The sequence below is a fragment of the Phaseolus vulgaris genome, chromosome 2, assembly GCF_051622355.1.
Source record: "Phaseolus vulgaris cultivar YP4 chromosome 2, ASM5162235v1, whole genome shotgun sequence".
NCBI lineage: Eukaryota > Viridiplantae > Streptophyta > Magnoliopsida > Fabales > Fabaceae > Phaseolus > Phaseolus vulgaris.
In genome coordinates this window covers 21,276,903-21,348,991 of record NC_143499.1, presented here as the reverse complement: position 1 = coordinate 21,348,991, position 72,089 = coordinate 21,276,903, and the positions used below count along the sequence as shown (strand labels likewise).

Below are 72,089 nucleotides of genomic sequence, written 5' to 3'. Positions count from 1 at the left end.
TGCTTTTAGATTTGCATGAAGAATTCAACAGGAGAATTTTTCTTCTCTTTCTTTTACCATCATGAAATAAAATGCTCATACCAACAAATAAACCTTTCTCTTCTTATTCTTCTTTTATCTTCTTTCTTTCGTTCAACATGAAATCTTCCAGTAATGAAACACAATCTTTCATGGATTAATCTTTAAATCCTTCTAGCCCTTATTAATTTCATCCTGAAGAGACCCAAGAATGGTTATTGTTTCTCCTTAAATGAATGAGACCAATTATCATTCTTGGAGAAAGGGCATGAAACACGCTCTTCTATAAGTTAAAATTCATTTATGGAAGCATCAGAACAATACAACACAGTGACCCACTCTTTGAGCCGTGAGAGAGATGCAATGTCATGGTTCTTTCTTGGATCACTTGTATTCTATCTACTTAAATTTCTCAAAGCACCATCTACATCGACATTGCCAAGAAACTTTGGGAATATCTGAGAGAGAGGTTCTCCAAAGGTGACCACTTCATAATCTCTCATATACTCCAAGAAATCCTTTGGTCTGTATGAAGATGATGTTTTGATGTCTTATTTGGGTATAAGAGTGAGGGTTGTAGGCGGTTCTTTTCGGTTTTATTTAAGTTCTTAGGAGTTGGCGGGGTGTGTGTTGTGAACAAGGTTAAAGGTCGTGTGTTTTGTATAAGGGTTGAGTCACCCCTAAAGTGACTCACATTTATTCATTGTTTATTGCTGATAAAAAAAAATACTCCAAGAAATCCACTCCATTAAACAAAAAGAAAGGAGTGTAATAGAGTTTTATACTGACCTTAAAATCTTAAGGGAGGAACTTGAATCTGTAATATCTAATTGTATATGTAATGTAACGTGTAGGTGCGTCTTATCTAAAATTTCTACTAAATACAAAGATTTAGAACACATGATATGTTTCTTAATGGTCTTTGTGAGGTTTAGAATACTATCAAGACAAATTCTCCTTATGGAACTGCTACCCAACATCAATCGGGTTTTTTCCTTGGTCGTCCAAAAAAGAAAGACAACTTACATGTAATGTTCTAGTTGAGGTTAAAATGTTGGTAAATACTATCAAAAAACACTCAACCGAAATAGATCATTTAGCGACTGACTTTAGTGACCAAAATATGTTGGTCAGAAATTGTGACTGAAATGGTCACTAAATGACAATCATCGCAAATCAGTAATCAAAACAACAACAAAATAAATTTATAGTGACATTAATTTACATAGTGATGGAAATCGCGACCGATAGCTAAGATTAGGTCACTGAATTGGTGGCTATATAAATTAAGAAAAAAGTATTGTTTATGGTGACTAAGTTGGAAACCAGAAAAATGTTATCTTAGCAATTGATTAGGTTTTGGTTGCAAAATGAAAGTGTTGATTTTTACAATTGAATTGGTGAACGAATTAATTATCATTTAAGCAACAAAATATGCATCGACAACTTAAAAATGTTTCAATTTTTTCCAAATTAAAACTTGTTTACCTTTGCCTAGTAAGGAAGTTTTTCATTTCTGATATAGAATTTGAAACTTATATATTATAGATTAATTATTTTTAAATTATTTTTTTGATAGAGGGCCTACATCTTGCAAATTTTGAAGCTCTAATATTTTTATGCTTGTTATTTATGAGATGTGCATGAAAAATATGTAATCAGAGTAGAGTGCAAATTACATAATAATGCAATAATAGTACTAACTACTGTGTCAATACTACTACACTCTCTATAGTGTTTCTCTAATGTTGTGCATTTCCTCTACTAGTGCAGTGACAATATTGTTAATATTGCATTTGAAACTTTTTAATATGTGATGTTCATGTATTGGTACTAAATATATGATACTTTTTTGTAGGTTTTGAAACAATAAAGCAATAGTGTTTAGTGGAGAAACAATTTATCCTTTTTCGCGCATCAAAGGTTTAGATTTTAATTCAGAATCTAACTTAACAACATTAATTTTTGCAATTATGTGTTACTTTACTCTGTTTATACCTTGCATGTAAGCGATTATGGAAGATAAACTTTAATTATGTTATTCTTCTTAAACTAAGGCTCTATTTGGTTTACTTTTTCATTTTTAGCTTCATGTTTTCATTAACAATTATAAAATGGGTTGCTCTGTTTTTAAAGTTCATTTTGTTTCACCATTTCCTCTTTGAAAATAGGAAATAAAGTGAAAAATTAGTAATGAAGACTATTTTTTTTATTTAACCATGCTTAAATTTGGGTGTTCATTTAACATGGTACAAAGTGGGAGGGACATGAGGTTGACTAGGTTATTTTGAGATGAGATGATAAATTTTGACATGAGGTTGACCTTCAAGATGGATGGAGATAAAAATTAAACAAGGAAACTACATGTTATGTTACCCATTTAGAATGTTTTTGTATGGTCCAGAACTATTAATTGGATTAAATTAATTAAAAGGGTTATCTTGTTGTAATAAGAAAATTGGTCCTATCCTTTATGTGTGTGGCTTGACTTTGATTGTTTCTCTTTTTCGGTCTTTGTTTGTTTCTTTGTCTTTTTGCCTCTTACATAATGAAAACAATTGGAGGATTCAAGGAAGAGAAAGAGGTTGTAATCCTAATTATGGTAAACAATGAGTCTATTTTCACAAAATGAATCACACCATAGATAAATGTTATTCTAAATATGGATATTCACCATGGTACAACGTAATTACATACGGATTCATATAATTTTTGTATAGTTTTAATAAGTTTTTTAGGCTTTTCCAACAAAACTTACAAACTTATGCATGCATTAAAAGCTATGAATAAACTTTAAAGATGGACATTTATGATATCATTGAAGTGTCATTAAAACTAATAATTCGTGAATAATAAAAGTTCAAAAAAGTATTATCTAAGTTTAACAATGTAAATTACAAAAATGTGAACATAATATAATCCAACCATAATAAATAACATCATAACACAAATCCTATCTCAATAGTGCCTAAATTTTTTTTCCAACACCCCAATAATCACTATAACCAACAAACGAATTTTGTCGGTGACGAAATAGATATAGACAATTCAATGGCTATTTAGTGACAAAATAAAAATCATTCGATAAATGTTTTGTGACTAGGCTTGTTGTTACCATATAATTTCTATCACCAGTTCTATCACAAGTATATTAGTGACCGATTTAGTTGTATAGTGACCAATAAGTGTGGTCACTAAAATGCATTTTTTTGTTTTGAGTTTTTAAAACATAATTCAATTATCTCTTACTTGTATTTTGCATGTTTTTCACAAAAGGAAAAGACTACTATAAGACTATGGAAGAAGTTTGAAAGCTTGTAATTTACAAAGGATATGGTGAACTCTTTATATTTAAACCAAATGTTATACTCATATAAAATAAGTAGTGAAAAGACAATTAGTGAGCAACTAGATGAGTAAAAAGAACTAATTATCTATTAATGTGCAAATTGAAGATGAGGATCAAGTGTTGTTATTATTGTGTTTATTGCTTAAGATGCTTGATCAATTCAAGGAAACTATGAAAGAGTGACTCTCTCTTGTGAAGAAGTTCATATTTCTCTTAATTTGAAAGAACTTAAGAAGAAGTTTGAGAAATCTTATATAAATGGAGATTGATTGATAACAAGGTAAAGAATGTCCAAGAATGAGAATAAGAACAAAAGAAGGTCTAAGTTTAGACAAATTATAATGGAGGTAATGTTTGAAATATTAGGTGTTACCGTTTTAAAAAGAAAGGTCAGAAAATAAGTTTAAGTCTTGATAGGAAAAAGATAGTTAACAAGCTTGATAGACCGTCTGGTTTTGGTGGTACAATTCTAGTAGAAGATAATTATGAATCATCGAAAGTTCTAATAATGTCTAATAGTACTAATGATGTTGAATGGGTAATGGACTTAGGGTTTTCATTTCACACTACCCTTAATCGTTTATGGTTTTAGAGGTTTACAAAACTTGAATGAGGGTTTATTCTTCTTAAAGATAACAAGTCATGTAAGATGACTAGTATTGGAACTTTAAAGTTCAAGTTGCATGATGGAACTGGGAAGTTGTTAGATGAGTTTAGGTATGTATCTAACTTGAAAAGAAATTTGATATCCCTTGATAAGATAGAGGAGAAGGAGTATGTATGCAAATGTGAGAAAAAGGTAATGGAAATGATTAGGGGATCCATGGTCATGATAAAGGGCACAAGGAAGAATTACCTACATGCGTTAAAAGCTACTATAGTATTTGGCCCAACACCTACTACTAAGCAAATCGCCTTGTTCAAGACAAATTAATAAGGTTCAATTTAGTGATTTAGTGGTTAAGATCTATCAAACATGAATAAGATCAAAGGAACTCATATTGTTCTTATTTTGGTTCAAATTCTATTTATTCTAAACAAGATTAGTGGATGTTAAAATGGAGTTGAACTGAAAAAAGTGTTGTTTCCATAAAGATTATTCATTAGGAATCAAGATTAAAGCAAACCAATGAAATGAGAGAGAATGATCACGACAATTTCTTCATTAAGAGTAAGTTACAAATGGAATGAATGACACATACTTATATAGGATATCTTAAGAAAAGATGAGGTTTATTACTTGTTTGGTTGGTTATTTTAACTTTCCAAACAAGACTCTTACACGGAATATGAAGATATTATGATTTGATTGGTTCCTAGACTTAATTTGCCAACCAAGATCCTTGTTTTTTTAAAGTTAACCTTATGTTCTATATTTCTATTTTAAAGAAAGAAAACATTTTTTTTTCAAAAAATTACAAAAAAATATTAAAAAAGTGTTTCTCATATCTTCTTATAATTATAATTTCTTGTGTATTTGTAAATTTTCCTTCATAATCTCTTAAATTATTTTGTAAACTCCTTCTCTTTATCTATTCTCTTATGATGTAACTTCATCTTTTTTGTGACAGATATAAAGTAGGATGAGATCACAAACTTAAGATAGAAAAGGTAATTTAAATCCAAAATACTTGATTTGATAAAAAATCATATAAATATTTTTAATTTTAAAATTTGAATATTAAAATGGATTTAATTAATAAAACAATAAAATGATAATTACATAAATAGTTTTAATATTGTTTACTCTATCATTTCAATTCTGTAATATAAAAAAAAATCATATAAATATTTATAATTTATAAATTTCAATCATCAAAATGGATTCTCAATAATAAAAGAAAATAAAAAAAAATTACATAAATATTTGTAATTTAAATAACTATCTCATTTCAATAGTTCAATATTAAAATAAATTATATAAATATTTAAAATTGCAAATTTTTCCAATATTAAAATGAATTCTCATTAATAAAACAAAAAAAAAGAATAATTAAACAATATTTTTTAATTATTTTTTAATCTATGACTTAGTTCCAATTAAAAAAAATTATATAAATATTTTTAATTTTAAAATTTGAATATTAAAATGGATTTTAATTAATAAAAGAATAAAATAATAATTAAATAAATAGTTTTAATACTGTTTACTCTATCATTTCAATTCTGTAATATAAAAAAATCATATAAATATTTATAATTTATAAATTTCAGTGGTTAAAGTGGATTCTCATTAATAAAAGAAAAGAAAAAATAATTACATAAATATTTTTAATTTAAATGACAATCTCATTTCAATGGTGTAATATAAAAATAAATTATATAAATATTTTAAATTTTAAATATTCAATATTAAAAGGGATTCTCATTAATAAAAAAATAATTACATTAATAAATAATTATATTATCATTTTTAATTTTAGAATTCAAATATTCAAATGGATTATGGATTCTCATTATTAAAACAAAACCGAGATAACTATATTTATATTTTTAATTTCAAATAATGTATGAAATTAATTTCAAATAAGAACTTAAAAAAATATTTATTAAAATTTACTAGTAGAAAGGTTCTTGTACTTGTGTATTTGTATTTTTTATTTTTATTATTTATATATAATTATATTTAATATTAAAAATTAATAAGTATAAAATTTATAATTCATTTCATTTAAAAAATATAATTGAAAATTTAACTTCAATAAACTCACTTTTATCTTTATACATAAATCACTTTAAGATCTCATTATCAATTAGACACATACGAATAATAAACAATTTAATTAAAAATTAAGAGAGAATTAGTTTAATTAATAACATATTATTTTATTGATTTTCAAAAAAATATCATAAATTGATTATATATATTCTCAAAAATGAGGAAAAAAAATTATTTAAACACGTAATAAATTTTCAATTTTCAGATAATAAAGGAAGAATTAGAGTTTTTTTATGAAATAATAAAATTATTTCAATTTACATATAATTATTTTTCTATTTTATTTTTAATTATATTTTAAAATAAAATACGTTGTATTATAATAAATATATATTATTATAGAGAATTATATATTTTATTTTTCTATTTTAATTTTCTTAAATTTTAAAATATAAGACATTATATTATAAATAAAAATGTAAAATATGGACATAGCACACGTGTGTGTTTGTTTGTGCTAGTGTTTATAAGATAAAAATAACAATAAAGTATGTAAAAAAATATAATTACAAAATGCAATCTAATTTTCATAGACTATGTTATTAATTATTATAAATCACATTACAAAAGAATATTACTTTTTTTTCCATTTTTTAAATTTTTTCTCTTTTATCTTTGTGATTATATCTATCATATAAAAACAAATGTATACACCTATTTTATGTTAATATAAATAATAACTACTTGAAAATTTCAAGTATACTATAAATTGAATCGGGTAAAAGTTATCAAGATATGAGATTAGTAAAAGTTAGCCATGTTTAATTTATTGTTTAAGTTAATAACATGATTGACTTTAAAACAAAATCATATAAGTAGAACAACCAATAAGTAGATATTAGGTAACAAATCCAATATTTTTTTTATCATTGCTTTTTAGAGAACCATCAAATGATAAAAAAGGAAATCACATCAACTTTATCAAATACCAAAGATATTTATGATAAAATAATCAACAATCATAGAATACATATCATAAACAATTAAGAAAATCACTATTGACCGAAAGACATGATCCCATATGCTATCAACAATATCCTAGTCAGCTACAATGTCATCTTTAAATGGAGAGCACACCTGCCAACACAAAAATATAAAATAACTACAATTATCCATTATTCAAAATAAATTATTAATCCTAATCAAATCAAGAAAGCCGTTACAAAAGGGTTACTTCCATATGGTCTATACAGTATCCCTAAGGACTGTGATCCTACAAACAATTTCCTCTTTCCCTTAACCTTGTTCAAATCAACATTTCTAAGATTATTATTTGATTCTCCAATTGTGGCAGACTTTTCTTTGCATGTTTTATATGAACATTTGGAAGGTTGTTGCATTGGCTAAGAAGAATAAGAGCACACTGAATAAGAATTATTAGTGTGGTCAAATATCCAACTTTCAAGTTCTATTACCCTTTACAATCTTCATGTCAGGTTTTGTGTTTCCCTTAGCAACAATACTTACATCACTAAAACCATGTCCCACAAACCACATCTTGAAGGAAACACTTTTCACCTAGAAACTCTCTAATGTCATCATTTTGGATGCCTTGGAAAAATTGAAATAGTAATTGAAACAAAACAATTATATTCAAATTATATTTTAATATATTAAGCAAACAAAAATAAGATATAAAGCACAACAAATTCATTTTATATCTATAAACATACGGTGCTTGGTAAAGACCATCAAATGTTGGTCATATATAAATCCTTCAGTATGTATGTAGGGCTAACCGTGCTCTACATGTCCATTCAAGACAATAACACATTTGTTTTCAGTTCGGCAATATATAATTCAATTTTTCTTTTTATATTCCTATTTAATTTCCATTTCACTTTTACTTTCAAAATTATGTTTATGTTCTAGTAATTAAAATAGTTTGGTTAGGTAGTTTACTTTCTATTTTCTATTTTTTTTTTTCAATTTCAGCTTTTAATTATTACTTTTGTTTATATTTTTTTATTTCTGCAATTAATACAAGTTTTTGTAGTCTAATTCATTTCAAGTTCTAGTTTACTTTATTTTCAATTTCTATTTTCTTAATTCTTGCTATTTGAATTAATTTATCCATGCTTGTTATTCTATTTTTAATACATTCTTGTCATTCTAGAAATATGTTCTTTAGCATTGCATTTCCTTTCACAGTTTCTAACTACTTCATTTCTTATATAGTTAGATGTTTGCACATTTATATTATTTTATAATTTTATTTTTAGTTAAGCTCATAAAATCATTTACTAAAGAATTAAGAATAAAATAATAACCTATCAATTAATTACTTTCTGTTAAGAACCTCAACGACTGAAAAAGGATTCTATCTCTTATCTCATATTAAAAAAAGTTTAGGCCTGCAATGTAATACATCTAGGTTAAAAAAAAATAAGAAAATTACATTATATATGGAATCTTTCGTATATAGTTTGTTTTACCACACAGTTATATACATATTTTTCAGTAGGTAATAAATAATAATTACATGGATATTTTCGTTTGTCTGGTAAAATTATATACAAAAATATCTGTATGTAAATCGAAAAGTTATATATACGGATTTGAAATTCACGTGTAACATTTATCTACAAAAGTTTAAGTATGGAAACACGGAAACATTTTGTATGTAATTTGTATGTAATTTTGTTTTATATATGAATTTGATCTCTTATATATGTATTAGTGTTGTATGTAATTTCAAATTTTTTTGTAGTGTGTGCTCCCCTTCCATCTTCAACTGCATCTTAGTTAAGTAATTTGTGTTCACTTCTAATATGAGTTGGATTGACTCTAAACAAGATACACAACATTTAAGAAGGCTTAAAGTCATCTCAATGGAGGATAATGTCATACAAAAGAGAAGCCAAACTCATTGAACAATGAGTGTCATGTCCTTATCACAAACACTTGGCGGAATTGAAAGGAAAACAAGAACAAATCAAGAACACAAATAGAAACACAATTGAAATATGTAATTAACTAAAACTGGACAAAATTGAAAGAGGAAACATATCTACCGATTAAAATCATCCAAAGAACACAATGAACCAATTAGAAACTCAAGAACAACACAAGAACCAAACTAAACGGTACAAATTGAAGAACAAGACTTAAAAGTTGAAACCACCGAATGAAAACAACAAAGGAGATGAAAAGGATTGTGACTTAGATGGTTGAAGACCGGCTGGAATGAAATTGGAGAATGATCACGCCACTTGGTGATGGAGTTCCAAGATGAGTGAAGGAAGCCGCCACTTGTAGCTCTCCAATTGTACCCAAGATGAGACTATGGTAAGGAGATCAAAATCTCACAAAATGCTATCTCAAAATGAGTAGAGTTTCTCTATATCAATTATCCAAATCTGCATTTACAAGAGCCCAACCTCTCTATTTATAATAGAAGAGGGCTGAAATGAAACAAAAATGAAACTCAAAGTTCCCTCCAAATTCAAATGCAAATTGGCGCCACCTAGTCATGAAGTAAGTGTGATCCACTTCCTATTTTCAGCACCTCCTAAAATGCGTCTACACCCCCCCGAACTATTAACACTTTTTATTTAATATTCACACCACCTACAACTATACAAGAGTAATAAGAAGTGTCATTATTTGATGCTCTTTTCCCAATGCTCTAGCCATGCTCCTAGTGATTCTTTTCCCAATCTGAAGTTAATCTTATGTAAAGAAAAGACTTCTGAATTATGTAATCTGAAAGCTAATTATAGGCTTCTGGATTAATCCAGAAGCTAATTCTGAATGTAGAAAAAAACTTTCGGATTATGTATTTCGGAATATTAAAGAAGAGTATTTTTGGAATACAAAAACTTATGGGAGTGGCACAAGAAGGTATGGAGGTGCAGGAAGAAGCATCCCACAAGGAATAAAGTGGGTATACAGGGCTTCTTCTTCCTGCACCCCCACAATTTTAAATATTCCAACATTAACCTTGACCTATAATTTCAAAAGGGACTACCGGATATCGGGATCCGGTAATATATTCCGGATTCATGAATCCGGAATTGATTAAATTGTATTTTCCAGATGAGGGGGTGTTCTGGAAGGTAAAAGGTCATAAATTGTTGTTTTCCGAAGTGCTGAATCCAGAAGCCTAAATTGCATTACAGATTGGTGGATCCGGAATTGTTTTTTTGTGTTATGGATTCCTGAATCTGGAATGGTCTTTTTGAATTATGGATTGTTGGATCCAGAATAATGTTTTTGACTTATGGATTCATGGTTCCGAAATGCAATGATTTTGTTTCATTTTTTATTTTATTTGTAGAAGCATGGACAATAATGATGAATTTGAAGAAGAATTATATGATGGGGTTTATCTGTGGGATGATGATGATATTGAGAAGTCATTATTCACGTTCTTCATGTTTTTCATCTTCATTAACATGTCTTCTTCTAATAGAGGCTGTGGGACGTAGACGATCACCTTGTGAACCTCCTCCCCTAGTCTTAATCATTATTGTTCAATTACACCATTCAAGTTAAACCAAATTACAAACTAATGAATAAGATGTTGAACCAATACAAACAAAAAACTGCAAATATAAAATTCTATTGAAACTAAAAGAGAGAGAAAAAAAGCATTGTATCATTTCTACTAAACAAATATAAATAAACTATAGACCAAAAAAAATATTAAAAGAAGAAAAAAAGAAGGTCATTGCAAATCATATTTGAAGATAGAAAAAATCTTTTGATGAAGTTTTATATGTTGAAGAAAGGATGACCATAAAAACACAAATCCGGATCCACAAATTCAAGATTTTACCGGAAGCAAAAATTCGAGATTTTACCGTATTTTGTGATCTGAAATTGTATCGGATTCTATAATCTAGAATGGAAAAAAACACTTACAGAAACAAAAATCCATAAACAAAACGGATGTGCAGATCTGAAAACAAAGAAATTTATTTATCTTTGTCAAGAGCACTACAAAAAAATGTGAGATTGAAGGAGAAGGATTTGGAGGTGTCGCACTGCTGCTAGAACATGAAAACGTGTTGCTGCTGGAACATGAAAGACACGGCTGTTCAAGAGAGCATCCTTGCCTGCACCTTTTTAAGGTTTTTTTAGGTTAAGAATATTTTTGGAATTTTAAAAACTAATAAGGGCGATTTAGTCTTTTAATAAGAGTGTGGGGGTGCAGGAAGAAAAATGTGGGATACAGGAAGAAACTGCCGGTATACAGGCTGACTTGGCCCATTTAAGGCTTATCCATGAAGCTTGTTTAAGGCTTTTGCTTACTGCAATAAATTTCAATATGCATCTTATTACTAATGTAAAATCACTAAAATGCTCTCTTTAATTTTAAATAGAGGTGGAGTTACATGTCAAAATATATTCCAGAGTTAGTATTTCAAAATACATTTCTGAATTTAGATTTTTAGAATATATTCTCATATTAAACTTTTCGGAACTTTAGGGCAGTCTTTGTCGAATATGTTTTCGGATTTGTTTTCTAAAATTCTTTTATAGAATATGTTTTTAGATTTTATTTTTCTAAATCTTTATTAGAAATGTATTATTTGTATTTTAATTTTTTCTTTTTAAGATGAGATTTTGGTTTTTCCATTTTATTTTTAAATTTCATTTCCAAAATGTAAAAAATTTGTTATGGATTTCCTTTTCCAAAATGTATTTTTCAATTCCAAAATGAAAGACAATTCTAGAATTTTAAAAATTGATTATGCAGGAAGCAATTGCCGTATTTTAAATGAACATCTAATCAAAATAAACGAACTATTTTTTATCTTTTTCTTCCTACACCTCCATTTTTATTAACTGCACCCCATATTAACAGGAAAATTAAATAAAAATACCCTTGCTAACTGCACCATGTTACCATGTTGTCGCCTGTATATTCCAAGAAGTTTGTTCCAAAAGATTGTGAGCAAATTCTTCTTGCATACCAATTTGAATCTGCACTCTATCACCTTTTTAATTTTTCAAAATTATCTTTTATTTTGAATTTAAAAATCTGAAAATCAAAATCTTATTTAAAAAATTAAATTCGAAATAAAAAAAATGCATTTCAGTAAAGAAGAACCAGAACACAGAATCTGAAAATTCTGAAAAAGGATTTCCAAAATTTATAAATCCAAATCCAGAAATGTATTCTAAACAAAATTGTAGAAATATTTTTTATCCACATCCCTTTTCATTTAAGGTCATTTTCATCATTTTGTAAAAACATTTTAATTATTTAATTTGCAAATCAAAGTTTAAATTGATATGGCGCTGAGAACATTTACCAAAAATTGTGTTCCTCAAAACTCGTTCCAGAATATATTTCATGCATTTCAAAAAATGTGTTCTAAAAATTCTATTCCAAAATTCTTATTGTGAAAATTCTGTTATAAAAATTATATTCCAAAAATAATATTATGAAAGGTCTGAAAAACTTATTCAAGGATATTTCTCGAACAGATAATCCAAAACCTTTTTTTCTAATTCCATATTTGGTTCCCGAAGTTAATAGATAAATCTATTAGTTTGCAATCTCGTCAAACTTTATTAAAAAAACATTTTTTTTGCAAAATTATATAATTTCTTTCTTTTATATTGTTAAACTAAAAATAAGACAAAAACATTATTATTGTTTTGAAAACCAAAAAAAAAATCCCAATATTTAAATTGTTTGACTCAATAATTAATACTGACATTAACATAATATTCACAACTTCTTAATTTTCCAGCATATGATCCAACACAAGTTTCTCTAAAATTCTATCATGTGACTTTTTCTCACATCTATGAGTGATAAAATAAAGTTGAGGTTTCATTTTCACTCCTACCACTCACAAGGTATTTCTTACAATATTTACAGTTATCCCTTAATTTCCCATCAAGATGTTGCATAGGTTTTTCAAGATATAAAAATTTCACATAGTAGAAAATGATTCCTAACCCTTTTATTTGATATTTGAGACTCAGTTAGGTTTATCTACATTAATCTCATTGGATGAAATATTTTTATCTATATCCGCATCAATAATTTTTAAACATATGAAGTCAACAAAACCTCAAAAAAGTTCACAGTTCATCAATTAAAACTAAAATAATTAAACCAGTACTAAATATTAGACATTTTCATTTGGAAAATAATGAATGTTGTATGTGTTTTTATTTTATTGCATATCCCGTACTATACTGTTAAATACATAAATAGGAGATTAACATGTTAAAAATTCAAAATGAGATATTATCGTGTTGTTAACACCTCAATAATCATAAGGTCAAATTTACATCAAACAGTTTTAAAATCTTTAAAATTCACAAATGGATGAGACTCAAAATTCTTGTATATTTATATTAATATTTTAAAAAAATCTAATTCGCATGTCCTTGTTGAGCCAAAGAGATATCCACCCCTAAATAGGATTAAGTAAAAGAAAAGAGTAGATGTTTGGGTTATTAGATGATAGAAAAAGAAGAGAAAAGCAGGTTTTCTTCCTTTTGCAGTTGGGTAAAAAAATGAAGAACATAAACTGATATATATTAATGAAAAGTATTACGTAATTTGTTTTATTGTTAAAATATTACACTCCATCAAACATACTGTGAGCTTGAAATCAAAACAAGAAATGCCCCTGGACATGGGTCAGTATTATACGTAAAGATATCTACTTAACAAGAGAATTTATTGAGCAAAACCTGGTGATGGGTGTGCATCAAGAGAAGGTCTCTACAACTTGTTCATTAATTCATTCATACAGGAACCCCTAACTCGTTGATCTTCACAATCCGTTTGTTCAGCGCAGATCTCTGATCCTTCAAATTTGAAACCATAGAAGCAACCTGTCACGTTTTTTGAGGCAGAGAGAAATCAATAAGAAATGAACATTACTGAAATTTGGGGAAACACACAGATATAGTTTGCTTGCCTCAGCTCGAAGTGCCAGAGCTTCACGATTTGGTATATACCGCAGCTTGTCTAGCAAATCTAAATCATGATAAATGAAGGTAAATCCCAAGGCCACAATATATATAACACAATCGCCAAAGCAAATATAAGGCATGATGGAGCTCCGGATTTTCTTCTTTTCAAACAAAAGAGTGGAAAAAATGGGATAAAAAATTGTTAATTTTGTGTATAAAAGAATTTATAGACTGTTGAAGTAATTATTACAAAGAGTCAATAATTTTAATTACAGTGATTCATGATTGGATGACATCACTACAAAAGAAACTTCTACATTATCACTATATTCTAATTAAATTCAACATTTTATCTCAAGTTACTTAAAAGAAAGAAGAGAGAAAGATAGCATACCAATAGCGCGGTTTTCAACCTTGTATGCTGATTTTGCCAGCTGTTGAAATTGGCTTCCAGCGCTCCTATATACGTTTATTTAAATTAATAAACTTCAGGCATACTTTAGCAGTAATAAAAAGGAACGTCCTTTCTTTAACTAATAATAATACATACAGTAGTTCGGAATGCCCGTATTTCATTTCCTTCTCAGCAAGAGCTGTCCTTTGAAGCAGTTTTCCACTCTCCTTCTTCAGTAAATCCACTGAAAGGTTGAAGTCCTTTACACTCTTCTCAGTTCTAGCATACCGTGCCTACGTGAAAAGGTGAAAGAATATCAGAATATGCACTGGAGAAATATTACAATTTTTAATGCAGAACTGGTAGGAAGTAAAGATACAAATAAGGAAAGTGCACGTGATGCATCAGAATTGGAAAGGAGCAGTACGTAAGAACATAGGTAAGGGAAGCATCTTGATTGTTCAACCGAGTAATACCTCCTCACTCTGGAATCGACCTAATGTTTGACGAAACAGAAACCTTCTTGGAGCTGCAAAACCAAAAAACAATTCAATTTGATTGAAACAAATACAAACATCGAGACTTGGGATACAGTACAGTAGAGTCATAATGATCGCATTTTCCACAAAGAGATGCAACAAAAGCACATACATTTATACCACACTATATCGGTCAGCTACACAAATCAATAAATGGCACTGGGGTATATCAAAAAACAATTCAAGCAAAGCTATTTTTAAATGGTTTTTTCTATAGTTTTCTCAGGTCTAATACTAAACCCTTAGTGTGTCTTACATCAGTTCCCCTTAAACTTGAATTTTTAGCACATTCTTGAAATCTTCCACTCAGTATTCAAAGATATTTTGAATATTTTAATATTTGAAAACATTGAAATTATTGCGTCTTGACCTCCAAAACTGAGCAATTAAGATCCCTACCACGAGCATCATTAAGAGATTGATATCTGAGTCAATCAATCAATATTTTTAGGCTAAATTGCTCTCGCAAATCTCTGGACTATTTACTAAATTTTAATTAGGCTAAACTCGTTTTTCAATTGGATTCTTAAACTTCATTTATTTTTTTAATTGAACCACTTCATCTCCCCGCAATTATGAAAAATATATAACAAGGACCTATTTAGGTTCTGAATCCAATATCACCACATATGGAGATTTGCACCGAGTATTAACCTCTTCAGGTTTTGAATCCAGTATTTTCAACCAAATATTCACACCTCTGCAAGTCCACTCAACCCAGATATTTTTTCACAAATTTCTCTATGACTTCACCAGATAACTTTATTGCAAACTCACATCTGACTTGAACAATTAATTTTTTGTAACAGCAGTTAGTCGGAAGGACCCAATTAAAAAAAGAGTGTCAGGGTCTTAATTGAAAATTGTAAAATAGTTCAAGAACCTACATATATCAATTAAATCTATTTTTTAATACTGAAAATTCCAAAAGCTGGTGTCTAAAATGTCATTATACTGTTGAAATTTTTCAATAGGATAGCTTACTGGAATATATTTTGATTTTTTTATCCTTGATTTGGCATATCATCTTCCATATATATTGTGATTTCTTGATTGTATAAACTAAAAGCAAGTTATTCATTGAAGTCTTCATGTGGTAAATCAGGTGCCTTTTGAGGATCTATGATTCATCAAGATATTATAGTTTGGTGGAGAAGCCCTTCTACAATGATCTTCTACTCTAGACTACCATCCCGCCTACAAGAGCAAGTTTGCCTTCTTTATTTTAGTGAAGGCTCGAACATTATGTATGTCTCTGTGATGCGTGTTACACATAACAAATCTTCAGCTCATGCCAATTACATTTCTACTCTAAGCCTCACCATGTCTTCAATACCACTAGACGCAAGGAAAATAGAAAATAGCAGCTTCGTAGCAGAATTACAGCCAAAGTTGGGAAAAATATATCAAGGACTAATTCAAATTAATTGTATATTACCAAGTCTAAGCCAGATTATACAAGTCCTATCTAAACCCAACTTTTCAGTCATTAAAAGTTCAAATCTCATGTGACTACAATCGAAACTACATTAAAGACAAAACCAAAAGCAAAACAAGAAAATAATCTGAATACATAAAGAAAAAGCAGTGTTCCTGCATTATTTTCCCAAGTTTTGCTACAATATGGTAATTTGTATCAAGATGCATAAATATTGAATTAAACCTAAGAAAAATCGAAATGCCAAAGTAAAATATATGTGAAAATGATAGGAAAAATGTTACCTCGCATAACCAAAAGAGCAGCAGAAATAGCTACTCCTGCACCTAAAGCTGGATTCTCCTTTACAATCATCAATCCATCTGCAAACGTAAGACATAAGAAGATACACCAATGCTATGTAAAAGATCACCACAGAACAGAAACATTCAGTTGTTTTATGGCCACCAACTTATTCAAAGATTAATAACATTCAGTGTGTTAGCTCATCTATGAAAAATAAATTTAAAATAAGATTGATGACATTTACTCCTCCTGTAAAATATAAAATTCAAAAGATATCCGCATTCCTCTTACTGCTAGACAAAAGACTCAAGAATCCTTTACTACCAGGGTAAGAAAAAATTAAATACAATAAAAGCAAGGAAAGGCTCAAGTATAGAAAGGGTGCATGATCTTTCTGCAAAAAATAAACCTTGAAGAAACAATTGTTAATTGAATATCAAATAGAAGCCATAAACATAAGCTTTGACATAACAAGTATAGGTACCAAAGAAATGCAAGCATATCCAATAATTTTTTTAAACAATCGCATATTTTACACACTGCCATAAAACTTTAACCTTACTTTTGCCAAAACCTTGATTAAACCAACAAAAAAGATCATAAAAGTTGAAAGACACAACCAACACTATATCAATAGTATCAATTTTTAATCACCTTTAACTTTATTGAAGAAAGCATCTTCATATGTCCTATACTGTGATGCTGCTTCTGGTAAAGAATTCTGCAAAAGAATCATGCATAATCAGATGAGTTTTGGAGCCATTCATATTTTACCAAGGGATAAAAAAAATAAAGCTTCATTACTTAGACAGCAGGTTAAATCATATGATAACATGTCATTAGAGTTCCAAATTAGTTCAGAGCTTCAATTTCCCATATGACTATAAAAAGAATCAGGAAATTAAATTATAAGTTTAATTTTAATGCTTGAGTGAATAATAAAAAAAACAAAGTATAATATAGCTGCTATAATTTTAAAATTAAATAGATATAAATAACAGACTTAATACATTATTACAAAGACAGAGATAAGGTGGCATAGTGTTTCACTCAATGAAAATCAGGATAGCAAAAATAATAGTGATGGTTACGGCAACGTGAGAAACAGAGTTAATGGTGACAGTGGCAAAGGTCACTTGCCTGCTGATGAAGATAAATTAGGATTAGCAGTAGCCGCAATAATGATAGAGTGGTTATGTTGACATTTGCACTAGTAGAAGGGCAAAATGTATCAACAGCAGTGATATGTCATGTATGTTATACGGAACCTGTATATAGCACTACATTATCTTGAATACCACAGCATTCCCATCCTCTAAATTCGCACTAAATTATTCTTTTGTATCTTCTTCTAAATCCCCCCTCTAAATTCAACTGCTCCACTGCTATGGCCAGGGAATCTTGGTTGCTGCCCAATGGTATCTATCTTCTACACTAGTAGAGAAAGAAATAGAGCACGTGCTTTCCAACAACACTTTCTTAAAGGGTCATATTTGAGCTTTCCGAAAAACCCTGTTGTAAAATACTAGGAATTATGTTTAGTTCAGTCTGACAAACTTTTAAGTTTTATAAGTGGTTGACATATTAATTCAAGATTAAAATAATTTAAATAAAGTGAAATAAAAACAAATAAAAGTTGAAGATATGCACAGTTTTACATTATTATTTAATTATTTTATAAATCATTATTAAAATGAGAGAGTCTCTATAAGTACTTTATCAATAATTTATGAAAGAGTGAATTCTAATGCATCACGATTTTCTTTGTTTGTTGTTTCCATAGAATTCCTTCCTACAAGCGATATTTCTCCACTCATTGATCACAAAGGAGTCTAGAGAATGTTGTTGAAAAAATGATCATGACAATAACTCAAACAAATAGAAAAACACAAATACTTATAGGTAAAAAAAACATTTGAAATTGGAACAGAGAACTCTCCTGCTATCACAGTTAAGATTGAGAATAGTATGAATGAGAGAGTTGAAAAGTCTCGCATATTTGGGTGAGATTGTTTATTGGGAATGACCTTTGTACCTAAAAATAAAAATAAAAACTCACAAAATCCATACAGATTCAATCAACAAATGAGGTGATTATTTTTTTTTTGTCTTTTAAGATCTCAATTGAATATTAAGTATCATGTAATGGAGTAGTGGCCACAGATAATTCAACCCTATAGTGTAAAATTGTGCCATAACCTAGTCTCTCCGTGAATAAAACTGAAGGCAATCCTTTTGTTACTCTCATCTCTTTTCTTTCTGTTTGATTCCAGTAAATAAAGAAGAGAGGAATGTAAACCCTCACTGAATTCGGCATCCACCTCCTAACCAACTACCAAAGAAATTCAGCAAACAGGGAATATTATCCCTCCACATTGCGTATAACGCAAATAACATAGAAGATTCCTATGAGATGAAAAGAGGAAGGGGAAACCTGAAAGGCATGGAACTGTGTTGAAGAGCTATGTTGCACAGTCCGAGCAGATTGAATGGCAGAACGCTGAAGATTCTCCGCAATGGTGGCCAGCGATGGAGCGGCGTCCAGGGACGCATCTCCGTCTGAAGAGGTCGACGAATCTGCCTTTGCCATTGTCCGATAGTGCGTAGGGTGTAGGTTGCGCTGCACTGTATACAAACTATGCCTAGTTAACAAGCACACATTATTTAATTAATTGCATTTTAGCGTGTATTAAAACAATAAGTATTTTTTTAGTTGAAATTATATCAAAATAACTATTTTTAAATATAAAATAAATAAATATTTTTAATAAATAAATTGTATAATTTATTATAAATAATCTAATGTGAAATATAAAGACCAATGGTTTGGTTTGAATGATATTGAACTCAAACCTTTTATCCAAGGATTAGGATTTGACCAGGGTGATTCTCTTGTACTATATTCTACCCAACACATTAACATAAAATGTCAATTTTATTTTTAATGAATTAAAAAATTTGTCTTTGGGATATTCATATTCGTAAGTCAAATCACAAAGTTTTGGATTTATAAATCCAGAACTAATATGTTATTTTCGGATTTTACCATCCAAAAGTTTGGACAACATAAATGACATTCTGGATATCAAGATGTGTAAGCAAACATAAATGAGTTATGAATCTCAATCCTCAATATCGTTTACAGCATACCATTCTGGATATGAAAATCCAGAACTCATAACTCACTTCTGGATATGATCATCCAAAAGCTTAAATAAAATACGAAAATGACCTTCCGAATTTTGAAATCCGGAATGTATAAAAATCACTTTCGAATTTGTACATCCGTACGCAAAAATGAAATCAAGGACAATGTTGGATTTTAAATTTTGTGTTGAGTGCATGTCATGAATGATATGGTGCAGGAAGAAATTGCCTTTGACTAGTCAATAGATGTTTGTAGAACTAACATGGTTGTCTAAAAGATCTCTTGACATAGAGTATTTTTATTTATTTGTAATTATATTAAAATTTAATAGCCTATATAACTTTGAGTATATTTTAAAAGTTAACAAAGAAAATAAATAAATTTATATATATATAGTTATGATTTATCTAATTTTTTTATAGGTATTTTGATTACAAGTTTAAAAGTTAACAAAGAAAATAAATAAATTTATATATATATATATATATAGTTATGATTTATCTATTTTTTTCTATAGGTATTTTGATTAAAAGTTGTTAAGACATGAGTGAAGTTTAAAATAACATGCAAGTTTTAACTTATATATATGTTCAATATATTTATTTAGATGATAAGGAATACTAACATGTTTTGGTATATTTAATAACTTACTAATACTAACTTATGATGTATTATTATAAAATTAAAATAAAACTTTGAAGATTGAAAATGTACAAGATGTATATTATTTTCAGACAAAATCTCTAAACAAGTGCTACAAAGGCTTAAACGTAAACTATAAATCTAAGACTTGTCATACTCAAAATGTTATATGCACATATGCACGAGATAACAACTTATGAGACGCAAAATAAAGAAAATTACAATATGTAGTCTAGTTGAAGAACTACAAGATGCTAATGCAGTTATCCTTATACTCATTTGTACACAAGTTTAACATAAGACACATTGTAAAATGTATAAAAAATTTATCAAGAACATATCCTAAAGATGATTCTTGCACAATACAAATATCATCTAAGTTTGTATGCTCAAAATGATATTGTCACAATAAGAGAGGAGTAACAAAAAAAATATTGTCTTTTCTACAACACTTTGAGTGTTATTGTGAAATGTATCAATCAAAAGTCAAGCATATTCAACAATTTGATTTAGGACGTCTATAGAAGAAAACTTTTAACCTTAAACTCTAAATGCTACTAATGAAATTAAGTGAAAACCATATGTCTTACATGATTTCTGCATGTAAAGGTGAGCCTTAAAGCTTCTAAGTGCTAAGCAATTTTTATGTGTCTAATAGACCACTTAAAGTGAGTTCATTTTGTAAATTTTTCTCAATAAGTGAAGTTAAAACTTAGAAGCAATGATTTTTTATTTGTAATATCTTCTTTGTGAAAGTTCCCTCGTAAACACCTAACAATTTGTTATTATAGCATAAAGAGACTCTGTGGATTTAGTCTAAAGAGGTATTGTATACTCAATGTTCAATCTTAGACGAAGATTAGTTGATCATCATGAGTGATTTTATGTACTTGTTGCAAGTTATAAGTGGTAGTGATACTTGCAATCATTTTTTTATTAGTGAAATCCTTTTTAATTTGTAAAGGAAAATTGAACTTAACTGAGGTTTATATAACTAATAAAAAGTTGTTCAATATTAAGAAGGGGTGAATTGGTGTTTTCTATTATATTTTTCCATTTAACAAATTTTGAAAAATGTTTCTTAAAGCACTTGATTAAGGAGTTAAGATTCTTGCAAGGTAATGAAAATAGGGGTGGTGATACGGGCTGACCCGCCCCATGCTAGGAGTGCAGACTCATTTCACTGGTCCGCGCCGCATAAGAAGTAAGTGTGGGCCTGCAGGCCAGCTCGCATAAGAATCTTTTTTGAAAAATTAAAATTTCGTTAATTATAAAAAAAACTTATTCCTGCTATTGACAAATAAATTTTTTATCTGTGTTTCAATTCATTTAATTAAGATAAAAATATAAATTCAAGTATGAGTGTTGTTAGAAGGCTTGATTAAAAATAATTAAAGTTTTACTTTGCATCTATTTTTTCCTATATATGTGTGTAAATGTATAAGAGTATCTTATCAAAGTTTTGCTACAAAATATTTTAATGAAGATGACTAATTTTTTAACTATCCTATTGAAATCTCTTCTTTATACTATTTTTTATTAAAAAAATTTAAATATAACACTTTACTTAAAACTAAATTCACTATCATTCTTAATATTAAATCCTTTAGATGATTAAAATAAAACATTCATTTTTTTAGTACATTAAATTCAATTTTTTAAAATAAAATAAATCAAAATAAAGGTCACACTGGAATAATGGATGAATGGGGTATGATTTTTTTTACAAAAAAAATAATTATTTTTTTATTTATGCGGACCAACTCGCCCCGCTGTTGGCCCGCGGGCTGCAGGTTATGCGGGGTGGGCCAAAGCGAGTCAGGGGGCTAGATTAGTGAGTCCGTCCCGCACTTTTTGGTAATGGGCCGCAGGACGGCCCGCATAGTCCGTTGGACGGCCCGCATAGTCCGTTGGACGGCCCGCATGGCTTGCCCTGTATTGTCACCCCTAAATGAAAAAGGTACAAAATAGATAAAGAAAGAAATATTGCTCAATAAATTTTAGACTAGTTTGAACCAATCGATTCTATATCTAGTATCAACCAACTTAACATTAGAACGATTGTATTTACTATCTTCAAATGTTTAGACTACAACGACACTACACATGTGAAACATGCAATCACACTTCAAGACAATGCACCTACAATTCCCTTGAACAACCTTCAAAATAAAAATACCAAGTAATGCAAATACACACTATAACAAATACACCAACCAAATGTATAACAAAAGTTTATAAGAATTCATAAGATATTACGACTAATGGATCGCAAAAATGTATAACAATGAGTAATCAAGTAAGAAGATCACCACACAACCATCAAATTGCTCTTACAACAAAAGAGTGTTTTTCACCAAGTTTAAAGCTTATTGAAGATATTATTGAATGTTTAATAGATTTTTTAATGTAATTTGTATATTTCAAGAAATATTATAAAACATTAATCGATTATTTTATTCTTTGTTATTTCTGAAAGCAAACCTACAATAATATAAGCGATTAGGTTTTCACCTAATCAATTATTTGTGCAAGCAAAGTTTTTACATTTGAGAATGATAATTTATTATTCTAAGTGATAATAAATTATTCTAAGTGATAATCAATTATTAGTATAAGCAATGTAAGTGATAATAAATTATTCTAAGTGATAATCAATTATTAGTATAAGCAATGTAAGAAACTTTTTATACAATTGAAAACTTAATTGATTATTAATAAAGATAATTAGTTATCAATGAAAATGATGGCTTTGAAAAAATAACAACACATAATCGATTAAACAAAAGGATAATTGATTATTAGTGAAAGGGATGTTTTTAAATAATTTGTGTTGATCAAACCATAATCAATTATTAATAATGACAATCAATTATATAACTTATGATAATAGATTATTGCATGTAATAATTGATTAATTTGTTCATGAAACCTTTTCATAAACAATTTTCGAAAATCATAAAAAACTTTGTAAGTTATGGTGACTTATGCTTGTTAGCTATGTGAATGATTTACACACATTCAATCATGAAAGCTTGTAACATACAACACAATGGGTCAATCTGTTGAACCAAGTGGTGTTCAAGCTTTGAAGAATCCAAATCCTTTGAAGGATGTTGAAGCCTCTGCTGTGCTTGATGTTGCTGTGCTGGTTTAGCTTAGTTCTGGGGTAGTTTGGATGTTGTAATCCACCCTTTGATTAAATCTAAAGCATAGGCATTCTAAATTTTTGTGAAAGTAAAATGTTTTCAAACTAAGTTAAAACAACTGATTATTTTGTCGAAACAACATATACTTAGGTGTTTTGAGAAAAAGATTGAAAATTGTTTTTAAAATGGTTGAACTGTTAAGAACCAAAACAACCGATTGATTCGAGGAAACAACCGATTGTTTGTTTTGGGACCATAACAGAAAAACTGTTTTATCTTTGACTGAACTTTAAATGATTTAACTGCTTACGCTCCAGTCATTAAATGCTTTGACCAATCTTTAAATGCAATTTAAGAGTTTGTTAAGATTTGATAACAAACTACATCTTTGAATATATTCAGAAAAATAGTTTTTGACAATTAATCTTTGACAAGTTTTTGCTAAGAGTTTTTGAGTTTTTCAAAGAGCTGAGATTGCTAAGAGTTTGTGATTGATCAAAGTGTATGGAATAGGATTCTACTTGTATTGATTTCAGATTATCTTCTGTAACAAGTGTAATCCTTGTACTCTGTTAAACAAGTTTTGTTTCTGTGTTTGCTGAGATTGGCTATGTGTTCTTGAGGGGATCAAGATCAACAATCTTAGTGTTGGTGTGTTGGCCAAGGAGAGTGTGTTTCTTGAGGTGTTCAAGGTCATTCTCTTGGTTGATGTGTAAGTGATCAAGGTGTGATTGCTTAGTGGATTTCCTCAGGGTTTCTGAGAAGACTGGATGTAGCTCTGGGTTTGGAGTGAACCAGTATAAACAACTGTGTACAATCTCTCTATCCCTATCTCTTAAAATTCAGTTTTGTTATTTGATAACTGGTATAAACAACCGATTGTTTCGATAAAACAACTGATTGTTTTTCCAGTATTGTGCTTTTGCTTTATGTTTTGGAAAAACTGATTTCTTAATCAAGGTTTTCTTGAAGTATTTTCATTCTAAGCTTAAAAGTTTCTAAAAATCTTTCTTAAACAATTCACCCTCCCTCTCGTTTAAGGCCATATATTCTAACACAATCTTCATCATCAAAATCTTTAAACACCTTCATGTAAGAACTTGATCAACCGTTTGAGGTGAACTAGTACAAATCAATATTTTCACTATTAATGTCTATTACATGAGTTTTTTAACTTTTGGTCATTGTATTAATGTCTATTACATGATTTTTTTTAACTCTTGGTCATTGTCTAAATGTTTGTAAAAATTGTTGTGAACCTATTTCTTAAACTATCATACGACCCCTATTAGTGTTTTACATGCCTTATTGCAAAAAAACGTTTTAATGATACATATATGAGTGAGTAATTAAATTAATGTGTGATCTAACATTAACATTCTCACATGTGTTTTGACTAAGAAAGTTATAGTCATCAAAATCTTCTAATGTTATCCTTATATATGCTTGAAAATTCATCTATTATATTTACTATAAATAAGCATGTGATTAAAGCCAAATCACAATTTAGTATTCCATTTAAAGAATAAGGTAAATCTTTAAAGGTGGATATTTTTTCTAATCAAATTAATTTTATCCAACAACATTCAAAACACTATATTTTCTTATTAAAGAAAGAAAAGAGTCCAACAACATGCAAAAAAAAAAAGTCTTTTTAGGAATTAATTGATATCAAAAGAAATTGAGAAACGCAAAAGCATATCTAAAAGTAATCATAATATATTTTATCATATATTATTGCATGTTGTAAGGAGTGAGAGAGAGAAAGATTTACACAGCCAATTTTATACTAGTTCACTCAACCTTGAGCTACATCCAGTTCCCAGAACAACCACTGGGTTTCACTAGTAATCACTTACAAATTACAACAACACAACCACAAAGAGGTGACCTTGAAAACCACAAGACCCACTCACCCTGTTTGCAACCACACACCTCAAGTCAGAACACCCTTTGACTTTGCAGAATTTCACACACACACACTTACAAGTTTATGAAAGTACAATTACAAGAATCATGAAAGGAATAGAAAACACCTGAGATTACTGAAACCAGGAAGTCTTATGATCAAATCTTGTACCAATGCAAAGCTAAACAACAATCTTGCAAACTTTGAAAAAATTCTTTCAAAAATAATCTCAATCTCACTTTGATTTCAAACTGTGTAAAAACTTGTGTTTTTGTTTTGAAAGCAAAGCTATATTTATAACACTAAAAACTAGCCGTTCTAGGCAACATTTATGAGCCAAAGCAGTTTTGATCACACCCAAAATAAATTAATAGGTTTTCAAAAAACGGTTAGGAAATGTCACAATCAACCAGTTGAAAATTCGTTTTAACCGGTTGAATTGGTTAGACAGTTACATAACCAAGTCAAAAACAGTTTTAAAACCTTTAAACAAGCGAAGTGACAAACAACTGATTATTTCGATAATTCAACCGATTGTTTTTCTCTTTGCTTAGAAAAACACTTTGCTTTTTAAAATAGATTGGGCAAGCTTTGTGCAAGGGTCAAGAATTGATCTTTACATAGATTCTAAACACTCTAATCTAAACTCAAACCAAAAGCAGCACAACTTCAAGCTTTATCATGGATTTGAAACATCAAAGCTCTCATGCTCTACACATGTTTCTTTATATATTACTTTAAAGTTCAAATAAAGAAGTGCAATCTTCTATACATGGACATTGATCCACTAACAATGCGACATCACTCTTATATATGCAAAGAATCAATTAGTCATGTTATTAAGCATAAAAATATCTTATTTCAAAATATTATGCAAGCAATGATCATATTCCTAAAGACCTATATAAATACAAGGAAATTAGTAGATCAAACATGTGACTGCAATATTCTTTCTATTGATTTTGTTCTGAGTTTCTTTTTTGTATTTTTTTCTTTAGTGGGAGAGTGTTAAACCTTTGTATTCTTTATTTCTTAAATTTACTCACTTGTGAGGATGTCCTTATTTTGTATTCTTTTTGTGAGAGTTAACCTTCCTTTAATTTATCTTATTAGTTATAGCCAAAATTAACAATTAAGAATACTAGAGTTCTCAATCTCAAGTGGAGATTGAGAAGGGATAACCAAGAGCGATAGTGTATTCAATTTTAATCAAAGTTTTATTAATGAAACCATTTAAGAATTTCTTAAAGTATACTTCAGAGTTATAGGTGAACTAGTATAAGTTGTGTTGTTTTGTGAAAGTTTTTTTTATCTGTTTGATTATCTAACTGTTTTGTGAGAAAAGTCTTGTGGTTTGTATTCAACTCCACTTCTAGAGTCTTTTTTCTACTTAAACAAATATGCATTAAACATATACTACAAATGATGGAATCTAAGGACCCCATGATAGAGTTTGGTTGGTACATCATCTACCATCTAGTGATGAACACTTTGTTCAACCTTTTACACCTCCTCTACATCAATTTTTCCATTACTGTAAAAGGATACCTCTAATGTCTCCTACTCGACTTGTTGACTAGAATTTTACATATATACAAGATTTTCTATAAGTTATTCCATCATTTGAACCTCAAGTACACCAAAAAATCGTCAACAAGGGAGATTTCATGGTGAAACAACCATTATTTAGTGTCAAACATATGCACCTCAAGTTTGACTTTAGACTATTGAAGAAGGCTCCGGTTTGTGACATCAACGGGTTAGCGACTACTTGACTCAAGCTTCATTCATATGGATGATTAGTTCAACGAGACATTTTAAATCTTAAGATTATTTAGGAAGCTCATCAAGCTCACTCCTAAAGAAAATGGAAAAACACGTAAGAGGAGGAAGGACAATCTTACCCATCGATCTTGGTGATGGGTTGGACAAAAAACACAAAATTTTGAGGACTTAATGATGTGTGACAATAACTCGGATGTTGCATCACTTAATAGTCAAGCACATGTTGATCTTTGACCTCAACTCAAGTGTCCAAGAATATAATGTGCACCAAAACAACAATATTTTGCACAAGAACCATAATAATAATAATAACAACATCCACGACAATAACTCCAACAAAGTTTGAAAAGGTTAGGGTTTTCCTACAAGTTTCCTTCCACCACAACCAAAAGAGGGTGAGGGATTTTGAAGATAATCAACCTCTCATTAGGAAAAAAATTAGTGTCTCAACATTGTAATCTTACTAAATGAGTCACTAAAGTTGTTCCTTTAGTAGGCTTCAAGCTTTTATTGCATGAACATCTTCATACAAATCACCCAATACCACCACTAAACAAATTAATGATGTTGAGGATGAAGCCATTCAACAACTCTATTGCCTTACACCCTTTATAGACACACCTTTTACCATCCTTTACCACCACCTCAAACAAACACTTACATAAACTACAACAGACGAACCCCTCACCATCAACTACCTTAAAATTTCTATCTTCACCCTAATCTTCTACTTAAGCCTCACATCTACCATCTCCGCGAGCCTATAAAAAGCTCTCAATGTACCATCAAGGTGAACCTCCACTCGTGCTACAACACTCTTCCAACCTTCTCTCCATCCCTATGTTTGTAAGCTCATCCATGGGCTTGAGCCTTGGAAAAAAAGTAGTAGATTATACTCGCACATTGTTTACAAAAGAAGAAAATGAATCAAAAGTCTCTTAATTTATCATTCAAGCCCTCATAAAAAACCATGAGACTATTTATCCTCCTTCCTAAAAAATAATCCCAAACATAACCTTCTGGTGGTATCCAGATCGAATTGTACCGCATCTACCATCATTTTGACCTTTGTCCTCTTAAAACTACCTCCAATGAACCCTTTAATAAAGTCATGTTAGCCCCTTCAAAATCATCCATTAACAACTTATCATATGATTAACATCATGCCTTTGAGGGAACCTTTCATGGGGACACTAATAAATGTTAAATCACGAATCTAGTGGCATTGGTCCATGTATTGCCACTAATTTAAATAGTTAAAATCTAATGGAGTGAGACCTTCTAACTTCAATGAAATGGCCAACACTTTTACTATCACTAAGGATATGTGTTAGAATTAGAGGCCTTAAAACAAGAGGGGGTGAATTGTTTTTGAAAGATTTTTCGCAAATATTGAAGGTAGAGTGAAAAACTATGAAGAATTAATCAATTAATTTTTTTTCCAGCCAAATAGAAAATTGTTTTAAGTTTGATTCCAGAAAATCAACCAGTTGTTTTCACGAAACAATCGACTATTTATACTAGCAGATTTGAAAAAAAAAAGATAAAACAGTTTAATGAGTGTAGGGATAGAGAGATTCACACAAGATGTTTATACTAATTCACTCTTACCAAGAGCTTCATCCAGACCTCAGCAAACCACTGAGAATTCACAAAGTAATCAAACCTAGATTACAAAACACACACCAAATGATGGATTTGTGCCCTCCTCTTTTCGGTTTTGAAGGTGATTTGCGGAAGCTTCATGAATTGGAGATGGAACAAGGTCCTCCTAGGAGTGGTGGTGACCTTGAAGGTGCATGATAGGTAGGATTTGAGAGTGGTGAGGCCAACTCTACTTGGAAGGTGACGGTTTAGGAAGATCAATAGCCTAACCTAGGAGGTTTTGGGCAAAGAGTGATATTGGCACAATTTTGGCAACAATTCACTCATGTATTAATCTTTTTTTACATGACCTAAGCTCCTATATATATAGCAAGAGTGGGCTGAATATGAAAAGAGAATTGGAGGGTAATTCAAATGTTGGCACATGGGAAGGTGACTCCTAAATTCAGCACATGTGAGGTAGGTTCTAGAATTCTTCCATGTGCTATGAGTTCTAGAACCTTACACTCCACTTAGGCTAAATGTGGGTTGGACCTAAGTTTAATTAGGAGTAGAAAACTCTAATTAAACTTAGGTTAGCATTTTAGGTACCACTTTGCATGTTTCAACAAAAATACAAAAGAATTAAACTATGCTACTTTTGACAAAAATGTAAAAACTATTCTACACTAGAGTTTATGACATGTAGAATGCGTCCTCTTGGCCCATCTTTGACCATAACTCTAGTGGTTGCCTCAATTTCACATTTTGGTGGCCTTTCAATGGATTGGTGTTGGGGCCTCTTCCATCACCAAAAGTCATGATCTTGAACCCCTCAAGAACACACACCACTTTTGGCAAACCATAAAGTTTCCAGAAACACCTTCTGAAACTACACCACACACAGAAATACAATGTTCAAGGAAGAATGGAATAGAATACACCTGGGTAAATCAAAGATTAAAGTTCAGAATTACAAGACTCAATCCTATTCCACACTTGAGATAATCCAAAAGCTCTTTGAAATCTTGAAAATTGTTTTTGATTAATCTCTCTTTCTTAGTTAATGCATAGGAGTGTAAAACAACCTTTTTATACTTCAATCAAATGGTCAAAGCAGTTAAATTAAAAACCAAAAGTTGTTGGAATAATTTAAAACAGATTGGAACCACTTAACAAAATTTTGTTAAGATTTTCAGAAAAAACAACCAGTTGAATTCTCAAAACAACCGGTTGAATCAGTTTGACAACAAATTCAAAACAAAGTCAAGCTTTTCAAACTCATTTTAAAAGCCACTAAGTGTTAAACATTTGGTTGAATCGACATTTCAACAGGTTGAAATTTCACACTCTTTAGAAAACTCATCTTTTCAAAATGATTAAGATTCAATTAACCTTGGATCATCTTAAAGAGTGAATTAACAATTCAAAGACTACTAAACACACACACACACACACAACTAGCAACAAGGTTTTCAAGCATTCCTCTTGGATTTGGAGACATCAAAATACCTTGTTCAATAATCTCCCCCTATTTGATAAAGATAAATCTTTGGTTTGCTTGTGTTGTAGTATTTGAATTTGATAGATCCTGCAAAACAGAATTTGTGCATATATAAGGCATACATAACAACATGATAAACCAGACTTAATAGAACACACAGATTTACACATATATAGGCAGAAAACCAGAAAAATAGAGAAAACCAGTGTGTGTGACAACGTGTTAGCAAAATCATAGTGTGAATCAGAGTTATGGCAACAACAGTTCAGAGCTATTGCAGTTGCAGCTCAAAGTAGATTTAGACACACCATAAAGTAGAAGAATTACAACACATAAACCTCCAATTCTCCATGTATTTGTCTTTACAAATAGAATCATGTATTTGTCTTTACAAATAGAATAAGAGAATGGATAAAAACAAAATTAAGAAAGATTTTGATAATAAAGAAGATTATGCCAAGATATGAGCCTTAAACCAAGAAGGTGACAAGTGTCACTTGTGTTTTTTTTGTCCAGCTTGCACCCTACAAAATCAAAATCAGATTAACCAACCAAATGTATAGGAGAGTGAGAGGGATACCATAAACCAACACTGGTTATGCCCTTAAGATATTTTAGAATTCGTTTGCCAACCTTGAAGTGAGATTCTTTTGGATTTGATTGAAATCTAGCACATAGGAAACTGCAAACATGATGTCGGGCCTGCTAGTAGTGAGATAAAATAAAGAACCAATTAATCCTCTAAATTTGGTTTGATCCACTACTGTTCTAGCCAAATCAACATCCATATAGCATCTTGTTGACATTGGTGTGGATGCCTCTTTGCAGTTTTCCATCTCAAACTTCTTGAGAATCTCCTTGCAGTACTTAGTTTGGCTTAGGAAGATGTCATCCTTTAATCGCTTGACTTGTAACCCTAAAAAGAAGGATAACTCTCCCATCATAGACATTTCAAACACCCCCTGCATAACTGTCACAAATTTCTCACACAGGCAATCATTAGTAGTACCAAATATGATATCATCAACATAAATTTGAACCAAAATGATGGGAGATTTTGACCTTTTAATAAAAAGAGTCTTATTAATTTTGTCTCTCATAGCCATTATACAAGAGAAAATTTTGTCTCTCATAATCACCATGATTTCTGGGACTATTATTATAAACCCCCCATAATTATGTTAGCGAAATAATATTAATTTAGATAAATATATTATGGGAATCAATCTTATGAATGCACTATTAACGTGATTTTAACGCACAATATCCCGACTTCTTTGAATGCTTTGATTTACCTACACAATGTCCTTGATTATATTGCATAAGTGTTCCAATTATATATTACAGAATACTCCGATTTATATACATGATATGATATATATGATATTCATATTTTATGAAAAGATACTATTATATGACACATTATAACCTGGAAAAACCAGTGTCAAAGATCCAAAGTCATGAAGGCTTATAAATAGATGACTACTCATAGGGAGTATCTCAACTCGAATTGTAGCACTATATTTACTATATAACAGAATTTTATATTCTTACTAACTTGAACATCGAAATATTTTTTATTGGTGGAACCTCCCTCATTCCTTGGAAACTAAATCACTAGAGCTTGAAGGGAGATAACTCAAAACCCACCCGAACTCCAACCGACCTCATCCCAACGGAAACACACACACACACATATATATATATATATATATATATATATATATATATATATATATATATATATATATATAATTTACACGCTAAACCACTAATAGTCTTATACATTGATTCTACCATGAAAGCATAAGTAACTCCATTCATCTCATGCTTTATTTCTACCATTTTTACAATGATGCGATTTTTTTATTATAATATTATTTATTATTTTATATGTTCATTTCATTGGTTTGTACGTCTTATGATAATATGCTCATATATGCTTTGATAACATTATAATAGTTAAATTGACCAGATAGATGATACACTTATTTAAGTACCTTTTTTTTTGCGTAAAATAAGTTAAAATTCAGTTAAAAAATTATACCTTTATATTAAACCACACAATTGTTTTAATATTCTCCTCGTACCAAAATAAAAAAGGCCTACGTTGAAGACGATAAACATATTTTGTTATGAAACAACACTAATATTATTTTTCTTAATAGAAAGAGATTGATAGACTTGAACAATATACATTTGAATTTAATATATTCTGAAACAAAATACAAATGAAAAGATGAAAAATAAAACGTTTGATCTTATATACTTTTTTTTGTCATATGCTTATCAACAATCATTCAGAATATTAATTAAGATATATAATCTATAAAACTAATATTCAATAATAATTTAAATACAATTTATAAAGTTTTAATATATGTAATTGATTAAAATTTTAAAGGTTGAAGTTGAGAAAGGTTAACATGGTCTCAAGATTTCGTTTCACAGGGTTTGATAAATTTGTCTAACACATAAATATTACCTTCATACATAATTTGAATTTATTACTATTATTAAAGATATAGTTTATTTTATCTTTTATAATCACATTCACAAAATTTTTATTTAAATAAGTAAATATTATTATTAATTTTAAAATTATTAAAATTATTAAAATAATTAAATAATAAGAAAATTTTATATAAAATTATAATTTGATTTAAACAAGTTTTTAACTAATGTTTGATTCAATATTTTTTAAATTAATTATTTTTTATAACTATACTAAGTTTTTTTTAAATCAATTATATATTTTTTCAAATATAAACATTTTATAATTAATTTACATATTTTTTTCATTAAATATATATTCTTTCTATTAATTATATTATTTAGATGTATATATACATATGGATACAAATATGATTTTAGTTATTATATAATATTAATTGATAAACTCATTTAAAATTATATGAATATTTTAACTAATATTTTGTTCAACATTTTACATTTGAATTTATTATTTTTATACTTAAATTATTAAAAATATTTTAGAAAATAAGAGTAATTTTTAAAAATATCTTTAACTAACATGAAATTAAATAATATACATTTAATTTTATTATCCTTTATACTTTAAATAATTTAAAGTGTTGGTTATAAATTTAAAATACTATAAAATAATAATTTATTTTCACTTATAATCATAAAAATATTGAATTATTAGTCCACTTTTATTCAAATATTAAAATAACATTAAATTTAAGAAAACTATTAAATTCAATATAACATTAAATTTAAGAAAAATATTAAATTCAATATAAAATTAAATTTAAGAAAAATATTAAATTCAATATAACATGTTTCCTCATTTTATAACATCTAATAATAATAAAAACGAAATTTAAAATTTATAGTATTTAAAATATTTAAACTTATATTTAGCTGATGTTTGGTGAAACATTTCATATATATAATAAATAAAATTAGTAGATGAAATTTTGATAATATTATTATAATTTATTTATTTATTCTATTTTTTAATTTATTATTTTGAAGATGAAATCTTATATTTTACTCTCTTATGCTTTAAAATAATAATAAAAACCATGATGTCAAAATTTTTTATAACTACATTATTTCTAGGTATGACAATGCGCAACAAGTCGTGCAGGTCAATCTATTTCAACTATCTGATTCACTTAAGTTCATCCCACATAGTGGACTGACCCATATAGTTAGCATATCTTAAAAATTTAAAAATTTCTTTTTACACCCTCATAATGTTTTCCTCCAACATCATATTTTCAAAACTCTAAAATTATCAATTCCAAAATCTACAATATAGAATATAAATTTATATTTTTGATTGTGTAATATGGAATATTGTACAATATAAAACAAAAAATTTAACTTCATGATTCTATAATCCGAGAAGTATTTGAATTTCACATTCTGAAATTAAATGAAAAATGCCAAAAGATAATTTAAGTATTTTTTGAAGTATGAAGTGAAAAAAAGAAAGACATGGAGGTAGAGAAAGAAACTCCCCTCAATTATAGCACCTTCACAAATATTCCATATATATTTTTTCATTCTATGTATATTGTTTATCTTTCAATACTAGTGAAACCTTAATTTTTTATAATAAAATTTAAATATAATATTATATTATTATATATTATTTTTATTATTATTCAAATTATAATACTAATCCTGTATTCACATGTATTACCTTAAAAAAAATTATATATTTAACAAAATATTTTATTAATCAATTCATTAATAGGATTAAAATTTAAATTTGATTAAAAATTAGAACATCACAATAATTTCTTTTATACATTTTATTACACAATCAAAATAAAAATAATAATTAATTTAATAAAAAAAAAATTCAAAATTTATATTTAAAAATTTACATTTTATTAATTTTAAAAATAATATTACGAAGATAAATCAATAAAATCAACTCACATTTTTATGATTAAACGGTCCATATTTAAATATATGAATTTATTCATATCTAATAAATTATATGGTTATATATAAAGAGGGAAAATATTTATTTTATATAAATATAAGGTCTCTGGTTATATTAGTGATTAAATTTGATTATGAATTAATTTTTATTATGAATGATGGTTGAGCTGATATCCACACTGTATTGTTACACCTTGTAAGCATCTAACATGAGCCTTAAATGCCTTTTCCAGTACATCTATGTTTTCAGTGTAGAATTGAAAATAAAAGTCCTTTAAAATAGTAAAGTAAAACTATGGAGAAGCAGTGAAAAGAAAACTGTGTAAGGAAGAAAAAGGGAAATAAAATAAAAAAAAATGACTGAATAGGGAGCAGAGAGATAAAAAAGAAAAGGAAGAAAAAGAAAGTTGGTTACAGGAGTGGAGAGAAAAGAGGACACAATATAAGTTGAAATTGCCCCCAAAGTACTGTTTCGCTGTGGAGAATTTGTTCAAGCAATACGAACAAAACAGCACCATCGCAGTGATTGAGGGTGAAGGGGATGATGCATTACAAGTTTTTGCTCCGATTGATTTAGATTCAAAGCTAAATTGGTGATAGTCTTTTATGATGCTTTGTTGTTCTTCCTGTTTGAATTTGCGAGATCGATTACAGCCATGGATTCGTGACTACGATAGGCTCCAGTCCTTCGCTGTCATCCTCATTTACCTACAGGTTCTCATCCACCCTCTCTTATTTCATGCCTTACTTGCGCATTGTTCTCATTAATTGAATTTTTTGGGCATTTTCCAAATGCTAGATTGGGTGCGCATTAATTGGATCGTTGGGAGCATCCTATAATGGTGTGTCGCTCGTAAATCTGGTAGTTGCGTTGTTTGCTTTGGTCGCAATTGAGAGTAGCAGCCAGAGCCTTGGCCGCACCTACGCCTTTCTTCTCTTCTGTGCCATATTGCTTGACGTTTCTTGGTTTATTCTTTTCGCTCAAGAAATTTGGTGCGTTCAGCGAATATGTTTTATTGCTCAATTTTTTTATTTGATTAATATTACTTGAGACCAAATGGGTTGAATCTTGGTTGATGATTCTTGCTCCTTAGGACGGGGCATTGGTTTAATCTTGGCTGATCATCTATGTTAACCTGTAATGTGCTAACCTTTTAGTGAGGATGAGATATGCTTGCGAGTGATTTTCTTGTTAAAGCTGAGTTTGAAACCACTTGCATTGTTACTAGAATTATTTATTTCTTAATGCTTCCTAGATTTTACTCCCGATTTTAATTTCCATGTTTATTGAGTTTTTCTATGTTTTCTTGATGTTCTTGATCTTGGAAAGGTTTTACTTCCCATAGTGTACAGGGAATTTCCATTGAACAACTCTCCAATGAAACGTTTTCTTCCTTGTTATGTAAATATTGTGACCAAGCTGATGGTCGTTTCATCTCTTCAAACTCTCCTGCATCCTGTAGTTGTTATTCCATCCACTGTATTCAACAAGCTTATTTTCAGTTTTCATTTGTTTATTTGTAACAAGGTTAAAGCTAAGTAAACTTTAATTTGAGGGGAAATGTTAGAATATATAAATGTTTACTTTATTTTGGAATATCTTAAAATTTCTTGAAAATATATTTGCAACATCTTAGAATATATATGTGGAATCAATTAGTCATCTAATTGAGGAAGCAATCTTCAGAGTTAATTCTGGATTTTATTACATTTCTTGATTTATTTGTGGGTTTCAGCTGGTAAGGCCTAATTATTAGTATAAATAGGAACATTGAATTAATATTGAACACACCATATTAATCTAAACTAGAATATTATTCAGTCTCTCTTTCCCTCCTACTTTACCTAAACAGTAATTTTAACAGCACGCATCCTACATTTAGTATTTTTTGTCAATTTAACAAAACGTACTTGCTGCTATATGCAGTGAAGAGAGATTGACGTGAACTGATTTTCTATATTTGTAAGATTCAGACAAGTGATCATGACTGTGTTTTCCATTCATATATGATGAAGAACGTTATGTGTGTTTGCAGGAACATTTCTACTCGGGATTACACAACATTTTTTATATTTTCAGTGAAAGTTACACTGGTTATGCAAAGTGTTGGTTTTACAGTGAGGCTATCATCCTCGTTGTTATGGATTCAAATTTATAGGTTGGGTGCTTCCTATGTAGACACAGTTTCTCGAGCAGCAGATGCTGATTTGAGGAGTAGTTTTTTGAGTCCTGTAACACCTGCAGTAGCTAGGCAATGCTCAAATTCCAATGAGATACTTGGAGGTTCTATATATGATCCATCATACTACTCATCCCTATTTGAAGATGGTCATGAAAACAAATATCCAAGTGGGGTACGCTAAACTTTGCTAAAACCATACATCATGATTACTTTCAGTTCGTATCAATTTTATCTGCTTCAGTTTTGATCTTACAGATAAGCATTTTTATTCACTAGTCCACTGGGACCCTAACTTGTTAACAACGGTTAAACTATAAGGAAAAAGAGAAACATTGAGCTGAAACCATATGTTTTTTAGACAACATGGATGCTTTATTTATATTGAGAAAAAATAATCAATACATAATAAATATATTGTTATTTCATATTTTGTCATCATACTCTTTTATCTATTAATTCTCTATTTGGGTAAACCTTAGTAGGATTTATATGTCTCATTTCATTTGGTTTTAGATGCTCAATCATGACATTACCCAGAACGAGTCCATGTCATTTGCTGAAGTTTCTCAGAAGTCATCCGCTGGCAGATCTTACCAGGCTGTGGATGTAAGTATCTGCTTAATTAATATGCTCTTTTTTAATCAATTAACCTTTTACAACACTGTCAATTTGTATTAGTTTTTCTATAACCTCATTAAGTTGTTTACTACAGTTTACCATGAATTTTTGGTAAGTGTTATACAGAATGGTGCAGATGGATGAATGTATTTATGGATTTTTATAACTTCAACAATGGTCATTTTTTGGAGTTTTTATTTATTTTGTACAAGTAATTTTTTGGTAAATATTATAAGGTTAGGTCCTAATATGATGCTTTTAGAGGAATAGTTTAACTGCCATCCTGATTTTATGCCTATAAAAGATCCTGCTATGTATACAGGGAAATAATTTATATTTTTAGTTATAATTGTGTCTATTAAGGAGATTTCTAGCTAGTGGGCTCCAGGTTGCATCGTTAAGATTTCTTAGGATCGTTAGTTGGTTTGGGATAAGGTTCGGCGATTGGCTTCTACTTGGTAATGGAGTAATTTTACTTTCATTGATGTTTTGTTTGATTGTAGTTGTTTTTAAGGTTCCATTTTCTTGGAATTTTCATGGACCCAAATAATAAGGAGACTTCAGTTTATATCATGGCATATTTGTCCCATTTATTTGATTATATTGTTATAATTTTTTATTATTCTTTTGAATTGGAGAATTTTGAATCTTTTGGTTTATTTACCAATTAACTTTCTTTTGAACTATTTAAACAGTCTTGTGCGAATTAAAGTGTGTGTCTGCTAATTCTCTGGAAGAGATTATGGTTGAGTTTCCATCTAAGGGGGAGCCTTTTGTTTGGTCCATTCAACATAATTTGATTAAATGAATGATCTATTATTGATAGGAAGACTATGTAAAACTCTGGCTTGTAAAGTGTTGTTGTGATTGATAGGCCGAATGTCCACATTTTATCTGTGATGCTTTTAGTCGGCAATGGCTCTGTTTGTTTTTTTATGTCTATTTTTTTTATAAGAAAGGCAATTACAGACTTGCATTAAGCATGCTATAATTGTACATATTCTGTACAACAATTACAATTAACAAATTGATATTCGGTTATTATTTCTAAGTTCATAAATAATCAGTGCACATTACAGCATCCTCACAGAGAGATTAAAGGCAATTCCTTGTGGATAATTCCATCCATATCTTACTTTCTAGCCTGGTTCCGGCTACTGTTTTACTCTGTTCCTGTAAACCGAAGTTGTCATTATAAAATATTTTATACATTTTTGTATATGAATACAGTCAACGAGTGCTCCAAGTATTTAGCAATTTAGGCGTTACTTAAAATTGTAGCAATGATTGTAATTGGTACCACACCTTGTGTCGTTTGAGTACACAATTCCAATATACTCTCTTTGCTTTCTTGTATGAGAATCAAGTTGGTAGCAGAGTGAATTTCAAGCCATCTCTCTTCTGGCCATAAGTTCCAAGTCCATTGTACCCACTGACCTAGAGGGTCTCTCCCTAAGTTACCTCAGTTCTGGAAGTTGCTTTTCTTACAGTGTCTCAATTTTGGCAAGTCTGCCATATGTGCCTCTATTTTAGCAATGTTTTTTTCCATTTTATTAATTCATAGTTGTATTTGATGTCCCAATTTTTCCAGATTTAAAGATGGTTCCTCATCTATCCACACTACTTTGTTAGATTGAGTGTTGTCCTAAAGGAAAGTGCCTTTTTGTGTCCTTTACTGCTGCTCCCTTCTAATTTATTGAGTTGACTACACAGAGGACTGAGTTGTCTCAATTCTAGTTTTGGATTTCAGTAGTAATATTTATTGTTAAATATTTCTATTAACCTTGGATATTTTTCATCAATAAGTCATTCTTAAGTATTTTTAATCTTAAAAATCATCTGCTGAAATTAGTACTTCATTCTGCATAATTTCCTCTTTTTTACAATGGTAATGTAAAATAATATATTTCTATTCCTTCTTGTGAATTCACGGCCAAATATTGAATCTTAAAACCTAGTCCAAGTACTCCAGAATTCACGGCCAAATATCGAATCTTAAAACCTAGTCCAAGTACTCCAGAACAAAACGAAAGCTAAACATAAAAGATGTCTAGTTTTAACTGTTGCATATGAATGTTACATTTTGTATTTGGGTTGGTTACATTTTGTATTTGGGTTGATTACATTAAATCTTGTTATTTTATTAGCTGAATGCCCTCTAATTCGTTTATTTCATTAGCTGAATGCCCTCTACTGCCATTTGATCCCCCAAAATCTGAGATATTTATTTGATACGTAAATTCCTTATTATAAATATGATCTGGTTATCTTTCAATGTATAGTATATATATATATATATATATATATATATATATATGTCTTGGTTACGATCGGCCTTTGTCCTTTGCAGGAAGAGAATGGGTTAGTTAAGAGGGAAATTGTTTGAAATAGATCCCCATAAACATTGTTCTCACTGTGGGAGTGGGTCTTGTACCATGTGCAATTTTGTTGGCATGTTTCTGACTGAATGTTGGTGGAAAGGAGAGGTGCACCGATTGGTACATCTTATGACAAATATCATGTTTTCCCTTGAACTAAGGAAGCCGTTATGGTTGTGTCAAAATATTTGGGTTTCATGTTGCTGACATATCTGCAAATGGGCAAGTAAGCAGTTTGTTACACTGCGCTCCAGCTTTGCATGCTACGTCTATAGCTATAGGTGAACAAGAAGTCCTGGGGATGTATTATCTTTTTTTCCAGGATTCTATTTTGCTTTTTGTTTTTCATTTTGCAGTGATTGATTAGGGCCAGTTAGTAAATCAGTAGTTACCAAGGGAATGCTAGCAAAATATATTTTTTGTTCCAATTTTTTCTAAAACTAGACCATTATACACGGTATTAAAGATACTTTGAATGAATTAGTGTTCATATTCATATTGTGATTGAATTAAGCAGCACGTGAGCGGCTGTCGATTCTTCAACGCTTACTGGTCAAGCAAAACATATCATCAACGTGAACTAAAAAAGACAAACCCAGAGTTGTATAATTTAAATTGACCAAAATAAAAATTTTACCTACTATTTGATGGTATGGAATAGTTACTTAAGATTTGTGTCTTTTTTTATTGCTTCAATTACTTAGATCACATGATATTATTGCTTTCAGGTATGAGTATTAAAGTATTATTGTTGTACTCAATCCACATCACATTAATGTTTGAAGACTAAATCAAAATGTTCAAGCAATAAAAACCACCAGGATTATCAATAACAGTTTTGAATAATTTACACAACAGTTTAGGTTTAAATTTCACTACTGTAGTTATTCTACCAAAAACACGATCTCAGAGTAACGCTGCAAAAAGAAAGTCTGGAGGTCATTTCCATGTTATCTCAACATGTTCCTGAGTTTCATAGCATTACTATTGAAAGTTTATTTACGTCTGATCCTATAACATTGATTTGTAAAGAAAAAATTGTAAGTACTTGTATATTTTATTTGAGTTACGTCCTAGATAATGTTGAGATTTCCAATAGATTCCTACACTGAATATGGAACATCTGAAGGGTGAAATTAGAAAATTGCAGCACGATAGAATTAACACACATCATTCATTAAGATAAATACTGATATTGTAGAAAGTAGGATTAGTTGCAAAAATATATATGGTTGAAAGACCAAAAATAAGTTTCCGAAAGATAATTTGAATGCACGTATAAAAAAAAAAGCAAAGTAATTTTTCACCTAATCATACACCATATTCATAAAAAAAATTCAAGCAAGTAATGTCATTCACATTTTGAGAGATAGAGGGTCAGAAAGGACTAAATATAATTGAATAGTATCTGAAATTGTAGTGCGAACTTTTATTTTAGAACGTATAAAAATAGATTTCCCAGACTCCTATATGAAACTAATGTAAAATTATTTCTGAAAATTAAATTTAAAAATATTTGTTTTGCATAATTTCAGAATTTAAATTTTGGCTTATTATTGAAGTTGTTCAAGATATCTTTTTTTTTTTAACTTCTAGAATCTAAATAACGCCAAACCTTTCTTAAAAATCTTGGGGATGAAACTAAATTTGGATTGTTTCAAGTAAAATCTTAGACTCGAACTTTATTGATAAGAAAATCATGATTAGAAGTAAAATATCTCACTGAAAATAATCCATCAGATTCACCAACAAATACCAGTCACCAATTGGCAAATAGACAAAGAAACTCGAACATTATTGAAACAACAATAAATAAAATTATGGACGGAGTGAATAGAGAAAAGGATGAAAATAATATGTTCTTACCTTTTTTGCCTGTATAATTTCTATTATTTATTTATTTTTATATGAACAAGTTTACTTTCCAACCCATCGTAATTGAAATGGGTTAACTTTACCAGGTCATTGTTGAAATAAAATACAATAACCTATTCCGCCGGATTTATGAAGATGAGAACCCACTTAGCCAATCAAACAAAGAAAAGGCATAACCTTGTCAATCAAAACAACTTTAGACAGTAAAAATTCAAAATCCAGAAGTCGGCTAGTTTTTTGGTTCACCAAAAGCCTCGTACAAAATCTTACCAAATGAAAACAAGTGGCTACTCGCCACAATGAAAAGGCGAATGAAACAAAGAAACCTTAATATGTGTTATGTGGACAGCAGGAAACCCATCCTAATAAATTGTTTTTTATGTAAGTTTGCACCCAATGTAGATTCGAAATGGTGTGCGAGACTTCTTTGCACCATCTAAAATAATTGCCAAAAAACAGAAAAACTCCTAATGGGGTGATCATTTCACAGTCAAGATCTTGATGACAGATGCAGTGCCCACACGATGCAGTGCCACAATAGAATCCCCGTTATGGCAGAGACCCTTGGACTTGGCATGTTGCATGGCAAATTCTATGGCTTCTTCTGTTGTTTCAGCATGAGAAGCTCTAGCAGACGCTGCACTCAATATTGGAACCAATCCACGGAATATCAGGCTGTGTCTCGCAGGGGCCTCGTCACTGCATGCCCAGTCAAAGGTATCAGTCTTGAGCTCGGGAACAACTACAGAAAGAATTGGCATCCCTGGCCTGTATTTAGCCACCAATTTTGCAGTACTCCCTCCTCTAGTTAAAACCAATATAAGAACCGCTTTAGCCGAGTTGGCTGTTCTCACAGCAGAAGAAGCTAAACTCTCCAATGGGCTCATGGGTACAGGCGAGTGTTCCATAATCCTTTTAAACACATCCCCATAATCAAGGGTGCTTTCTGCTTCAATGCATATTTTAGCCATTGTTCGAACAGCAAGTTCTGGATAAGCTCCAGCAGCTGTTTCACCACTAAGCATCACACAGTCTGTGCCATCAAGAACTGCGTTGGCAACATCAGTAGCTTCAGCCCGGGTTGGCCTGGGAGATTTGATCATTGACTCCAACATCTGGGTTGCAGTAACAACAGGTTTTCCTTGGATATTGCACTTATAAATCATCACTTTCTGAGCGAGAAATATCTTCTCTATTGGAATTTCCATTCCAAGATCACCACGTGCCACCATAAAAGCATCTGAATTTGCAAGGATCTCATCAAAGTTCGCAACCCCTTCTTGGTTTTCAACCTGTCATGTACATTTGAAGTAATGGGCAGAATAAGTGACCAGAAACAAGTAAATACAGAGAAATGATAGCAACATGCTATTTTAAAAATACTCTTTATTATATATAATTGAGAGAAATCCCCGTGAGACCCTATAAATAAAGGAGTGACACCCATTAAATAAGAAGTGACCGCACATCATTTACTAGGACCCACATTGATTTCATTCAATAGTGCATGCTGAAAAGGAATGAATTAGATAAAGTGTTGTTGGTATTCCTTTTAAATGTAACACTATATTAGAGATAGCAAAAAGTCAGAAACTTATAAAGTTGTTCCTTTAAAGAACATAACAAATTTGATAGATGATATCCTATAGCATACACTAGCAGGGATGTAAAAGGCATCTCAAGGGTATTACAACCAATTCTGAATAATTAACATTTTTTTTATCCAGATCTTGAATCCCTTTCCTTTTCCATAAAAGAGAACACAACAAAACATACCTTAGACATGAGCATGATGTTCTTAGCATGTTGTCCAAGAACTTTCCTGACTTCCACCAGGTCAGAACCTTTTCGAACAAAAGAAAGAGCAATCATGTCAATTTTATTGGGAACTCCCCAGACCAAGATATCTTCCTTGTCTTTCTCTGTCAAAGTTGGGAGATCCACTATCACTCCAGGCAAATTAACATTCTTCCTCTCACCAAGAGTAGCAGAGTTCTCACACCGGCATCGAACCAAACCCAATTTTTTGTCAGATGATAAAACTGTAAATGATATGGTGCCATCCGCACACAGTATGACCATTCCGGGCTTCACATCCTCAGCCAACTTTTTGTAGCTCATACAAATCATTGTTTCATCACCCTTTATGCTATAGTCAGTGGAAACGGTTATTTCATTACCTTGTTTCAGTTGGATAGGCTTACCGTCCTTGAGAAATCCAGTTCGAATCTCAGGCCCCTACAAAAATGTAGATAGTCAGAAAAAATGAAAGAAAACCATGACTATGGACGAAAGTTTCTAAAATATGATTGGCATGGTCCACAAAACAATACCAACACAATATCAATCAAAAGGATTGGATCATTCAATATTCCTCTTGACAAGAATAATGAAATATGTATCAAAAGGGCAAGGGCTACAACTCAGTTAGGTAAAAGCACCTGGTTTACACAAGCACACCAATGTTTTCTTCAGAGAGGTCAATCTTGTAATCATAAGAGCTCATCTTAGTACAAAATTAATGTCTTACTACATTTTACGGATCAACATGAGATAACAATAGCCTGACCAAGGTTTTAGTCATAAAATAGAATCCATCATTGATTTGAGACATTGATAATTGAGTACCGTTTTTGTTCAATGTTAAACATCATGGAGGTATAGGGACCTCAAAAATACTCATTTCTTATTACCTTATGCACTTCAATGTGTATGACGTCTCAGCCGCATCGGTTTTTCCAACTTATACATAATGCGGGTAGCGAACACAATTAAAAGGATTTGGATCCTCTCATATTTACTTTTTAACAGAGATACTATTTAACAAATCCAAATAATTTATTATGTATTTTACTTAATCTACGATTAAAATAAAATCAAAAACCAAAATAAACTCACTGTATTACAAACCCACTAACCTACTAAATCAGACTCACATGTTCCGCGTTATCCTTTCATAGTTATAGATGGTTTTTATTTTAAAGAAAGATTGTAATAAATGGTTACGATTATTGAATCAGACCTCTCCTCTTAACAGTAAACCAGAGAGAATCAAAATCCCAATTCAAATCCTTACGGAAGCATAAAACATATTAGAAACAAGAACATGGGTGGTAGGTCACAAGAGATTATTAGATAATCTCGATTATCCAGCAACCAATCCAAGATTAGATTTGATTCATACAATATTAAGTACTCAAATCTCAATACTAACATTACTCAGACATTTCACTTTCACACACACATACACACAAACACATGCACAGTCAGATTAGACAATAGCAATCGTCACAACCTATTCCCATCCGAATCAGAAAATTAGCAATAATCAAATCAAAAGTCAGATTTAAAAAATATAAAAAAAAAATCGGCGATGAGAATATATAGATAATCATAATTAAAAAAAGGGGGGGACAAAAGGGATCATGAAATACAAATGTCGTGCCTTGGTGTCGAGCATGACGGCGCAGAGAATACCGGTGTTCTCCATGGCGGCTCTTAGGTTATCGAGGGTTTCCTGGTGGTATTCGTGGGACCCATGGGAGAAGTTAAAACGAGCAACGTTCATGCCGGCTCGTAGAAGCTTCTCGACCATCGGAACGGAACGCGATGCGGGTCCGAGCGTGCAGACGATCTTCGTTTTGGGTCTGTTCTCTGCCACAATCGGTGTCGCCATCTCTGCTTGAGTTGCTGTGTCTCGCAAACAACGAAAACCACACTCTTTATTTTTCAACGAAAACTCACGGAAAAAAGTAGACAAGACAAAAAAGGTTGAGATGCGACTCTTGTATTTTATGCTCCCTGCGATCCTTTTTTTTATTCTTTTTTTAAAACACTAAGATTGTGACACTTTTATAGGAATGCCTTCCACATAATCTTCCTCCCCACCAATCTTATTTCTTCATTTACATATGTAAAAATACTATTTTATTATTAAAATGTAATATATTTTTTTTATATATTTTTAATAATTTGGTGATAGATACTAAAGTTGTAACGATCGAACTAACTACATGCCGAAGACAGGGTGGATGTATATATATTTGTCTACCAAACAATTTTCATAAAGTTGATAAGAACAATATAGACAAAATAGGACTAACCTGCTACTCGTTCTAACTTCTTTTATCTACAAATGTTATCTTCATATTATGACATCTTTAATGCATGTATAAAAGTAAAATTTGGGTAAAACTTCTTTCAATTTATAATTATCTAATATTTTAATTTATAAAATATAATATTTTTAATAATGAGTTTTTGTATTTAATACTGCATAGAATCTTATTGCTAACATCTTTAAAAGAACACTTTATTAACTTAGTGTTTAATAAAGAGTGGTGGTGTTTCAAATAGTATTCTATCTTAGCTATAAGTGGTTATGCTTCAACTAATACTTTTTGTTTAGCCAATGGTTGACAGGGTCCAAAGCGTTTTGTATATTGCATGTTAGTTTGTTAATGGAATTTGATTATGTTGATAAAGAATTGGACATAGTCTAGGTTTTCAGATAAACTAGTCTAAAAACAGCTAGTGTAAATATATTTCCACTCTTATCTCTTTGAATTGCATATTATTAACTTGCAATTAAGGAATGAGAGTTTTATTAAAACATGCTTTGTAAAGTATTTTTTTACAATGCGTTTGTTAACTTAAAGTAGCTTCTCACAATATTCACCAGATGTTATTCTTATGACAACTTTTTGACATTATGTCTCTCAAGTTAAAACTTCTTTTGATCATTTTTATCAGACATTGATATGATTTTTTTTTTAAGTTTTAATGGGGGCACGAGATCCTAGAGGGTTCACTTGCAATGTTGAAAGTGGTTGCAAGTGTACGGGAAGACGAGTTATGTGATAATGCATAGGAACAAGGTGAATAATTTGTAAATCCTAGAAAGTTCCACTGTTATACGATCCATATTATGTGTCATTTATTTTACCTATGAATTTTTTCTACCACATATCCATCTTGGTCATATATAAGTGAGGTAGGGATGGAAGTGTTGTGTAAGTGTGGTTTACTAGGTAACCACTAAATGGAGTGTTAACGTAAAAGTAAAACACCCCAAGGTTTTAATTAGTACATGTTCCTGCCGATTGACTCGATTATCTTCGCACACCTACGACGATCACACGCCCGTTATCCCTGCTTTCGTTCGTGCCTTTCTTCGATCAAACACCTGAAAATGCAAAGACAAAAGGCGCCCTAAAGGCCGTTTGCACTCTAACGCTCAAGTCAGTGTAGGGTTAGGAAACACCAAAAGTAAGCTGTAAAAAGCTCTCTGTGTAATTTGTGTGTGTATTCGCGTAAATGTTGCATACCTTATTAAGTTTGATACTACCCCTTATATACTCTAGGGTTTCCACTGTTTCCGTTAACCACAATTAAAGTTACTGAGGGTGTGCCTTAGCGCCGGTATCACCCACTCTTAAGGCAATCTAACGCGTAAGGCTCCCTTACTGGAGTGCAACCTCTAACGGGATGACCACCTGGGTACCAACTTGTGCACCTAATATCTGGGGTCATCCGTCCTAGGAGTGCCCTAGCTGTTCACGTGTCATGCATGCAGTTTACCCCTGGAGCGTGACTCTTATGGGTCATATCTCTTCCAGCGGCTCTTTACTTGTGTTACGCCTGAACGCATCATCCACACCGCACGCATGAACCCTTCGTGATCTAGGCTTCTCCCTAACTGGTGTGTTGTCTGGGATCCATCTCTTATGGCCCAGCTCTACTGTTTTACTTACCGAGGTCCGAGGACACGTCAACATAGAACTGATGACCAATGCCTGACCACTCCTCGACCCTCTGGGCGTACTGTCTACAAGGCACTTCGAACATACCGCTTGTGGGACCCACCTTACATGACCGAGGCTTGATCACTCTTTGATGCCCTGGATGTGATGTCTGCGAGGCGCTGGCCCATGCCGCTCGTGGGACCCAGCCTTCGTGGCCCCACGTCCACTAGTGGTCAACTACACCCGAGGACTGGTCGGTACATAAGCCCCCCAATCTCAAGCTGTTAACTTGTTCAGCGAAGAGACTAAGTCCTCGCCCCTAGCAACCTACGTGGCTCTGTGTGACAGGACGTGAACAGTGCACCGAAGTGACATTTCTCTGCGCCCGTTTTAATATGCGCACACGTGTCTTGATCAACGGCTAGGACTTAACGCTGCTTGCGCTTCTTAGTTTACGTTAATTTTTCGAAAACGCGCGCTTCCAATCACTGTTCCATTATCAGAAATCTCTTGCACGCTTCATCTTCTTCTTCTACAAACACTCTCACCTCTCTCTTGCGAAAAAACAGAACTTTCGACTCTCACCAACAAAAGGTATGACTTTGACCCATTGATCGCCCTCGTTCTTTGATTTCGCACTTTGATAACTGCCTGGGTCTGTTTAAATTCCTTGCATTTTAGGCTTTCTTTGATTTTTCCCCGTTCCTTTGTTTTTCTGAGTTTTCTTCGAGTGTGGGGTTTTTCTAGTTTTTTGCTGGGTTATGCCATCACCCTCTTCTAAACCTTCGTTTTCTCCTTTCTTTTTCTTGCCTTTTAGCTTTCTTCGAGATGGCTCGAATGAAAACAACTTTCAACCCTCCTCCCAAAGTAGATTACAGAGCCCTCTACCCCTGGGCCTCTAAGGACCTCCCGGCTGAGACCTCCTCGCTCACCTCTAGTAAGGATGTGATGAAGCATAGGGAGGATGAGGCCGCTCATTTGCTCCGCGTGTTTGGGCGGGAGTGCGACGCATATGTGTCCGTTCAACCCTGCGCGGAGGGTGAGCCCGTGTGCGCTGATGAACGCGCAAACGATGGGGAACCCTTCTTCTTCCTTTACGCCACCATTTTCAAGCGGGTCAAGCTTCGTTTGTCCCTCACGAGGTTCGAGCGGGCTCTACTAACGAAGATTAATGTGGCCCCTGCCCAGCTGCACTCCAACAACTGGGCCTTTGTGAAGGCATTTGCAATCCTCTGCAACCATTTTGGGCACACCCCTTTTGTAGACGTCTTCCTCCATTTCTTCGAGGCCAAGAGTCCAGGGAAAAAGCTTTGGGTAAGCTTTAATGAGGTGGCAGGGAGAGTTCTCCTCACCTTGTTCCAACAATCGTATAAGGGCTTCAAAGGGAAGTTCTTCAAGGTGTGTTGCATCGACTATGACTACACCCTTCTAGATGGATTCCAACTCTACTGGGTGAAGAAACTACAGTTTAAGAAGCCGAGGACTCTTAAAGAATTGACTCCCCATGATCGCGAGCTCTGCCAAGTCTTCGCAAGCCTAGGGGCGGTGTTCAACACTGCCCAACTGATCAAGTACGAGTTCAGCCCTTCCGATCTCAAAGGCTATATCGGTACTCGCTCATCTCTTTCTCACTTTGTTGTGTATACCAGTTATCAGCTCTTTATGTTTGAATATTCTGTCTCTTCATACTTGTATGTTTACTCTTGCATCCTATATTGCTTTGCATACCCCTTGCATTCTGACCTTGGTACAGGCATGGTGTTGAACGAGGAAAAATGGGCTAGGCTAGCTGACACCTGAGACCTCTAACGCAAGGGAACGGGTTCGTATCTGACCTCATCTTTGCTCAAAGACGAGGAGGATTTCACTGGTGAACCATCTCGTTCAACCTTGGCGTTCTCACTCGAGGGGGCAGGTGTTATCTACGAACCTACCTTTCCCACTATCGAGACCTCTAACACAAGGGAACAGTTCGTATCTGGACTATACAACAATTCGAGAATATACTTCAATCGAAATTTATTGGGTGACCTCATTAAAAAACCATTATAAGGGAAAAAGAGCGTCCCCTAAGAACTATGTACAATGCTACCGTTCAACTGAAATAAAACTTGAGGTTGGTCGCATTCCATGTACGAGGAATCGCGCCTCCCTCCAGCGTCTCAAGCCTGTACGCCCCATTTCCAAGGGCCTCTGTCACTCTGAAAGGACCATGATGAGTTGGAGGTCTTATTGGATATGTTCGTACATTCCTTCAACCTAGAGTTGTCCTCTTGATTGGGCCTACAAAAATAAACAAAAGCCCAATTAGACCCATATTTGTAATTAAATCAATAAACAACCTCTAGGTCTTCATCCTCCTTATTATATGGTTGTATGAGGCTAGACGGTTTCCATCATCAGTGGTTTCTGAGGAATGGATGTAGCTCAGGTGTTGAGTGAACCATTATAAACATTCTGTGTGAATCTATCTATCCTTACACTTTTTAAATTGCTTTAAATCTGTTTTGATAAAAACAACCGATTGATTTTCTGGATCAATCTTAAAATCAGTTTTATATTTGGATGGAAGATTTTCCATTAATTAACCTTTCACTCTACCTTAAGTACTTGCGAAAATCTTTCAAAAACAATTTCCCCCCTCCCTTTCTCTCTCTTGTTTTAGCCCTATAATTCTAATAGAAGTCTCTCTCTCTCTAGGTTTGTCCACCAATACATTGCATTATTTTGAAAGCTTAAGGTTGTCAGGGGTACTTTCCTTTCCTCACTAACAAGGTGGCAAGCAAAAAGTTGTTCTACTTTAAATTTCCCATCTAAGTAGACTCCAACATTTTCCTTTCCATAGAAGTAAGGTAAGTCAACTTTGGTTTCTATTTCAACGCTTTCTCTTCTAGTTCTCCTAGGTGTAGGTTGATAATAGTCATTAATTCTAAGACTCCCTGTTATTAGAATGAGAATCACTAGACCTAGAACTAGATGGAAGGCTCTTTTGGTTTTCACTATATAATTATTTCTTTCTTTAATCATTCTCAACTCCTCCTCTAGAATTGCAAGATGAGAATTTCTTTCTTTCTTTTCTCCATTAATTTGATTCTCATGTTGTAATTGCCTTGGTTGGAGTGACTGGAGATCTTGAGTCATTTGTTTAAAAGAGATTTTGTAGAGCTCGAGTCATTTTCTCTAAGTGAGTAGTTTGTTTAGACATGATTAAAGCTTGTTTTAAGAACAATTCTCAAAGAGAAAAGATAAGCTCAATGCACTAGGTAGTTTCCCAGGAAAGAGAGGTGGATCACTAGGATCACTTAAGTATCAAGCCTTTCCTAGCTAGATATCCCAACACACTTCACAAACTTCTCACTGAGCAAATTCTTAGAAACACAACAAGATGAAAACACTACTAAAACAAGAAATTGAAAGCAATAAAAACAATTAAACTTCTAAAACTAGATGTTTTCTAGGTGAGGCTTTTTGGCACCTTTTTTTTTTATCAGCAAAGAATAAATAAAATAAAATGAGATGCTTCAGGGGTGTCCCAACCATTATACAAAACCCCAAAACCAAGTTTTCTAGTACCCTGCCAACCATGAATCCGACAAACACTACACTACAAATCAAAGATAACATCCCGACAAGGTACAAAAACCCAACAAATACAGTTACCTCACCCCACCAATATGTCACACCCTCAATCAAGAACATACCCCCAACAACTAAATACATCTAACAACTAAAACATAGTCTTTGGCAACAGGTTGAAGTACCATACCCAAGTGTCAAGCACAACAAAACCAATACAAGACATAACATCTAAACAACTAAACCATATCTTCGTAGCAAGCTGAGTTGTACCAAAAAACCAATTACTAACAACAACCACCCAATCCTACGAGGAGGATGCATAAGCCAGAAAAAACCGCAAAAACACTTAACAACTTCCCAATCTGGCCACACCAGTAACCAAAAGAACCACATATCATTTTGCTTCAGCTCAAACATCATAAAAAATCCAACACCAAACCGATAATCATGCATAGAGTCACTTCCTTTAATGCAGTTCCGAACAACACTCCTACCCTGCCAAAAAGAAAAGACCAAGACAACCTGCACAAACATACAAAACCTTCCAAACCTCAGTCCAACCTTGCCAGATAGGATTTACCAATGAGACCTGCACAAACCACACCACAACTACCAAGACAGGAAACAAAACGTTAGTTAAATAATACAAGGAATCAGTCTTTCAAATACCTCATACAATAGAGAGGTTCCAAACACCAATTAGAGTAAGAGAAAACAACCAATTTTTCTTTTACTGTGACCCAAGACCAAGTCTTCCTTTGTACCACGGTAAAAACCTCCACTAGGTCCACCCTTCCGTTCTCAAACACAACCCTATTCCTATGGTTCCAAACTTCACTCACAATACCTACCCAAATGCCCCCCCCCCCCCCCCCCCCCCCAACACCTGGTAACTACATGTTTCAAGCCTCACTGGAACATGAAGACGCACTCACTGAACTAAAGCATAAGAATTAATCCACTAAATGAAAGTTTAAGCACAATTACAACTCAAAGCAATACAATCAATAGGACAATTTTTTTATACACAAAAATTCTATGTTATGCACTCCAAGGTGTTTTCTTCCTCTTTCTTTGTTGTGTTTTTTTTTTTGTGTTGCTTCTCCTTGCTTTGCCTCTTTAGGATATTCAACTTTGATTAGTTTTCACCAAATTACAACTCCAATAATCACCAAGGTATTTAGCTACTCCAAATTAGAGGTCGAGCAATTTTAAAACAACAAAAACACAATTTGAAACAAGTACTACTTCAAGAGGAACTTTATGATTGACATACTCAAATGATTAGACAAGAAAATAAGATTCACAAAGAAAGTCTAGCACACAAATTGAAATCCTAAAGAAAGGATCTAGATTACATAAATAAAATAAAAAATACTACAAAATTAGTGAGAAATATTTATGAATAAAATAAAAAAATACAAAATTAGTAAGAAATTTTTATAAACTTGTTGGATTTATGTTGAATTTTATATTTGGATTCAACCTCTAAATTTTTTATCACCAAAACTTCAATCAATAAACTAAATATTGTCACTAGAATTTTGCAAAACAGTTCACCAAATAATTGCAATAATTTTTTTAAAACTCGCTGCTCAATTCAACTTGCTGGAAACAACTCTCTTGCAAATTGTTGGTAATTGATTTTTCATTTTTTTTTTTTTAAATTTTGATGTATTTTTTTCCTACTTTTTCTCAACACTTCAAAGTACTCAATTCCAAAGTTTCATACTTGTTTATCAACAACTTAAGTTATAGTAAAACTTCATACTTGGTTACCCCTAATTATGGACTTTAATTATAGAAATAGACCTTCACTTTTTTTTATATAGTTTTCATGACAATAAATACAATGACGCAGTTATCAAAACATAAAAGAAACAAACTACACGTTAAAAAACCAAAAACACTTTGATGTTGGACCCAAAAGCATGTCAATGGACCCACTTTGTCACTCATAAGCATGGGCTTAGATATGGATATAGGTATCGAAACCAAAAAAAAAAAAAATAAGTTGCACATCCAAAAACTGGGTCAAAATTCTTTAATTTTGTTAAAAATAATCTTGCTTAAAATTTTTGCTAATTTTAAAGTCTTCAATATATATCTATTTATAAAAATTTATTCATGTAATTTTTTACTTGTTTAATTAATTAAATCTTGCACACATACGAAATATAACTAATTTTTTCATTTTTTCTCAAGTTATTTCTTTTAAATTCATTACTTTTTTTCATTTTTATCTCCAAAATGCCCCCCTTCACCTTATTTTAAATTGAAAAACAGATTAAAAAAAACACCTCGTAATTAAGGAATCGAATTCCAGGTGACATTCCAGCAACATTTAACTTAATCACAAGTTGATTGAAAATTGTATATCCGGAGAACGAATTTCTACCTCATGGAGAAACCGTGATACTCATCTAATATAAAAGTGTTTCAGGACAAAGCTTTACAAAAAAAAACAGAGAAAAAACTTCAATTGTAATTTTTGAATTTTTCGTCTTAAATTCAATATAAATCGGAATCCATTCATTCATTATAATTCTCTTCGTTTTCTAAATTCTTCGAATGACGTTAAGCTCCTAGAATTAACTACATAAAAATCACAATGTGCTATGTTTAAAAATTAAATGGGAAAACTTGCTCTATCAGTGAAATTTTCCAATATGCTAGCATCTCTTTAAATAGTCCCATATAAGTCATTAATGTCATATCATTATTTAATAAGTTTTTGGTAAAAGAAATAAAAGTCACGTAACTACAATATTTAAAGGATTCAATTCAATTTATATAAACTCGAAAAACAAGAATTCTAGAATTATTATAAGTAAAAAAAAAACAAAAAATACAATTAAGTTAATTACTCATTTCCTGATATTGTGATCTCGAGCATAATATTTAATTAGTTGGTTTTAGAATGACTTTAATAAAACTTTAATGGGAAAACTTTTTATTTACATTTAAATCAAAATAGTAAATTCTCTTGTAAGTAAACTCGATGTAACTTGATGTGAAAGTAATCTCATTTTCTCAATGACAGATAGTATCAATATGCTAGTCTTAGACAAAGTCAAAGTATGGAGTGTATATTTAAAAGTAGTTGGTAAAATCATTTTCAAACGGATCATAAGCCTGGTTTTTATTACAATTGTATCCATTCGAGGCCTCTGCAAGCTTTGGTCCGACATGGAATGACTCAGTAACATGGTTTCCTTTTTGGTATTTAGGAATTAAGAGACTTCTTAACAATGACGAATTGTGTAGAGGAGATCTTCAAAACAAAACCTAAATGACTGAGGAAAAAACTGTATCCCAAAACATATAAAAACTAACAAATTTCTCAGGGTATCTGTATGAAGGTTGCATATAAACAGACACTGAAATTTAAAATAGGTCGATGATTATTATAATAATACCTAATACAATTTAAAGGTGAAAAGCTAGAGTGCTTACTTCTGTGTTAGTATCAACACAGTCAAAATCATTTAAAAGAAAATGTATGCAATTGGCATTTCATTTTATACAATCATCAGTAGCACAAAAACTTGAATAAACCAAGAACAGGAGGCTTATAAACTGTCAATTAGTAGTAAAATGGTTATAAGTGGGGAATGAGGATCTTGTATTGATTGGTTACATCGAGTTATTGTCCTCTATATCAAACTTATCTAGCAACTCCTGCAATTCTTTTACAGCAACCATATAATGCTCCTGTGACTGTGCCCCTACTTCTAACACTGGAAGAGCACTGTTAAACAAATGGGTATACAAGTGGACAGGGTGGTAGGTATTAATATTACTAGAAGCATGGAGTTGATTAAAGGTTTGCTTGAAATCCCTAGTCCAACGGCGCAGAATGTACCGAGATGGGATTTCCTCAACGCCATTATAATTGAGAACATTCAACGCATGCCTGCACAAATATCCTTTGTAATTGAGCAAACTGCAAATGCATCGAATATCCAATTTTGTAGTCTCATATAAAACTTCAAAACTTTTAACTCCCTTCTCATTCCCCTCAACTTCAACTCTTTCTTTCACAATGTATGTTATTATAGATCCATTGACATTAACCTGTCTTGTGTTGAAGCAAGAATACATGCCCTCAACCTCTGTTTGAAACTTTTTAAAGATTTCTTCTGTGTACACCTTTGAGAGTTGGGCCTCAAAATTACATCTCGTTTTGAATTCAAAGCTTTCTTTTCTAGTCTCCAAATCTGCCATGGCTTCTTTCAAGTGCTTCCTGTGCAGAGCTAAGTCATACTTATCAAGGAATTCCTTAAAGGATGTGTGTTTATGCACATAACCATCAAAAAATGCAGTCAGACCCTCATTTTCTTTAGTTGAGATGAGTCCTACAAAAAAAACATCTTTTAGGTAAACAGGGACCCATAGATGCCTATCCTTATACAGTGTCTGAATCCACTTGTTATCTCCCAGTCCATGACATTTAATCATATCAGTCCAAGAAGATTCGAACTCAACTATCTTTAATGAGTGGTAGACAGCATTATACATCTGTCTTCTGATTGCTTCATATCCTTGCAACCCTCCCAACTTTTCTGGAACTCTTTGCATGATATACTGCAAAGAATAACAATGACGAGCATGAGGGAAAACCTGAGCAACTGCGATTTGCAATGTCTTGCACTGGTCAGTAATAACAACATGTGGAGGACGACCAAGCATACACTTAAGCCATGCCTTGAATATCCATACAAAATAATCCACTGATTCGTGTCCAAGGAAGCCACAACCCAATAATATAGAATGTCCATGATGGTTTACACCAACAAATGATATCAAAGGGATCTCATATTTGTTTGCCAAACAAGTTGTGTCTATTGTAACTGTGTCATTAAAGTAATTATGAGCTATCCTTGACCTGGAATCAGCCCAGAAAACATTTTTTAGGTGCCCATCATCATCAATATCAAACAAGTAAAAGAAATTTGGATCGGTCAACTTCATTCGGCAAAAATAATTGTATATAGCACTGGCATCCCCTTCTCTAAGTTCCAAACATTTAAATTTATCAAAATTGGTGTCACGACTTTCGTCAGAATTTGAGTAACCATTGTAATCAACATCCATGACAGTTGTTCGATACAACTTGATGGTGTGTACTTCTGTTACTGGCTCTGGAGGTGGTTGTGATTTGCTGGCTTCAAGGATCATTTTCTTGTGTGACTTGTAAAATTGTTTGCTCTGAGGACTCACTTGATGGTTGTGTTGAAGCACAACTTCCACTATTCTCCATCTCCTGGACTCAACCATTCTAATCACTATCATTGCAGGACAACCAGTTCTTGTTTCTGGTCTTGGATTATTCGCTTCACTTTTTTTCTTAAAACCAGCACTACTGCAGCTAAGTTTTGCCCTATAGCGCTCTTTTTTCTTTGATCTAAACCAAGAATTGCTAACTCTGATTCCAAAGCCTTGTTCCTTTGCATGGATATTGTAGAAGTTGTAAACTTCCTCAAAGGAATCAAACTCCAGACCTACTGTTGGAACTGGAGGGTTTTTCGGTTGTGAGTTTAAAGATTCAAGTCCGTGTTCTGCTACAGAAGAACCTTCAACATCAGCATCATCGCTTTCATCAAAAAATGGCTCACTATTCAGACAAACTTCTTCCATCTAAAATAAAATAAAAAGAATTTAAGAAAACAGATAATCAATACAATCATACCATGTACAGTCTTTGGGAATAAATACACAATAAATATTTTGTATTGATAAAGAAAATCTATAAACGAATGAAAGAGGAAAAGTACAGATAGGGGAAAATTAAGATATCCTCTTAAAAAGGGAAAAACATAGAATAGGGGAGCCACAAGAAAATTGAATAAAACAAGGTCACCCGTTCTTTCTATCAGAAACAAAAGCATAATCATATCCCAAACATGTTAAAGGGGAAAAAGATACAGTTAGAAATGTAACCCTTCAGCCAGAAAAAATAACTGCATCAACTCCACAAAATTTTAGCTTAATATCATTTACCAGAATTGTGAGCCATTGAAACTACTTTACAACAGGATAGGATGCCCACACTTACAACCAATGCTCACTTAAAACCTTGAAAAGGTTGTTCCGGAGCAAAATGCGCACATAACAAACAGGAATAAAGGGACCTACTGCTTCTGAACGAGACCAATCACACAACAGACACGCCTGTAGAGAGGGAAGTATGAGACTGTGTATGAATATTCAACAAGTCATTTGTGTTAATCCTATTGAGTGTCACTGAACAAATAAAATACTTGATCTTAGAGAAAGCTTTGGGACTTTCCAAAGGGTTTTTCAAAAGTTGAACAAATATGCATACTCATGGATTCAGAAATGAACACTGCTTATCTTCCTAATAAGTTATGTTTCATATACATACATACAAATAACGGGTGGGTGCAAACACTGTCAATTTTAAATCTCTTCTTTCCTTTTTTTTCTGGTTTCTCTTCTCTATGTTTTTTTTTTCTTTTCCTTTAGCTTTTTATTCAGTTTGTCAACATCTTTTTCTTCAGTTTTTTCATCATCGTTTTTTTCATTTTCTCGATCCCTTTTTTTACTTCATCATCTCCTTCTCACTTCTTCTAGGATATCTTTAGTTGTGTGGTGTTTATCTTTTCTCGTTAGTTATATTGAGACCTTGATGCATTTTATTTCATAGAATATTTGCTAACTTTTTTATCTTGATGTGTTATTACTTTCTATAGTTTATTACATTTAGTATTTAGTAGATATTTGTGTGTGTTTTATATATTTCTTTTAATTCAGCTATCATGCTTCCTCTATTTGTCTGCAATGCCATCCACCATATTGTATGGTGGACAAGCTACCGCAATTGACAACATTGATGTATGAACATATCTGTTACACTTTTGACTATCTTAGTATAAAGATTCGACAGGATACAAAGCGTGTAAATTTCATGAAAAATAAATTGTTGTTCCACACCATGTTTACTTAAATATTGGTTCAAAGTACACTACAATTTAATCACTAAAAGGACAGAGAATCAGGTAAGAGCACACCAGTGTAAGCATAAAACATGCATAAAGATTTCTACAGTGGAAGGGCTAAACGCCTTAAAGCCCTCTTCTGCTGGTTAAGTACAAAGTCCAATACAGTACTATCATCAAATTCAAAAATTCTCTAAGATTAGAAGACATATACAGAGCTTTACCATAACAAATTTTGCCACTAAGATTTCAATTAGATAATACAGATAGTAAGAAAATAAGGTAAAGTCCTCAGGATATAGTACAATCAAAGCTCGTGAAGCAATCAGGGATATAAGATGTTATTTATAAAGCACAAAGACAGAGACAAATCAATGTCAACATTGCAACTCTCGACAATCAACAATACATACAGGAGGAAAAGGATGAATTTTGTTTTTGGCAAAAGAAATAAAGAGAACAATACCCCCATTAACTATAAAGGAGACTTGTTAACTACACAAATGTTTGGAGGCTTGGAAAATATGGGGACAGAGTAAGGTTAGTTATATACATCTAAATCTCTCCGACTATACAACGATGGGAACCTCATCCATTGCAATGTATATTGAAAAAAACAAAACACGACCAATTTCATGCCAATTTTACACTGAATTGTCAAACACAACCAATTTCACTGGCAATTCTACACTGAAGAGGCAAATGAGGTTATTTGGTTGCGAACTTGCTTTGACAACTCACCACCGTGGCTATTTTAAGGGTTCAAAAACACACGATCAACAACTTTGACTGTAATTTAATATATCTAGTGTGAGGGCGAGCCCTGACAACTTACCCTTTGTGACCAGGTGGGCTTGAATTCGAAAACAATTTCTTTGCATAAGCAAGGGGAAGGTTGTGTACAATAACCCTCCCCCCTTTGCAAATCCAGGAGTCTCACTCATAGTTAGTTTAGTATATCTGGTGCAGAAAACCTCAAAATCTAAAGTAAAAATGTTTATTATGCCTATGCTTGAGTTTTATCAAAATCTAAAGTCTAAATCGTTTGATTAGGCCACCTTGATCCTAATTTTCCCTGTGTTCAGTAGTCCAGCCATAAGAAACAAAATAGAGAACATCTTGTGGTGAATGAGAAACAACCTTTGAAGACGACGACAACAACAACAACAGCAACTGCTTCCCCTGTAAAAGCAAAGGCAGCTATAACATCAAACAATACTAGAGGAAAACACACTCGGTGATTTTGCAGTGAAGGTGCGAAACGGCCATGCACACATCACATAGAGAAACTTAAACCACGCGCATTGAAATTGAAAACCATGAAGAAAAATTGAGAGTGAGTGAGCACTGAACATTGTGAGGAGTTGAATTAGTTTTTGAATTGAAAAATACCTATTTTTATAGCGGTTGGGTTTTACGGGCATCACACTCCTGTGGCTGTGGCTGTGGCTGTGACGGTGGCAAAATGAGCATGCTCATCACTTCCCACTTCCACCATCTTTTTTTATTTCTAGTCAACTTCATGTTTAAACTCTTTCGGAATCCCAAAACTTCATGTTTAAATATTTTATGTAGTTTAATACTCAAATATGAACTTGACAATAACAAATATTTGTGGTAGATTATGTTTTATTTCAAATTTCTAGTTTTTATCTATTAAAAAAATTAACTTTGGTAAGAGTATAGTGAATTCAACTTTAACTTCCAATAAAATGTCAAATTTTTAACGGATTAATTAGGTTATAAAAGCAAGTTTTAAATCTAGATAACAAGATGCATAATAAAAAACTATGATGATCCAATTAATCACACTATCCAAATTAATTCCCTAGCTTTTAACTTTTTACAAAAGTTAAGGTTTTGAACCCTCCTTAAATAACTTTTGGTCAAACTTTATTGTAATAGCAACCTGATAACCTTAACAAAGCACACGTATAAAACAAAAATTAAAAACAATACAAAAATAAGATTACTTGAAAAAAAAAGTTAAAATCTAAAAAAAAGCAAAATATAAGTGTACCTGTATAGGCGGAGGGGCCCAAATAGTATCTGTGACTGGATGTACAATTGTTGACGTGTCAATGATCTCCAAATTCCTTTAAACCCCCTTCCTTTAATATTGATGCTCAGTCGGTTGGGGGTACCTGCGATTGCACTTCGATGCTCAAGTTAGTGTTATGATTTAGATGTACTCTAGTAGAATATGAAAAATGTACTTTACTTCTTCACAAAAGGCTCTAGTTATAGTGCTTGGTTTATGGGTTTTGACCTATAGGCTAAATTAGTTGTTAACTGACGTGCATGGCGGTTCCTTCATATCTGGGGGTGTATCTTTCAGTTTATTTGGTTTTGTCTATTACATTAGAGATATTTTTCATATATTTTGGAATGTGGGTTGACTCATTCAACGCAATTATGTTGTTGTTGCACATTTATTTATTTTGTTCTTTTATGTTGTTTGACTCGGGTGTTCGGTTACTGAGGTCAAGACAGACTCGTCCGGTACCTACCGATACACTTGCCCCCCAACCTCGAAGAAATGAATTTCTGAAGAGTCGGAGATGACCGTTGCAATTCTCGAGGTGTGATAGGACCGCTAGAGACATTAAATGCGTTGCAAAGATGTGACGTTTGCTTTTTCTAAAAATATTGTCGCTTCACTAAGCATTGTTCAATCAGATGTTTATAACGGTTGGGATGTTGTGTCGCTTCGTATACCGAGTGCTATGAGCCACTGGATGGATGTGGATCTAACGGCTCCGAGTAGATGATACGTTATTCTCTCTCCTCCTGGGCTTCCTATAAATAGGGTGACATTTGAACGAAATAGGGTTTACGCTTGCTTTGCTTTTAAAGATATTTTTGAGTGCTCTAAGCGTCGAGTTCCCCAATTTTCTTTCATTCTTCATACATTTACTAAGGTTAGTGATGTCTTCTTCATCTTTACTCGCACCACATATGGTAGTGCGGGGGAGGTGAGTAGTTCGGACCGCTCAGTCGGCCAGAGGTCGAAAGGTCTGAATTATGAGTGGGTTGACCCTAGTGTCTTAAATATCCCTACTGGCTTCAAGGATTCCAATAGTTTAGATAAATTCTTGTCCAAAGTTGCCTTCATAAAACTCGACTGTTCTTCGGATGCATTGATGACCGATATCTATGGTTATACCGACCGAGTCTGTCATGGTCGGGAAAACGCACCCCATGATTTCTTTTTTGTTTATAATACCTTTTTCGCTTATTTGCATATTACCCTACCTTTTGATGATTTTACCATGGGTGTCCTTCGGATCCTCAACATGGCCCCGACTCAACTACACCCTAACTCGTGGGCGGCCTTTCAGGCATTCCGAGTTCTTTGTGACATTTTCTAGCTTATTCCCTCACCCCAATCATTTTTGTTTTATTATAGTACTGGTTCGAGCACTCTTGAGACTTGGCTATCCCTATCGAGTCGATCGAGAATGTTCGTTTTGCAGCTTTTAGCACCTCATACAAAAACTTCAAAGAAAAATACCTTTTTTAAATATTCGTGAAGCTAGACGACTGAGATTATTTTTACGATACAAATGGGCCAACAAAATTCTCTTTTCGTTGGATCCAAAATCCAACCCAACTTGGTACCTGGCCGAGGTCATCCATGTCACCGTTGGATCGATCGGTTCTGGTTGTTTTTTATCAACTTCCATATAAGTTACCAACTCGGGAACTGACAACCTTACACGAGTTGTCCAAATCTGGGAAACTTCATGACTAACTTGAGGCGTCAGACGACCAATAGAAAGATTGGCAACTTCGAAGCAATTGAGAAGGATAACCTGGCCATTCCGATTGATGTCGTTCCTCCGAGTACCAACCCTCCCCCGGCGAATCGAAAGAGAGGGCGTCTAGCTAAGACGACCTTACAAAATACGGAGGCGGGGTCATCGTCTCGACAGCCTTCCATGCTCAACCTTCTTCTGCAAGTGGCGTCGGGATGCAAATTTCCATCACCCTGGAGGACGAGAGTGTGTTGAGGGTCGTTTCCACCAACAACTTGATAGCAAAGTGGATGGAGTTACAAAGTTGGACATTGCTGGTTGGCCGAACGCTTGGAGAAGAGCTAGAAAGGACCACGACTGTGGTGGTGCGTAAGTTGAAAACGGAGCTGGCCGAGTCTGCCAATTTCTTGAAAGCGAGCTTGGATGTCATGGAAGCATTCAAATAGAAGGGGCGTCAAGAAAGTATTGCAGTCGGGAACGCCTAGCGAACATTGAAAGTCGAGATAGAGGCACTAAAGGCTGAGCTAGCCAAGGGGAGGGTGAAAGCTGAAGAAAAGGAGAAGATATTATTTGCGGAAGTGGAGAAGTGTTAATACTTTATACTTAGCATAAGTGAGGAGTATTTCCGAAAAGTCTTTTTCAGTCTTCTTCCACGACATTCCTGCCAAAGATTCCAGGTATGATATCGAGAAAGATGTCATGGAAAGGAAGTTGGTGCTGCTCGACAGAGACACTGATGAAGAAATGAAGGAAGCCAACCATGAAGAGAACATAACACCCCACAATGAGTCGGATGCATCCTTTGAAGAAATACTGGAATCGCTTTAAATTGGTTATATCCTAGACCCAAGGTGTGCATGAACAACTTTATGTTTAATTTGAACATACATTTTTATATGCTTAAGTACTTTTTCTTTATGATGGACTAATCAATATGATATATATATATATATATATTCAATACTGATTTTCATGAGTCTGACTGATCGAGACCGAATTTCTACATTTTAGATCGATAGTAACACATATCCAACTGTCAGGTAGGTAGAAAAATTACTTTGCGCTATACAAATAAAATCTGATCGAATGAACAGTGGAGTATGATAAAACTTACACTTTTACTTTATAATTAAAGAAAATATGTCTTGGGAATACGAGGTAGGGATTTTCAGCTTTACTTAATTATGTTATTTCGATCACTTGACGCGATATTTGTATTTCGATCACACAATGCGATATTTGTATTCCAATCACTCAATGCGATATTTGTATTCCGATCGCTCGACGCGATATTTGTATTCTTATCGCTTGACGCAGTATTTGTATTCTGATCTCTCGACACAATATTTGTTTTATTCTTGATAAATGCAATTGGAGTTGCAATTCCTTAATTCTATTCAGGCCACTATTTGTGGTGTTTTGTTAAGCTGGTTAAAGGGTTTTCCTCAATGGATTTGGTTGGATTAGGGACTCCATATCATTTCCGACCAGTCGATCGGGCTAGTCATGTGGAAAAAAAGATAATTTTTAAAGTGCCTCGTTCAAACCTTCTCGGTGGAAAACCTTCCTTAAGGATAAAACAACCAAGCGAGGAAATAGTACTCTATTGTATTAAATGTCATCAACTATAATAAAACTTGAGATGCGTGGCATTCCAAATTCTCGGTACATGTTTGCCTGACAAAACTTACAAATAGTAAGATCCATCGGCTGTTGTGTCTGCAATGCGGAACGGTCCTTCCCAGTTACTCGAGAATACTGTCATCCATTCGGGCGTCGCTGTGCATTCGCCAAACCAAGTCTCCCTTTTGGATGTTTCTTGGCTTTACCTTGCCCGCACTTTGCATGCTTCTTCTCTTATCTAGCTCTTGTCTCTGAGTTCGTTAATAAGGTCGAGACCGGCCAAAAAACTTTCTTTATTCAAATCAAAGTCCAGTGTTTGTCGTTGTAGAAAGGGTTCTCCTACTTCGACAAAAATCATAACTTTCGTCCCATAGGTCAAACTGTATGAGGTTTCTTGCAAGGTGGATTGTGGTGTACATCGATAAGCCCATAAGACTTTGAGAAGTTTTTCGGTCCACTTACCTTTGGCTGGGTCGAGCCTCTTTTTTCATTCATTGAGAATAATTTTGTTGGCGGCCTCAGCTTGGTCGTTGGTTTGCGGATGCTCTACCGAGCTTGTAATGTGCTTGATGTCCAGCTTATCGTAAAACTCAGCTAATCCTCGATCGATAAACTGTCGACCGTTGACAGTGATGATGATATGCGGTATTCCAAATCGGCAGACAATGTTTTTCCAAACAAAATTTTGGGCATTTCGTGCATTAATGGTCGCCAAGGGCTCGACCTCTATCCACTTAGTAAAGTAGTTTATACCTACTAAGAGAAATTTGCATTGTCCTTTACCTGGAGTAAAGGGTCTAATGATATCCATCCCCCACTTTACAAACGACCATGGGGAGAGAACGTAATGAAGATTCTTCAGTTTTCAGTGGGATAAGCTACCGACTCTTGACATTTAACACACTTTTGTACAAACTCTGTACAATCATCCTGGATGGTCGGCCAGTAATAACCGGATCGTAGTACTTTAGCTGCCATTGTTTGAGCTCCCGAGTGAGTACCACAAACCCCCTCGTGTATCTCCCGCATGACATAGGTGGCTTGTTCGGGGGTGATACATTTCAGTAGTAGTTAAGTGTAACCTCTTCGATAAAGATCTTGACCGATGAGTAGAAACCGGGCGGCCTGCTATTTCATCACTTTTTCTCAATGCGCCTCATAATTCCCATGTATTAGAAATTGTTTGATGGGTGTTATCCACCTTCGTTATGCATCGGTCGTCATGCATTCTTCTGAACTAACGTTGACATTGCTTAAGGTCATATAGATGACCGACCAGTGAAGTCCTTTTTTCTTAGCCGTTGCGAGACGGGAAAGCATATCAGCCCAGGTGTTATGTTCTTGGCGGATATGTTGGATTGTCACCTTAGTAAATTTTGCAATCAGACCCTGTACAAAATGATAATAATGTTGTAATAATGTCTCATTGACGTCGAATTCATCGTTAAGCTGGTCGACCACTAGTTAGGAGTCACTTTTATATATAAGCTTTTTACCTCTAAATCAAGGGTGAGGTTAAGATCGGCTATAATAGCTTCATACTCGACTTGATTATTTGATGTCTTAAACTCAAACTTCATAGGTTGTCCAATGAGGACATCATCTGGTCTTTCGAGTACCACTCCCACACCGTAAGATCCGTTGTTAAAGAAATCATCAACGTGCAGAGTCCATTGGGAGTCTTCCTCCTCGGTCGGTCGAAGACTAAGCTTAGCTGTGAAATCAGCCAAAGCTTGTTATTTGATTGCCCCCCTGGGTTGATACTGAATCTGAAATTTCGACAGTTCTACCGCCCATCCTATCATTCGTCCGACCAGGTCAGGTTTTGCCAAAATCTTCATAATGGGGTAATCAGTTATGACTACAATGCGGTGATTTTGGAAATACATTTGCATCCGTCGTGCGGTTATCACTAAGGCCAGAGCGACTTTCTCAATCATTTGGTACCATAAATATATTGGTCGCTCTCCGCTTCCACTTCTTGAGCCAACATCGCGTTGATCACATCTTCTGACACAACAAGATAACAATGATAGGTTCCTTGGCGTTCGACTTTTGGATGATCGGAGGAGACGCCAAGAAAGATTTTAATTGGAGGAATATTCTTTCACATTCGTCCGTCCATTAGAACTCAAAAGCTTTTCGTAGAAGTTGCACAATAGGCTTAGCTTTTTCTACGAGTTTTGCCACAAACCTAGTAAGTGTTGTAAGCCGTCCGATCAACCTCTGAATTTCTTTGACATTCTCAGGGCTTCACATCTCAGTGATTGCCCTGCATTTCTCAAGGTTTGCCTCTACACTACGATGAGTGAGCATAAAACTAAGAACTTCCCTCCTTCTACCCCGAATGCACACATATTGAGGTTAAGCCTCACACTGTGGTGGCGAAGGGCTTGAAAAACTTCTTGTAAATCTTTATTATGTTGTTCGCATTAGTCGAATTTGATGACAATGTCGTCCACGTATACTTCAACATTTCGGTCAAGCATATCCTTAAAGATGTAGTCCATCAATCTCTGATAGGTGGCACCGACAGTTTGAAGGTTGAATAGCACGACCTTGTAATAAAAATTGTTGGAGTTGGTCATGACAGTCGTTTTCTCTTTATCTCTCGGATGCATTTGAATTTGATTGTATCCTGAGGATAGTATGATCGGCTGCTCCGTCAACAAGCCGATCAAGGCTCGGTAGGGGATAAGAATTTTTAGGGCATGCTTTGTTAAGATCAATGTAATCTACGCACATCCTCCACTTGCCATTTGACTTCTTGACCATTATGACATTGACCAACCATGTTGTATAGTGTGATTTTCTGATGAAGCCGACCTTCATTAATTTCTCAGTTTCTTCTCATGCGGTATTACACTTATATTCGCCCATTTTTTGCTTTTTCTATGCTACCAGTATGGCCTCTTTATAAATGGAGAGTCACTGTGTGATGATTTTCTGACTTACTTCGGGCATGCGTGCTAGATTTGTTCCTCCACACTATAAGAAATAGCTCTTGTTGAAGCTCCAACGGCTTCAACAAGGAACATAAAGTGTGGATGATTATTTTAAAGAACTTGAAATAACCTTAACTAAAGTTGACATGCATGAAAGTGAAGAGTCTAAAATGGCTAGGTTTGGAAGTGGCTTGAGAAGGGAAATCCAAGATGTGGTAGAATTATATGAGTACTCATCTTTAGAAAAATTGGTTCACCTTGCAATCAAGGTTGAATCACAAATTTCAAAGAAAACCTCTTTCAAAAATTCTTATAATGATGGCTACTACCACTCCTCTTGGAAAAATAAAAAGAGGTTTTCTTTTAAGAATTTTCCCTCCAATTTTGTAAAGGAGTCCACTTACAACCCTAGGGATTCTAAACCCTCCACCATAACACCTAAATCCCCTACCAAAACCTCAAGTAAAAAGCGTTTTAAATGTTTAGGTTTTGGGCACATAGCGGTCGGTTGTCCAACAAAACGAACCATGATGGTCAAGGGGGAGCAAGTAGTAAGTGAACATAGTGATCAATCTTCTAGGTCTAACTCCCCTTCCCCTTAAAAAAAATACCCTAGTGATAATGAATGTGAGATACCTTGTGAAGGTGACTTATTGGTAATAAGGCGAATGTTGGGGACAATTCCAAAACCTTTGGATGACACCCAAAGAGAAAATATTTTCCACACCCGTTGCCTTATCAACAACAAGTTATGTTCCATGATAATAGATGGGGGTAGTTGTGCTAATGTGGCAAGTACAAGAGTAGTGGAAAAGCTTGGCTTACCCACTATCTCTCATACAAAGCCCTATAAACAACAATGGCTTAGTGTCGAAGGAGAAATCATGGTTAATAAACAAGTCCTCATAACTTTTGCTATATGAAAGTATAAACATGAGGTTTTATGAGATGTTGTGCTAATGGAAGCAACACATATTCTTTTGGGAAGGCCATGACAATATGATAGACAAGTTCTACATGATGGCCTAACCAACAAAATGACTTTAACCTTCCAAGGGCACAAGGTTATCTGAAAACCTCTCTCTCCCAAAGAGGTTCATGAGGACCAATTAAAAATGAAAACAAAAAGACAAAATGAAAAAGAAAAAGGAAGAAAAGATAAACTGAGTCACAACATATCATCTTCCACCAATAAATCAATCATGTTGGCTCGAGTCATGCTACAAATTGCACCTCCAAGGTGTTCTTCTTCCTTATCTTTTTCATTACCAAAGGTTTCTACCTACACACCATCTTTGTTAAAGAATGTTAGGAATGATTTTCAAACACCTCCTAAAGGTTTACACCTTCTGAGACAATTTTCTTCCAAAAGATTTGTCATTCCCAAACAATCTTTTCAAACATGGTCTGTATATAGAGGCCCATCTTTTGAACTCCCTAAGCTTAAGGAACATATGTCTAGTTCACATCCCATTCCTTGCACTATCTTATGTGTGAGCCCATTGACTGTGTTATCTACAGGAGTTCTAAATTCGAGGTCGAATTCTCTCGAACCTGGGGGGCATGATGCAAGCCAAGCTAACAAGAAGATGACCAGGGATGCAAATGACCATCACACTATGAGAAGTCATCCCAAAACTAAGGTTGAACAAATTTTTAATGTGCATGAGGTCCAAGATGACCAAAAGGTAAAATTAGCCTCCGTAGAATTCTTAGAATATGCCATGCAATGGTGGCATAAAATTGTAATGGACATTGATTTAAACAAGAGACCAACCGTGGTCTCTTGGGATGATTTGAAAGAATGCATGCGCACTAGATTTGTGCCTCCACACTATAGGAAAGAACTTTTGTTGAAGCTCCAACGGCTTCATCAAGGTACACAAAGTGTGGATGCTTATTTTAAGGAACTTGAAACAACCTTAACCAAAGTAGACATGCATGAAATGAGGAATCTAAAATGGCTATATTTGTAAGTGGTCTAAGAAGGGACATCCAAGATGTGGTAGAGTTATATGAATATTCTTCTTTAGAAAAGTTGGTTCACCTTGCCATCAAGGTAGAATCCCAAATTTCAAAGAAAAATTATTTTCAAAAATCTCATAATGATGACTTTTACCACTCTTCTTGGAAAAACAAAAAACTTCTTCAACTTTTCCTTCAAATTTTAAAGAGTTCACTTACAAAACTAGAGATTCTAAGCCCTCACCATCCACTCCTAAATCCCCAACTAAAACCTCAAGTAGAAAATGCTTTAAATGCTTAGGTTATGGTCACATGGCTACAAATTGTCCCTCCAAACGTAACATGATGGCGCATTAAGGGGTAGTTTTAAGTGATCATAGTTCCCAATGCTCTAAGTCTCCCAATACCTCTAGATCCTCAAGTGAAAATGAGAGTGAGATTCCTTGTGAAGGCGACTTATTAGTGGTGAGACAAATGCTAGGCCAAGTTTTGAAACCCTTTGATGAAAGTCAAAGAGAAAATATTTTCCATACTAGATATCTCATCAATGATAAGTTGTGTTCTTTAATAGTGGATGGGGTAGTTGTGCAAATGTGGCTAGCACAAGAGTAGTAGATAAACTTGGCTTGTCTACTATCTCTCATGTCAAGCCTTATAAGCTTCAATGGCTAAGTGAATAAGAGGAGATCATAGTAAATAAGCAAGTTCTCATAGCCTTTTCCATTGGCAAATACAAGGATGAGGTCTTGTGTGATGTTGTACCTATGAAAGCTACTCATATTCTTTTAGGTAGGCCATGACAATTTGATAGAAAAACAATTCATTATGGCCTTACAAACAAAATTTCTTTTAACTTTCATAGGCATAAGGTCACACTCAAATCTCGCTCACCAAAGGAAGTCCATGAGGACCAACTTAAAATGAAAGAAAAGAGAGAGATCGAAAAAGAAAACAAGAATTCCAAGAGAAGCCTTCTCATTTTCCACCAAGAGGTCAAAAAGGTAATGTTTTCCCAAAAGAATATGTTTATAGCTATTCCTAGGACCCTTGAGAGTGAGATGGTGTTAGATAGTCCTCATTGTTTGGCAAATTTGGTAAAGGAATTTGTTAAGTTAATGTCCAGTGGGGATTTTCCTTAGACTTCTCACCTTAATTGCTTAAGAATTACCGATCCTAATTCTAAAAAGTGTTACCTAATGAATCAACCTAAAATCAACTCACATCATGTGGTAGCATGAACTATGGTTGTGTTCATCTTTTTTAGTTGATTTGGCACTTTAATTTCAAGCAATTTACATTTCTTGCAATTTTAATTCCTTGTCTTTACATTCTTTACTTTCAAGTACTTTTAATTTCTTTCTCTTACTTTCAAGCAACTTTAAAATCCAGCCATTACTTGTTTTTAATTTTCAGCACCTCTTTTATTCATTAGCACTTCTATTTTCGCTTTTGAATGTTTACTTTGTTGTCCAAATTTTTTTCTCTCTTACTCTTGTGATTATGTCATATGTTCTTAATGTTCTAGGTGTTATTACTTTGCTTCTACTTACTTCTTTTTAATTGTGAAATTTACACTTCAATTAGAAACTTGTTTTAGTAAAAGTTGATGTTAAGTTCCAAACATAGGAATTCAAGTATTCAATTATCTTGAATCCACCAAAATTTCTTGTGAAATTGAATGTTCTTGAAAATGTGCATGATGCAATTAGGATAAAAAAAAGAGACAAAACAACAAGCTATTTTAGTAATTCCAAAACAATACCATACTTTACACACACAAAAAATAGTGAGCATTGACGTGAAAAACAACAACACATTTGTTTGAAAAGGCATCTTGCTTAGCACTTGGTTTAGAATTTCATTTTCACATCTATGGATTCAACTTGATTGAAAAATTGTTTTCTACCTTGTGGAATTTTGTATCCTTTTTCTTTAGCATTTTTCTAGTTGAAAAAGTTTCATAGTTAAAAGTTTAGTAAGGTTCTCTGAGTCTTCTTTTGTGCTTTTCTTGATTGTCTTCTATTCAAAGTTTTGTCATATTTCTTCTACCTTTGGTTTAGCCTTTTCTTGTTTTAAACTTTCTTGTTTGTCTTTTATTCTTTCCTCAAGTTTTGTGATGATATTACTTTGAGCAAGTGTTGTTTGCTTTGGCATCTTTCACTTGAGAGTTATTCAATCCACAAGAGAGACTTTGGCTAAGGAAAGAAAAATTTTCTTTGAGTGATTGATTCAGTTTTCTTCATATTGCCGTGAGCAATTTTTACCTCTAACTTGTTTTCTCTAATTATTTGTTTTGTGTTTTGTGTTTGTTTGTTGTTATGGATTATCTTTCAAGTGGTGAATCATCTAAGCCTCATTCTCCTCAAAAAGCTTTTTTAATAGGAGAATTAAAGGAAGCTAAATGAACCATTGCACAAAAAGAGGAAGAAATGAGACAAATGGAGAAAATACTCCAAAGATTGGAAATGCTAAATGAAAGACCCCAAAGACAGAGGCACCATCATAGATATGAATAAAGAAGTTTTCAAAATTATCATGGACATGAAGAAGTCGAATGGAGGATACACAATTATGAAGATAGGCGCCAAAATGTGGCTAAGCCTTATTTACCTTTTGTAAAATTGCCTAGTTTTAGTGGAGAATGTGATCCTAATGTGTATTTAGGTTGGGAGGCTAAAGTAGAACAAATTTTTAATGTACATGAGGTCCAAAATGACCAAAAAGTTAGGTTAGCCTCCTTAGAATTTATGGACTATGTCATGCAATGGTGGCACAAAACTCTCATGGACATTGGTTTAAACAAGAGACCAACCGTGGTCTCTTGGAAGGATTTAAAAGAATGCATGCATGCTAGATTTATGCCTTCACACTATAGGAAAGACCTTTTGTTGAAGCTCTGAAGGCTTCATCAAGGAACACAAAGTGCGAATGCTTATTTTAAAGAACTTGAAACAATTTTAATCATGATTGACATGCATGAAAGTGAAGAATCAAAGATGGCTAGGTTTGTAAGTGGCTTAAGAAGAGATATCCAAGATGTGGTAGAATTGTATGAATATTCTTCTTTAGAAAAAATAGTTCACCTTACCATCAAGGTAGAATCCCAACTTTCAAAGAAAACTTCTTTTCAAAAATCTCACAATGATAGCTTTTACCACTTGATGAGCATATATTTATTCACACTCATTAGCCTTAATAATAGATTATTGGACTATAATAATAAATAAAACCATTGTTTTAATTAATATTCTTATAATTGGGTTTATTTGGGCATTAACTATTATTTTTGGTAATTTTGTGTTTTTAGGGTAAATGATCTGAAGTTGTCTACCTTTGTGAATGGGCCAAATATGCAAAAGTCCAAGTTGCTTCTTTGAATCAAAACAGAAAACAAATTCTGAGGAGAAGAAAGAGAAATAAAAGCTACAAGATCCCAGAAACAGAATTGGAAGCAAATCTTCTACAAAATAAAAAGAATTATGGAAAGTGAAAACTGTGTACAATATCTAAACTGCAATATTTTCCTAAGATCCTTGGAACAAAAAAGGTCTATAAAAGGACACAAGCATCAAGGAGAAAAGGGGGAGCTTCATAGGGTTTTCTTAGTTTATTTTCTTCTTTGTAATTCTTTTGTTTTGCTGCCGCATGGAAGGCTAAACCTTTTTGGTTAATTCTTTTGTA

General features: G+C 32.7%; 4 protein-coding genes across 7 annotated transcripts; 1 reads left to right on the top strand and 3 right to left on the bottom strand.

The window, feature by feature from the left end:
* Nucleotides 1-13,572: 13,572 nt before the first annotated feature.
* Nucleotides 13,573-19,300, bottom strand: LOC137810896 (chromosome-associated kinesin). 2 transcript variants are annotated; one of them, XR_016518504.1, is made up of 8 exons: nt 19,067-19,289; nt 17,287-17,353; nt 16,632-16,709; nt 14,798-14,899; nt 14,527-14,663; nt 14,371-14,435; nt 13,982-14,040; nt 13,573-13,895 (listed from the first exon to the last, which is right to left on the bottom strand). XR_016518504.1 is itself a non-coding variant. In XM_068612388.2 (8 exons), the coding sequence occupies exons 1-8, from the start codon at nt 19,220-19,222 to the stop codon at nt 13,806-13,808; spliced, it is 705 nt and encodes a 234-aa protein (XP_068468489.1). In that variant the 5' UTR covers nt 19,223-19,300; the 3' UTR covers nt 13,573-13,805. The 2 variants fall into 2 exon arrangements, 1 of the variants encoding a protein (XP_068468489.1); XM_068612388.2 differs by having other exon boundaries at nt 14,847-14,899; nt 19,067-19,300.
* A 15,845-nt stretch (nt 19,301-35,145) lies between these two features.
* LOC137810895 (uncharacterized) lies at nt 35,146-40,453 on the top strand. Of its 2 annotated transcripts, none has more exons than XM_068612386.2 (5): nt 35,146-35,492; nt 35,578-35,771; nt 36,815-37,133; nt 37,475-37,567; nt 39,930-40,453. In XM_068612386.2, exons 1-5 carry the CDS (start codon nt 35,385-35,387, stop codon nt 39,963-39,965), a joined length of 750 nt encoding a protein of 249 aa, XP_068468487.1. In that variant the 5' UTR covers nt 35,146-35,384; the 3' UTR covers nt 39,966-40,453. The 2 variants fall into 2 exon arrangements, with proteins under 2 accessions (XP_068468487.1, XP_068468488.1); XM_068612387.2 differs by lacking the exon at nt 39,930-40,453 and adding an exon at nt 38,275-38,630 and having other exon boundaries at nt 35,185-35,492.
* Nucleotides 40,454-42,010: 1,557 nt separating this feature from the next.
* On the bottom strand, nt 42,011-45,724 carry LOC137810893 (Pyruvate kinase family protein). The gene is made up of 3 exons (XM_068612385.1): nt 45,278-45,724; nt 43,609-44,070; nt 42,011-43,124 (listed from the first exon to the last, which is right to left on the bottom strand). Exons 1-3 carry the CDS (start codon nt 45,506-45,508, stop codon nt 42,312-42,314), a joined length of 1,506 nt encoding a protein of 501 aa, XP_068468486.1. The 5' UTR covers nt 45,509-45,724; the 3' UTR covers nt 42,011-42,311.
* An 8,918-nt stretch (nt 45,725-54,642) lies between these two features.
* Nucleotides 54,643-59,663, bottom strand: LOC137810892 (protein FAR1-RELATED SEQUENCE 6). 2 transcript variants are annotated; one of them, XM_068612383.1, is made up of 3 exons: nt 59,510-59,663; nt 59,258-59,299; nt 54,643-56,795 (listed from the first exon to the last, which is right to left on the bottom strand). In XM_068612383.1, exon 3 carries the CDS (start codon nt 56,793-56,795, stop codon nt 54,792-54,794), a length of 2,004 nt encoding a protein of 667 aa, XP_068468484.1. In that variant the 5' UTR covers nt 59,258-59,299; nt 59,510-59,663; the 3' UTR covers nt 54,643-54,791. The 2 variants fall into 2 exon arrangements, with proteins under 2 accessions (XP_068468484.1, XP_068468485.1); XM_068612384.1 differs by having other exon boundaries at nt 54,643-57,329; nt 59,510-59,649.
* Between the last annotated feature and the right edge of the window lie 12,426 nt (nt 59,664-72,089).

Bases quoted from the DNA above. Each gene is read 5' to 3' on its own strand.
- LOC137810896 (XM_068612388.2), bottom strand. From the start codon at position 19,222: ATGGCAAAGGCAGATTCGTCGACCTCTTCAGACGGAGATGCGTCCCTG. The intron at 17,354-19,066 runs GTTTCCCCTTCC...ATTCTTTTGCAG, and splicing joins CACAGTTCCATGCCTTTCAG to AATTCTTTACCAGAAGCAGC. The intron at 16,710-17,286 runs GTGATTAAAAAT...TTACGTTTGCAG, and splicing joins TTTCTTCAATAAAGTTAAAG to ATGGATTGATGATTGTAAAG.
- LOC137810895 (XM_068612386.2), top strand. From the start codon at position 35,385: ATGATGCTTTGTTGTTCTTCCTGTTTGAATTTGCGAGATCGATTACAG. The intron at 35,772-36,814 runs GTGCGTTCAGCG...GTGTGTTTGCAG, and splicing joins CTTTTCGCTCAAGAAATTTG to GAACATTTCTACTCGGGATT. The intron at 37,134-37,474 runs GTACGCTAAACT...ATTTGGTTTTAG, and splicing joins AAAACAAATATCCAAGTGGG to ATGCTCAATCATGACATTAC.
- LOC137810893 (XM_068612385.1), bottom strand. From the start codon at position 45,508: ATGGCGACACCGATTGTGGCAGAGAACAGACCCAAAACGAAGATCGTC. The intron at 44,071-45,277 runs GCACGACATTTG...ACATTTTTGTAG, and splicing joins CCGTCATGCTCGACACCAAG to GGGCCTGAGATTCGAACTGG. The intron at 43,125-43,608 runs GTATGTTTTGTT...TGTACATGACAG, and splicing joins ACATCATGCTCATGTCTAAG to GTTGAAAACCAAGAAGGGGT.
- LOC137810892 (XM_068612383.1), bottom strand. From the start codon at position 56,795: ATGGAAGAAGTTTGTCTGAATAGTGAGCCATTTTTTGATGAAAGCGAT.